The following is a 72,089-nucleotide window of genomic DNA, read 5'->3' as shown; positions in this document are numbered from 1 at the left end:
ACGTCAATTCGGGCGCACTAGCCGCGACACAATTTATCTTGCGGAAAGAGGAATTTCCCGACTCGACTAATCATAGCTCGGTTTGTTTTATTATTTTCATTGTGATCTCTGTTCCACTTATTATAGTTTTTTTTCTTTGATTGTAATAGTTAGAATGACGCCTATATGATTTTATCTCAAATGTGACTCTTACTGTTGGACGGGCTGACAAAATGTGACTCTTATTGTGGGACGGAGAGAGTATTATTTATCACAATAAATAATACTAATTTATGTAAATGTTGCTTTATACTAATATTTTATTTTATTATAATTCAACCTTTCCAAAATTGATATATATATATATATAGGGTTTTGATCCATGCAAAACCATTCTTAATACAAAAATGCAGAACCAAGCATACAAAAGTCCTTTTTAGGTCATTGTAAGCTTATTTTTACGTCATTATAGTAAGGATGACATGAAATGATCTTAACTTGACCTCAAATCCAAAGTTTATAATATGACCTAAAACTGTTTTACAATGACCCTCCGTATTTTTGTTTAATTATTAACCATTGGATTGTCAAATCTCATGGTCAGGATTTGGTCTGGATTTTGTATTGAGATCAAGTTTTGTATTGATCATTTTCCTATATATATATATATATATATTCTTTAATTTAATTTCATGTTTATTATAAAAAACAACATTATTTAATTTCATGTTTATTATCAAAAACAACATTATTGTGTCGTAATATTTGTGAATTTACTTATTTTTCCATTATTTTGTATAAGGCAAAATTGTTGTTGCATATATGCGGTCATATTTGGTATTTTCATTCTTTCTTCTCATTATTCATTTATGAAAAATGTATGCATCGTGCATCGCACGTGGGGGTGGATACTAGTTTTATCATAAAAACAAAGTTAATAAGAATATTTTCCAAATAATGAGTATTCACGTGTATTTAAAATAAGATAATTTTGATTTATTTTATAAGTATGAAAAAAAGTAATAAAAGTTCAAATTTAAATAATGAGAATTATCTTATCTTGGGCCAATCTATGAAACTTGGGTGAGTTTTTGGGTTAATTCTAATGGGTTACGAGTTATTCGAGTTAGGGTAATTATTCATGTTGTCATATTTTTGTACTAATGGGTTACGATTTGATCGTATATAAATATTTGCAAGTAAAAAAAATTAATACTCTCATTGTCTACTATCATAGTCTTTATCCTAAGTCTTAATTATGGATAACACTAATTTTATTATAAAAATAAAATATAAGAAAAATAGAAAGAATAATGATTATAGCAAAAATGAGACTCTTATAGTAAAATTTAGTGCATCCACAATCCATGCCCCACGCCAAGCCAAGCCACAACTCACTGCCACATCATCATTCCTCACATTTTATGCGCCGCACCCCAACTCCCACAATCCTGTGTCCCACTCCGCGCCCCTCCCCAGGCCACAAATAGTAAATTGCATTATTCACTAATATTAACTATTTTAGTTGTAAAATTGAAAATATTGAACAATTGTAACACAAAAAATTCATTCATTTATTACGGAAATTAAAAATTGCAAGTTCTAGAAATTAAAAATTACAAATCCTAAAACTTAAAAAATTACAAATCCTAAAAATCTTTAAAACTAAAGAAAAAGTTTGAGAGTATAGGAGTGGTGTAGAATAAAATCAGTGCATATATATATATATATATATATATATATATATATATATATATATATATATATATATATATATATATGAATTAATTCATGTTTGAAGTTAAAAATAAAATAAAAAATCTAAAAAATTAGGTTGCATAGCATCGCCACATTGCGGCCTAGAGAGCCGCACCGCAACGGGACCGGGTGTTCCATCCCCCACCACATTTGGGGTACGGCATCCACTGAAAATAGAAAATGAAAAAAAATAGTACTCCCATCGTCCGCCATTAGGAGACTCGGTTTCTTTGTAGTTCATCCGCCATTAGAAGTCCCGGTTCATTTTATAATAAACGGTAGATAGACCTCATATTCTATTAACTCATTTCACTCACATTTGATTATAAAACTAATATAAAATAGGTTTCAATGTTTTTTTTTCAACTCATTTTACTTCATATATATTAATTAAAATTTGTGCCAAACAAAAATAAGAATCCAAATAACGGACAAAGAGAATAGAAATTCTATTCCACAAGGACAAGTACAAACTTCAAGATGCATGGTCCAAAAACGCCTTCAAATTCATGGTGGAAGATCCATTTTCCGCCACAGCTTCTCTAGCCAACCCCTTCCATTTATTAGCATTGCGTCTAAATTCCAAACTCTTGAAACCACCATCCATCACTTCCTCAACACACCTCCAAATCTCCTCACTCTCCACAATCCCATCCTCATTACCTCTAACCCTAACCCCGTCCAACGAGGAAACGCCACCACCGGGACCCCACACGACAGGCTCTCCAGAGTCGAGTTCCACCCACAGTGCGTGACAAAGCATCCCAGTGAGGGGTGCATCAGCACCTCGAGCTGGGAGCACCACGTCACGATTTTCCCAATCTTATCCAAATCTTCCAAACAGCTCAGCTTCTCCTTCTCCTCGCTGAGCATTACCCACAAAAACAGCCTCCCAGAGCGAAGGAGGCCGGCCGCGATCTCCTCCGTCTGCGCCTTCGGGAGCCTCAGCAAGCTCCCGAATGCCACGTAGACAACCGACGACTGCAGTTTTGAGTTCAGCCACTCGATGCAGCCGTCGGATTTCTCGAAGAGGTCGACGACGAATGACGGATCCTCGCCGCCGCTGAAAGCGGAGGGTGAGAGGTTTATGATCTGAACATGATTGAATCAAAGAGAAGAACAATCGTGTATTTATTATTGATTGAACAAAAAGTGAGATTACAAAGAGAGCTATGCGCTTATATACTAAGCGCGAGAGCTAAAAGCTTAAGCTAACCAAACACAAAATATCTGATGCCAACAAGGATAACTAACAATCTAACTAAACTAGCCGTTGAGCTAAGATAGCCGTTGGCTAGAGTCTCGAAGCTTCCTTCTCTTCCATCTGCATGGTTGAAGCATGGCTCGCATATGTGCTGCTGTATGTATATGATCTAATAGCCCCCCTCAAGATGGACTATACACAGTTGTGAAATCCATCTTGGATAAAAGCGTGTGAAAAGGTGTCGTAGATAAGGGCTTAGTGAATATATCGGCAAGTTGAAGGTTGTTGTTAACATGGATAGGTTTAATAACACCTTCAAGTAATTTTTCTCGGACCGTATGGCAATCGATCTCGATATGTTTCGTGCGCTCATGAAACACAGGGTTTGAACTGATATAAACCGCGGCTTGGTTGTCACAATATAGTGGAACCGGTTGCTTGATCTGTACACCAAAATCCTTGAGTAAAGCCAAGATCCAAACAACCTCACAGCAAGCCAAAGCCATTGCTCTATATTCGGACTCGGCAGAGGATCTAGAGACCGTATGCTGCTTTTTAGAACGCCAAGATATAAGAGAACTACCAAGAAATAAGCAAAAACCTGAGATACTTCGTCTTGTATCTGGGCAAGCAGCCCAATCAGCATCTGAAAAAATGCTTAAGGTTGGAGCTGCTTGTGTTGAGTAGAAAAGACCATGTCCCAGAGTACGTTTCAAGTATCTAAGAATTTTTTCAGCAGCGAGCATATGTCCAGTGCAAGGTTTAGCCAAGAATTGGCTGAGTTTATTAACTGCAAAGGTAATATCAGGTCGGGTTATGCAGAGATAAACCAAACGTCCAATCAGTCTTCCATGGGAATATTAGATGGTTTACAGCCAAGGAGCCCAGCATCAGTCACTAAGTCGAGGGCATACTTGTGCTGTGATATGAATATTCCACTGGGATTTCTAGCAATTTCAATCCCAAGAAAATACTTAGGAGATCCCAAATCCTTATATTTAAAGTGATTAGTAAGGAACTCCTTGAAGCTTGTAATTTGTGCATCATCACTTGAGGCCACAAGTATGTCATCTACATAGATGACTATCCCAAAGAATGATCCATCAGTAGAGTGTTTATAAAAGTAGGAATGGTCTGATGCAGATTGGGACAAGCCAAAACCAGCCAAAACCTGTGAGAATTTCAAATACCATTGCCTTGAAGCTTGTTTAAGCCCATAGAGAGATTTTCTGAGCTTGCAAACAAGCTGTCCAGAACCTGCTGCAGCCTTTACATCTTCTGGAATGATTAAACCTGGTGGTAATGCCATATATATTTCTTCATCTAGTTCACCATATAAAAAAGCATTGTTAATATCAAGATGTGCAAGCTTCCAACCATGTATAGCCGCAAGAGCAAGAACCATTTTCACGGTAGTAAGCTTTGCAACAGGTGAAAAGGTGTCATGGAAGTCCACTCCAGCTTGTTGTGTAAAGCCCTTAGCAACCAAGCGAGCTTTGTACCTCTCTACTGAAGCATCTGCCTTAAACTTGATTTTAAACACCCATTTACAAGAAATGAGAATTTTTTCTGGAGGCAGCACTGTAATCAACCATGTGTTAGTCCTTATCAGAGCTTGTAACTCTTCTTGCACAGCCAATACCCACTCGGGGTGTTGAGCAGCTTGTTTGTAGGAGGTAGGTTCAGTAAGATTGGAAAGAAGAGTGATGAACTTGAGATAAGGCTGGGAGATTTTGGCAAGAGAGAAATATGAGGAGATGGGATACTTTGAGGAGGAAACTACTGAATTACATATGTAATCAGTGAGGTGTGCTGGGGTTTTGATGACTCTTCCTGAAGTGGAACGAAGTGTTGGTGTAGAAGATGGAGCATTGACATTCTCGGGTAAAAGAGAGTCTGACTGAGGCTGAGATTGATGAATATTTTGCTGTGGCAGAAAAGGTATAGAAGAGTTGGTATTTTGGAGAGGTTGAGGGTCTGATATTTCATGAAGAGAGTCTGGGAATTTGGCTGGAATTTGCTGAGAAAAAGGAAATTCTCCCTCATGAAAAACAACATTTCGGCTGATGAAGATGTTGTGATTTTCTAAATCCATCACTTTATAGCCTTTGTATCCAGATGGATAGCCAATAAAGATACATTTTGTGGCTCTTGGTGAGAACTTATCTCTGCCTTTCTCCAATGTTGAGGCAAAACAAAGACATCCAAACACTCTTAGGTTTGAGTATGATGGGGATTTGTCAAACAAGAGTTGGAAAGGTGTCAATTTATTGGGTAAGACAAACGATGGAAGTCTGTTTATAAGGAATGATGCTGTTAAAATGCACTCTCCCCAGAATTCAACAGGTAAGTGTGACTGAAATAATAGACTTCTAGCAACATTCAAAAGATGTTGGTGTTTTCTTTCCACTCTTGAGTTTTGTTGTGGAGTTTCAACACATGAGTGTTGGGATATTGTTCCATATGTGGAAAGCAAAGAAGATAAATTGAATTCAGGTGCATTATCAGACCTTAACACCTTTATCTTCTTAGAAAACTGAGTATGGATGGTAGAAAAGAAGTTTGACATTATGTTTGGGACTTCAGATTTCTGAGTGAATAGGAAAGTCCAAACAAAACGAGAGTGATCATCAACAATAGTGAGGAAGTATTTGAATCCATTGTGTGTAGGAGTATGAAAAGGCCCCCATACATCACAATGGATCAAATCAAAGATGGCTGAGGATCTGTTTGTGGAGTCAGGAAAAACTGGTTTTCTTTGTTTAGCTAATGGACAAATATGACATGAAGAGGTTTGAGAATTAGAAGCAGATAAAAGTCCAGACAGAAGTTTGAGTTTATTTAAGGAAGGATGTCCCAACCGTTGGTGCCATACATCCAAACTAACAACAGAGTTTACAGAAATAGTTGGATCAGAAACATCAATATGTGTGGAATTCTGAGAAGTACTTGAAATACTGGTTGATGATTGAGGTAAGTCAAGAATGTAGAGGTTTCCAACACGTTTACCCTTCCCAATCATGATCCCCCGTGTAGCTTCCTGAATTTGGAAATGATTTTGAGTGAGGGTGACAGTGCATGAGGTGTGTTTAGTCAATGCACTAACAGAAAGTAAGTTGAATGAAAAGGAAGGCACATGTAAAACAGAGGTGGGGGTGATTTGTGGAGTGAGAATAACAGTACCTATATGAGTTATAGGAGCTCTTTGCCCATTAGGTAAATTGACAGAAGCATTAGATATTGGAGAAGCTGATGTGAGCAAAGATGGATCATAACAAACGTGGTGTGTTGCACCTGTGTCTAAAATCCATGTAGATAGGCTAGAATATGATGAAGATAAACAAAAAAAAGAAGATGAGATGCAAACCGTACCAGAGAAAGGTGCAGTCTGAGATTGTGAATTTATCTGTGAAGTTTGAGCAGAATCAGAGGAAGTGAGAGAGGATTGAGTGTGGAACTGACTTTGCAAGAGATTCACAAGCTGCTGATATTGATCTAGACTTGGTAGATTTGCAGGAAGAAGCTGAGATCCAGATTGAGATCCCTTCCAACTGGATGAGTCTGAATTTTCTTCAACAAAATTGACAGATTTCTGTTTATATGGAGTGGATTAACCGAATCCAGTTGGTTTAGGCTTGTCTCTTCCATATCCTGGAGGAAAACCATGGAGGAAGAAACATTTATCAACATTATGATTAGTTTTACCACAATGAGTGCATAAAAACTTGTTGAATCCTCTGCCAAAGTTTGAGGTAGCATTAGCAAATGGTTGTTCACTTGAGATTGGAGTAGAGACTGATGAATATGATGATGATATAGCTTTTCCATCAATGCGTCGTTGTCTCTCTTCCTGAATTACTAAGGAGAACACCTTAGAGAGTGAAGGCAAAGGAGTAATCGCCAGAATGTTGGATCTGATCTGTGAGAAACTAGGATTCAAGCCGATCAAAAACTGCATTGTGCATTCATTTTCCTGGTGCTGATGCCATCTGCTTGAGCTATTACAGGTGCACCGATTACAATTGCACCAGGAAATAGGCTGAGTACTCTTAAATTCATCCCAAACTGATCTCAGATTTGTAAAGTAGCCACTAACATCCAAGCTTCCTTGATTAAGAGTCATCAACTGTTGCCTTAGTTGATAGAATCGAGCAGAATCTCCAAGGGAGAACCTATCTTTCAGATCTGACCAAATATCATATGCATTATCCAAAAACATGACACTAGAGCAGATTTGTTGTGAAACTGAGTTGCGGATCCAAGCAACAACCATGCTATTGCATCTAATCCAAGCTTGATAAAGTAAATCATCTCCATTTGGTCGAACTATAGATCCATCAACGAAAACCAATTTGTTTTTGGCTAGAAGAGCTGTAGTGAAGGAACGACTCCATGTGGAATAGTTAGATCCAATCAATAACTGTGGAACAAGGATCACACCTGGATTATCACTCGGATGGAGGAAGTAGGGGCTTGATGTGTCATCTGATGGAGGAATTGGAGCACGATTATTGCGTCCGTTCATGTTGAAGTCGAATCAGAGATGATGTGCGGAAAAAAAAAAGTGCTCTTGATACCATGAGATGTTTATGATCTGAACATGATTGAATCAAAGAGAAGAACAATCGTGTATTTATTATTGATTGAACAAAAAGTGAGATTACAAAGAGAGCTATGCGCTTATATACTAAGCGCGAGAGCTAAAAGCTTAAGCTAACCAAACACAAAATATCTGATGCCAACAAGGATAACTAACAATCTAACTAAACTAGCCGTTGAGCTAAGATAGCCGTTGGCTAGAGTCTCGAAGCTTCCTTCTCTTCCATCTGCATGGTTGAAGCATGGCTCGCATATGTGCTGCTGTATGTATATGATCTAATAGAGGGAATCAGCGGTCCGACTCCGATCAGCTCGTAGCGGTCGATCGAGGCGAGCGCTTCCGCCTCGAGCGAATGGAAGGTGTTGACGAACACCTTCGGCTTGCTCGGCTCGGCATCGAGCACGTCGAACTGCTCCTTAAACGCCGCAAGCGCTTCCGAGGACGAAGAAGGGAGGAGGAAGGAGGGAAGGTCGGTTTTCAAGAGAGGCGGAGCTTCGGGGATTTCGATTTTCCAGCCTGGATTATCCGATTTCTCGTTGATTTCGTCGGCAAATCCGTTGAAATAGTGGTAGTAAATGCACAAGACGGTGGCCGGTTGGACCCAGAGGAGCGTGCTGGGGATGTGGAGCTCACGCGCCACCTCCGTCGCCCAGGGGAGGAGGAGCGTGTAGACTAGGCACGTGACGGGGAGTCCCTCCTCCGCTGCGGCGGCGATGGCACCTCTCAAGGCGGTGGAGCCATTGCTTCGCATCGCGTCCATGAATTTATCGGCGTCGTCGCAGAGCTTGAAACCGTCGTCGAATCCGTCGGAGAATCCGAGGAAGGTTAGGCCATTGGTATCCGCCAAGCGCCGCCGCGCGGAGATGCTGGTGACGAAGGTGACGTGGATCCCCATTTTTATTAGCTTCGTTGCGAACTGGATGGAGGGGTTGATGTGGCCTTGCACCGGTAAGGTCACGAGGAGGACGTGGCGCTGTTCCATTGGTGGACAAGTATTTTGTATGAGCTAAAATGAGTGTGGGATTTGAGGGTTTTGAACAATTTTATGAGTGTAAATGAGTACAACTATTATATACTAGTACTAGAATACTTAGTGGAGGCACGTGTGTGAGGTACGCGGTGACGACAGGGTAGTAGCAAAGCAAAGATTAAAATTAAAGTTGTGGGGTTTAAATTTTATTGATGAATGAAGCACATGCAGTTTAAGAAAGCGATATTCACCCTCCATCCCATAAAAATATAGACATTTGAAATAACTCAAAAATTAATGCACAATTAGTAAAGTAAGAGAAATAAAAAGAAGAATGATGATAGTTAAAATAGTGTTAGCGTGGACCTAGTGTTTAATGAATTATAAGAGTAGATCATAGTGGTATAAGTTAAATAAATTGATGTATATAGGTAATTTGTTGGGGAAAATTTTTTATATATGGAAAAGTCCATATTTTTATGGGACGAAAGAAAATTGAAAGTACACATTTTTATGAGACGGATGGAGGAATATTTTTTCTTCATCGCACTATAAGTGAAATGTTTTTCTTGAAGATGAGATTTAAAAAATTAAGTGGACATATTAAAAAAAATACTCCCGCCGTCCCAGACAATTTGGGTCAGTTTGACTTGGCATGAGTTTTAAGAAATGTTGTTTGACTTTGATTTAAATGAAGGTAGGTAGTGAAAAGTGGTCTCACCTTGTTTCTTTTTCTTCTATTTTAATTGAAATCTGCTGCTTAGTGATGATTTGAGTATGATTAAAAAAATTTGTTCAATTTTTTGCTGTAATTAGTGATATAATCTGCATAAAATACAAATTTGCTGCTCAAAATACTCTTACCACTGCAGATTACTCAAAAACAATCTTGCTGCTCAATAAATTCAAAAAACAAATCTGCACAAAGCCTAAAACAAACTGCCTCTTTCATAAATAGGTTGCTGCCTAAAGGAGAGATTAATCAAATTATATTTGGGGATTTTTGCGAGGGAAATCCCAAATCCCACAATACTTAAAGCAAATTTTTTGGAGGGAACTTAGGAGGGAAGCCCCAACTACCACTATCTATAAAAGGACTACCTACACAACAAAATGAGAGATTTAGAACAATTGCCCTCAGAAAATTTTCATCATAGGGCTATGGAGTCTGTAGCTAGAGACATTGCCGAAGACACAGACTCGCGCATCATTGGAGTGACAACCAAAAATCTGATAGCTCAAAGTCTGCTTGTTTCGAGCCATTTAGGTAAAGTACCATATGGAGGTTTTGTCAAGGTACCAAAGGAATTTGGAGTGAGCAGGAAGACAATGCGTAGAATCTGGGCAGAGGCCAGAAAACAGATCCAAAGTGGAGTACTTGTCAGCATAAAAGATCGTGTTAAAGGCTTCAAGCGCCAAGATGAAATTCAGCTTGATGTTAACAGGGTAAGAGCTCTTTCAGTCCTTGAAAGAGGGACCTTCCGCAAGATGGGCTGCAAAGCTTGATTTAAGTAAGAGTACAGTAGGCAGGATGATGAAAGCAAATCATCTCAGGTCACACAAATGCTGTGAAGCCCCTACTTACTGCCGCAAACAAATTAGCAAGAATGAAATGGGGTCTCACTCATGTTCAGCCTGTGGTGTACAATGGTATGCTCAAATATCACACAACACACAATGTATTGCACATTGATGAAAAATGTTTTTTCATGACTAAGTATACGGATAGATACTACATGCTGCCAGATGAAGAAGAGCCATATAAATCATGTAAGTCAAAGAGGATTATCACAAATGTGATGTTTATGTGTGTTGTGTGTAGACCATACTCTGCAGAAGATGGAGATGTCATATTTGATGGAAAAATAGGCATTTTTCCATTCACGACTCAAGAGCCATCAAAGAGAAAATCCAAGAATAGACCAAGAGGCCCCTTGGAGACCAAGCCCATTCAATCAGTGAACAAGGAAGTCATGAGAGAATGTCTTATTCAAAAGGTACACTGTTTTTTATTCCATTTTTTCCCACTGTAACACATCACATATACTCTAAACCTCACACAAGCAACAATGATGCATATCATACCTCCAATCAAGGCTAAATGGCCAGAGAATATAAGCAAGGAGATATTCATTCAACAAGACAATGTCAGACCTCATATAATGCCCAATGATGCTGAATTTCAGTCAATTGCAAACACATATGGGTTCAAATTCCATATCATTTTCCAACCAGCTAATTCTCCTGACTGTAATGTTAGGTTTTTTCAGAGCCATCCAGTCTATACAAGATGACAAATTGGCTAGGGGAGTGGATGAGTTGTTGAGTAATGTGGAAAGCTCTTTTGAAGAACTAAGTGCACAAACACTCAAAAATATTTTTCTGACTCTTCAGGGTTGTTTAACAGAGATATTGAAGGTGGAATGTGGAAATGGCTACAAAACTCCACATGAACAAAGAGAGGTTATCAAAGACTGGGGATACTTCCAAACACTTTGGAGGTTGAAGAACAGATTGTGAAGGCTGCAGTGGCATACCTCCAACAGCCAGAAAATTATGTTAGCACATCATATGACATCTCAGGTATCAGTAGAGCTGTAGGCTTCTAAGTTCAGTAAGTAGGAAGCTTTTTTGGCAGTTGGGTGTGGAAGCCTCAAGATTAGGTGTGGCTTATGCTATCAACTGTTTTTTGTCATCTTTTGTAAAGCCTCCAAACCTACATGTGTAGGGGTGGCTTCTAAAATCCTAATCCCTCAGAAACTTGTCATCATAGGGCAGCCTCCAAACCATACATGTGTATGGGGTGGCTTCTATGACTGCCTAACTAACAAAACAACCTCCTAACTATGTAAAGGGGTGTTTTTTTTAATGAATGTGTATGGTTTATGAAATATTTTCCCTCAGATATTGGTGTTTATATCAACTCACAAATAAGCCTCCTAATCAAACAAGATGGGTGGCTTAGTAATCAACACATATCAGTAAAAGCAAGACACATCAAATCATCATAGGGATGGGGTCAACATTCCCAACACATTCAATTGAGTATCACATGGAACAGATCAGTTAGCAGCAATACAATTAGCATCATCTCAATATCAGCACATATATGAGCAACAACAATCATAAGGAACAACCCCATATCAGCAATTACTAATGCACACAACCTGCAACCCACACAAACATACTCCCACCCAACTAACAACCAATGCATTCAAACCACAATCAACAAGAAGTGCATTCAAACCCAAACCAACAACCACAGCCTTCAAACCCAACCCATAACCCCAAACCCAAACAAACAACCACAGCATCCAATCCAACATCAAACCACATCCTCCAATCCAACATCAAACCACATCCTCTAACCCAACAAACAAGCACAGCCTCCAACCCAACAAACAACCATCTGTCTTCAAACCACAATGCATTCAAACCACAATCAACAACAAGTGCATTCAAACCCAAACCAACAACCACAGCCTTCAAACCCAACCCATAACCCCAAACCCAAACAAACAACCACTCGAAAAAATGTAAAATTGAGGGACAACGTACTTAGATTAGATCTGAAATCCCAGGCAGCAAAATAGCAAGCATCTGTCTTTCAAAATCAAAATACACGAGGGGGGCTTGAGGGGGGAAGATGGGGGAGGCTGGTGGACCGTGTGAGGGGGTGGCTAGTGGTGGTGGCCCGTAGTAGGGGCAACCACAGCCAACGTACTCGAATATCTGGTTGGGAATGAAGGAATCCAATTGGGTTTAGGGGACAACAGTGTCGATTAGGGTTCTGACGATGAAAGAGTCGTTGATGGCGGAGTCAGAAGCCCATATATGCTCGGGCGTTTCTGGGACGACGAGATCGTCGTCATCGACCGGTAAAAACCAAGGAGAAGAGTCGGGATTAGTAGCCATCGCACTGGGAGAAGAAGAAGATAGAGGTGGCGGAAATTGTGGAGGCGTCGGAGTAGATCTAGGGTTATTAGAGTGAGTATTTGGAGTGGAAGGGGAGTCGTTTAGTGTGTGAGTGATGTTAGAATGAGGAGAGTCAGTGGGAGGAGTTAATTTGGGGGGGGGTTGAATGAAAGAAATAAATGTGTGTGGTTGGGTGGGCGAAATTTTAATTAGGAGGGGAGTAATTTTTTTTTGCCATAAATGGCGGGACGGACCGAAATGGAATACTGGGACGAATTCCAATGTTGAGAGGCGGTTACGTCGATAACCAGTTTACTGGCCACGGAGGTCAGTTTACGAACCTGCTAGCGGGAAACCAATTTCCCAGAGGCAGCCAATTTTATATGGAAAACAAATTTGGGTTGGGAACCCAATCATCCCTGTTTGGGATCAAACCAGATTCTGTCTCAAGGAGGTCTACCTTTTCTCCACGGCGCCCAATACGCCGGCTTCTCACAAAGCGGTTACGTCGGTGCTGGTAGACCGATGAACACATCGAGTTCTGGCGATGATGTCTATCGTCCATCGATGTCCCCAAGCGTGTTTGGTACTCCCGGGACTGACGAATCCACTGTTCCGTTAAGGACTTGAACTTCAGCACCGACGAGTACGAGGTGTCCGATATGGAGCCATCTCCTACTAGGCCAAAGGCGAAGGCGGTAGGGTGGGTGCACAATTCCTGAGGAGTCGATTGCTCTGGCTCGTTGTTGGGCAGATATCTCTGAGGACCCGATTGTAGCCAACAATCAGGGCGAGGGCGGTGTTTGGAGGCGTATCACACAAAGATACGAACAAAACAAGCCCAAAGGAGCCCCGACACACAAGCCCGATGATCTCCGCAAGCATTGGCAACGCCTGGTGTTTGAATGCGCTAAATTTCACGGTATCTACGATGGCCACTAGCGGGAATGCGTAGCAGAGAGAACGAAATCACCGTCAAAGAGTTGTCGCTAAAGGAGTTTAGGGCCACTGTCAACTCAAAAGGATTCAAGTATTGGGATACATATCACCAATTGAAGGATTTTTCCAAATTCAGAACGGGTATGTCGGAGGCGTTGCAGACGAGAACGGTGCGGACACGCCTGACGATCTCCGGGAGCTATAGCAGCGGCGGACCGGACCCAATAGACTTGTCAGAGGACCAATCGCCCACTGAGCCTACTCCTCATCGCCCAATGGGCGTGAAAGCAGCGAAGGCAAAAGCGAATAAGGGGAAGGGGAAAGGGATGGCATAGTCCAGTGGGACGGATGGCCAATCTGCGCCGGTCCAGGCTGACAATACATTGGGTCATGCCGCCTTCGCACAATCGATGGTGGGCCTCTACAACATGCACATGAAATCCAAATCCTGATCTGTGAATAAGTCCATCTGGAACACTATCCAAGGGTTGAAGAAGAAGATGGGTCTTGACGAGGATGACGACCCGGAGCCCGAGTCCGATTGATGTGTGCTTGTTGTTTTTATCTATCTTTTTTTTAAATATAGTATGTTTTTTAATGAAATTTGCTCCTTTTTTTTCATCTTGTCTTACAAAATGAAATATATAATAATAAAAATGATGACGTGGAAATTAGATAGGCTCTGGGATGGACTCTTATTGCAGGAAGATGGGCTTCGGGAGGGACCTGCTGACGTGGTATGGAAAAATGGAGATAGGCTCTGAGATGGGCTACGGAGATAGACTCTTATTGTGTATGTTCTAAATAACTTCATAAATGATAAATCGGTACTTTTTAAATCATGCTTTTATTAAAGTACTTTTTTGAATCATGCTTTTATACTTTTATACTGACCGACAATTGATTCGGGAACAATGACAGCAAACATTTTGTCACAGCTTCTCTCACTACAAAAAATTAATTTTTTAAATATACTCATATCGTCTCATAAAAATAAGTGCACTTTTCATTTTCATATATTCCAAAAAAAAATATTTACATTCCATTTTTTGAAAAATTATCCCAATTTATTACTCTTATACATCAACTTATTTACAATTTATATCATCATTAAACATTATTAATAATAAGGGTCTCACTATCTACTAACACTACTTTAACTACTATTTTCCTCATCTCTCTTAGAGTGTCGACAATAATGTGGACAAGGCCGGTGGTACGGCCACAAAAAGTTATCTAGCCCAATAGTGGACTAGTCTACAGCCACAAATCACATTATTTTATCAAAAAATCAATTAAAAAAATCACGAAAAATGGTGATCGGCACCACCGCGGCTCGTCAGGGCGTGCAATAGGCCGCCGCGGGTAGCGCCACGGCCCCGGTCCCACCGCCCTCTCCTCGCCGCCTACTCAGCTCCCCCTACCCCACGCCGCGGCTGGACGCATCCCCGGTTATAGGGCGTCGCGGCGCCGGCTGCGGCGGCCGCCCTATAGTGGACACTCTTACTTTACCATTTTATCTTAGTTTCCGTGTTATATTAATTGCATATATTTTTATGGGACGGAAGGAGTATAAAAATCGAGAAGCAATTAGTTGCATTAAATTTTTTTTAAAAAAATAACTATAAATGATGCAGAAGAAAGTTTTTCTTTTTCAAGGCGTTTCCATTGGCATTCTCTAATTTTAATTAAAATACTAACAATAAGGATGATATTTAAAGCTTTATGTAATATATTTAAAAATATAAATTAATATCTTTAATTATATTAAAAATATACTTAATGAAATTATTTTGGCAATGTCTAGTCACAATTAGCATTCTCATCTTCTACTTTAGAGTGAGATAATCTTGGAATTTCATTTCTTCTTTCATATTGTAATAATAAAAATTTAAATATACTTTTTAAAATAAGGTAATCGTAATCAATTATTACAATTAATTAATAAATACTCTTTTCATTGCACAAAAATATGTGTTCTTCTTTTTTAGTCCGTCCCACGAGAATATGCATTCTCCAATTTTAGAAACTTTTTTCTCTCTATTAGGGTGAGACTCATTCTCCATAGGGGTGGATAAACGGTCGGTTAACCGACCCTAAAAATTGTTCAAAAAACTTACCAGAACTGTCACACCCCGACCAACCCTTTTTTCATATATTCTATAATTATATAAATATGAAATTTTTAAGCAAATAACCTACATGTAAAATTTGTAAAACACCAATATAAGATAAACTCAGAAATCAACATTTATCTATTACATATTTCAAAACATTTTAAACTGTATTGAGACTCTCTCACCACTCTATGTGTTATACATTGGTCTACATGCAAAATGACGAGGAAGAGAAGGTTGCTATAATGCGTCAGCCACCAACCCTGATAACACGTGGAGTTTCTAAAACTCATATCAACCAAAACATCAGCGATATCTTTGCCTGAAAAATATTAGTGGTTTATATGAGCCACAACTCAATGTATATAAATTTCACCTTTAATTTCACGTGACAAAAATATCAAGCATATTCTTTAACTATAATATATATATAACTAGAAACAATAAATATCATAAACAATTTCACATCCATATGCATATGCCTTTATGATCCTTTTTAATATTATATGACTAATCAAGTCTGGTATCTGCCCAGGATTTCATTGTATATAACCCGTATGTCCCTTATATTTATTTGACCTTTCCACGAAGGCCCTCTTTGTATTGACCTTTCCACGAAGGCCCCTCTTTGCTCTTTGTATTGACCTTTCCACGAAGGTCCCTCTTTGCTCTTTTGCTTTGACCCGTAGGTCTATTATCATTGTATATGACCCGTAGGTCTATTGCCATTATATATCAGATACAGAGCAAGACAGTCACATATCATCTTTAATCCCATGATTCAAATAATTCCAATACCATACATCAAACATATCCATTGCACCAATTACATATCCATATATTCCATCAATAACTCCAATACTATGAATAAACATATCCATTTCACAAATTACATATTCACATCATATTACACAATCAATATCAAATAACATATAACCATTTCAAGCTCACATCATATAATTCAAATATTCATTCCAATTTAACACATGGCAATCAATCACATAAAATATGTAAAATTAAAAGTGTGATTTATGCATATCTGATTAAGATAGATAATCTGATCGAGTACTCATTCGGGTTTCTCACTCATAGCCTTGATCCAACATAACACATAAACATTTAATTAAGTATACCTACCAACATATTTTCTTTCTTCCTCTATATGCTTGGATAGTTATTAGATATACACCGTTTATTGTATAATGGTAATCGGCCTTTAGCTTATGATATCAAATATTTATAGATTGCAAATGCTCAACTAGGGACTAGAAGAATTTAAGAGCAGATCCTCTTATGACTCAATCACACTAAACGTCAATCTCAATTAACATTCAGCAAATCAAATATGGATTGAGTCATTCTCAGTAAGCATTTCTCCTGAGTTAATTCATCTTTACACACTTGGAAGAAAATTTGTACTATGTCTACTATCTCATTGTGATGCACACACACCATCTACCCAAAAGATAATTTCTAGTTTCATTTGATAGCATGTTTGCTTATTAAATTCTACTTTTATGCTTTATCCAATGTTTTGCTTTAGAACTAATAATAACAGTAATACGCTTAGTAAAATTTAAGTTAAAAGATATTCCACACTTTACATAAATCTAGGTGCTCATATACAAGATGATAGCCTAAAACTCAATATTTGAACATGGAATCCAAATTAAATATATTAGCCAGTGGCACGGAACACGTCGTCCGCCGCTGGCACGGCACTGTTCGATGGCACGGAAGACGTCGTCCGCCGCTGCGCTCGCGCCGCTGGCACGGCGCTGCTCGATGCATCGAGCACGTCCGTGCCAGCGGCGCGAGCGCTGTGGCCAGCTCTGATTGGGCAACGACATTTGAATTTTTTTTAAAAATCAGTTTTTAATTAAAAAAACCGATTAAAAATAAAAAAAATATTTTCCCACGTTCCAAAAAAAATATATTTGTTTTCTACCGTTTTCTATCCACTTTTAATTTTTTTTTAAAAAAAATCCCCAAAAATACACATTTTTATCTATAAATACCCCCACTTTCACACCAAAAAATTCACACCACACTACACAATTCTCATCTACATTCTCTCATTTCCATTCTCATCTACATTCTCTCATCTCCATTCTCAATCTTTCTTCCACTCCTCCAACATAACAATGTCCGGCCAAGGCGATCACCCTCCGGGCTCCCACGGTTGGAACCCTGATTGGTTCGGTTCATAACCGTTTCCTAGTCTGGAAATGGAATATTCGGCCCCTCCTCAAACCCAAAGTTCGGGCGTTCCAGATGGCTACCGGCCTTACCCGATCAACGACCAAGATGCCCCCGAAGGGCTATACGGGTGGACACCCGAGCCTAGAGCGAGGTCGACCGCCCCTCCCAAACTCCGACTCCTCCTACTCGCGGTGTCCGCACACTGTACACTCCGGCAGAAATGAAGCAATTGTTCAAGGCGTTCTTATCAATCTCCGAAGATCCGGAGGTTGGCACGAACCAATCCGGCGATCACTTTTGGTGGCGCATTTGTCGCCGGTACAATGAAAACCGGCCGTAAGGAACAATCGAGCGCAACGAGAGTATGGTGCGCAACGCCATCTACAGAGCCAACGAAGAAATCTAAAAGTTCCAGGGGTATTATCTCCAGGAAGAGCGGTCGGCGGGGAGCGACCGGAGCGAGGTAGACGTCATCACTGCTGCGATGAACACCTACCAATCCATGAACTACAAGCCGTTCAAGTACCTCAACATTTGGTAGGAGACGCGGTCGCATCCGAAGTATAGGGGAGGCGTAACATCCTCCTCTAGCGGCTCCTCCAAACGGTCAAGGTCGGTATCCCTATCCGACGCCGACTCCGAATATGTGGTTAGCCAACTCGCCGGAGCTAACTTGGGTAGCCCCGAAGCCGGCCCCAGCGGTTCCCAACGCCGACCGCAAGGAAGGAAGAAGGCGGCGGCCAACCGCCGTCGCGCCGCGACTCCATCCGGCGATGCTCCCGAACCCGCTCTCGTGCCCTATGCGCCACCTCCACCCCCACCAACTCGTTGTGGGAGATTTTGGCCCAACTCAATATGGCCGATAGGTCAACTATGACCCCGCGCAACTTCGATCGTACGAGGCCATGATATTGGCCTCCAAAAATAATTGAGGGTAGTGCCGTCGGATGAATAGTCTTCCACGGGGATATTTTTAGCTTTAATTATGTAATTTTTAATTTTTAGTATTTTAATTATGTAATTTTTATTTTTTAGGATTTTAATTATGTCTTTTTTATTTTATTTGTAATTTGTAATATTATTTCGGTTTTTTAATGAATTTTAATATTATGGAAATGTTTTTATTTAAATTGAATAATATTATGGAAATGTTTAAATTGAATAATACAACTGTGGGTGTTGTGCTCTTGCATAAGAGCAGGCAGAAAAAGTGGCGTCGGGTCCACAACTGTGCTAGTTGGCAAGAGCACGGTTGTAGGTGCTATTAAGCTCAATTTACGACAAATTAGTTATAACTAACTCTTAAAAAATATCCATAACTTTAAAACGCATATAACTTTCTCGATTTAAATTATGTTTTCGCACAACATATATCAAATTAAAGATAATTTCATAAGGATTCTAACCAGATCCCACTTGCATATGTTCCGATGTCAAAATTTGAAAAAAAATTCAAAAATTTTCAATTTTTTCGTGCAGCAACAAATGTCAACATAGTATATAAAATATATCAATATAATACATGTAGAATGTCAATACAAGCAAATGTGTTGATATTTTTGAAACACTATATTGACATTTTCATCCAAAACCATAATTTGGTAGTTTTTTATCTTTTTCGATTTAATTAATAAAATCAAAAATTACACGTGGCAAATTTTAGACCATAAGATTTCTAAAATCCTAATATCTTAAATTAGTTATAGTTAGTAATTAAATGATGAGTTAGCAATTGATCACTTCCCATATATGTATTATATTAATTTTCCTTTTCTTTTAAAAAAAGACTATACACTAGCCGACTTAAGGTGGAAGAGATAAATCCCAAGCCTTCTTTTAATTTTTTTAAAATCCTTTAGTATCATGAACATAGGACACGTTTCAACAAAAAATATTACTACCTTTAGAAAAAGTTTAATTTTTTTTTATTCATTTTTTCTTGTTTTACTTTCACATCGTCAATTATAAAAATTTATTTTCATATAATATATATAGTTTATGATTATTTAAACTCTTATAGAATATCTCTTTAATATATTTATCATGCAAATAACAATATAAAGTATGTAATGATTCAAATGCATATTTTAGGATAGGGATATTACAAGAACCGAAACGATCTCTTGTTCGATTACTTAACTAACCGACTCGATTATCGGTTATAACCTAAATAACCAAATGATTCAAAGTCCAACACTTCAACTTTTAAATTTTCACTTTTCATCTACTTTTATTATTATTATTATTATTATTATTATTATTATTATTATTATTCCCTCCAAAATAATAAGGACATTTGGGACTACTCGAGAATTAATGCATAATTGGTAAAGTAAGAGAGATGATGAGAAGAGTAGTTAAAATAGTGTTAGTACATAGTGGGACTCGTATTATTGTTAGTGTTTAACGGTGGGTCTTAGTGGTATAAATTGTAAATAAATTGATGTATATGGGTAATAAGTTTGGGGGAATTTTCCATAAATGGAAATAGGATAATTTTGTGGGACGGACAAAAAAAGGAAATTGTCCTTATATTTATGGGACGGAGGGAGTATACATAAATTTGTTTAGGCATTTCAAAAGTTTAAACTTTAAACGATCTAAAAACTTTTTTACAATAATTAAGTGAAGGGATATCCTATTTTTAAAATAATGTTTAGACACTTTATTGACTTTGAGAGATCTTGTTTTTAAAATAATACTCTATTTAGGCACTTTATTGACTTTGAGATATTAACTGATAATGACACAAATTAAAATAGACTTTGACAAAAATTTGGAAGTAAATTACATTTTTTCTATTGTCACGCCAAATAAAGTAGTATAAAATCAATGTAATATAAATATGAAATTTAAGGATATAAAAAATATTATAGAAGTTTATTAATTAAATATACAATTAAAATTAAAATTGAATTTAGTTTCGGTATAACCGATAGCCGACTTTGAGAAAAATGTCAAATCGGTACCGACCCGAACACCGTGAATTTAACAGATAACCGACCGGTTTCAGTTCGATTCTCAACTAACCGAATTACCAAGAACTATTACCTACTCTTAATTCTTCACTAATAATACTTTAATTATTTTTTTATTCTATCTCTTATTTTTTTAATTGCGCATCATACATGTCTAGCTTAAAGTGCATAATTTTTTTTGTGCATAATTTTTTTTGGGATGGAGGAAGTAAGACGGAAGATAAATACTCCAACGACTCAATTTTCCCGCCATCAGCCAACACTGATTCCCTCCAAAACCAGTTCCCTCTCTTTTCTCGTTATCTCTCAAACCCTAATTCCATTGCTTCCGAGCTCAGCTAAAGGCGTAACCAGTAACCGCGTGAACATTCAAAGCTGCAAAATAAGAATGACGGCATTAGAGGAGTCTTCTATGAGGGAATCGTTAACATCCGGCAAGCCTCATTCTCGTAAGAGGCAGAAAAGCAGTCGATCATCACCCAATTCCGACTCATCTACTCCCGTGGCGGAATCAGTAGACGTGAATTGCCTCAGTGCTTCGCGGATTCTACTGACTAAAGATCTTAGGCATAAGAGGGTTTTCAGTCCAGCCGTCAATTCAGAACTCGAGGAGGAAAATGAAGAGCAGAGCAAGTTGCTGAAGGGTTTCGTTTCAAGCGTGTAAACAATTGAGGAACGATTTGAGTAGCAAGAACAATCGGTTGAAGATTGGAATGAAATTGTAAAGGAAAATTTATTCACTGGAATGAGAAAAACGAGAGCGAGAAGATGAGCTACAGTATATCAAACTAACTACTGAAAAAAGCTATTTAACAGAAACTAAAACTAACGGCTAGTTTCAATCCTACGGCTAGGATTAAAACTTGACTAACAAACAGATCTAACGGCTGCCGGAAACGAGTTGTCATAACAGCCGAGCTGCCGAGCTTGACGAGCTTGACGAGCTTGCCGATCTTGACGAGCTTGCCGAACTTGCCGAGCTTGACGAGCTTGCCGAACTTGCCGAGCTTGGCGAGCTTGCCGAACTTGCCGAGCTTGGCGAGCTTGCCGAACTTGGTGCTTGAGCCATCACAATCTACCAACAAACTCCACCTTGATTGCTCAATCACCAACCAAACTCTTCCTTTCCAGTCCCACTAGTTTCAAACATAGCAGAAACTTTTCCTTAGGCAATGGTTTAGTTAACATGTCTGCCGGGTTCTCTGAAGTATGAACTTTGAAGACTTTCACATTGCCTCTTTCAATCTCCTCCCTGATGAAGTGATACCGCACGTCAATGTGCTTTGATCTCTCGTGATAAGCTTGATGCTTGGCCAGAAATAGGGCACTATTATTGTCACAGCCAACTGCTATCGCCCCTTGCTCAATCCCAAGATCAGACAACATTCCTTTCAACCAGAAACTTTCTTTGATTGCAGCAGCAAGTGAGATAAATTCTGCTTCCGTTGTGGAAAGTGCCACCACACTTTGGAGACTTGATTTCCAGCTAATAGCAGACCCAAACATTGTGAATATGTATGCCGACTGAGACTTCCTGTTGTCTAAGTTACCAGCAAAGTCCGAGTCACAATATCCCACAATAGCATCAGCTCCACCTCCATCATTAACTCCATATAGAATGCCTACATCCCCAGCACCCCTTAGATACCTCATCAACCATTTGAGAGCAATCCAATGTTCTCTTCCATGATTTGCCATAAACCGGCTGACAACACTTGTGGCTTGTGCTATATCTGCTCTGGTGCTGATCATAGCATACATAATGCTCCCTACTATATTAGCATAGGGTATCTTCATCATTTCTCTGGACTCAGCCTCACTGTTGGGCCTCTGATCAGCCTTGAGCTTGAAGTGCATTGCTAGTGGAGTAGCCACTGCCTTCATATTCTCCACCTTGAACCTTCTCAGCAACTTTGATATATAATCAGATTGTGTGAGCCATAATTGCCTTTTAGCTCTATCTCTGATAATGTTCATGCCTAAGATTCTCCTTGCTGGCCCGAGGTCTTTCATTTCAAACGCAGCATTGAGTTCATCCTTCACTTCTTGCACTGCCTTCCTGCTAGCTCCAGCAACAAGCATGTCATCTACATAAAGTAGAAGATATGTAGGATGTATGCCCCTTTTCTGACATATACACAGGAGTCATAACTTGATCTCTGAAAACCAATCTTGATCATATAATCATCAAAAGTCTTATTCCACTGTCTACTAGCCTGCTTCAAACCATATATACTTCTTTTCAGCAAGCATACTTTATTTTCATTCCCTGGTTTGATGAAGCCCTCAGGCTGGGCCATGTAGATTGTTTCCTCTAGTCCTCCATGTAAGAAGGCCGTTTTCACATCAAGCTGCTCCAATTCCAGATCCAACTTAGCAACCAAAGCCAGCAACATTCGAATGGAAGAATGCTTTACAACCGGTGAGAAGACCTCATTGAAATCAACTCCATGCTCTTGAGTGAATCCTCTAGCCACTAACCGGGCTTTAAATCTGATCTGATCACCCTCAGCACCTTCCAGCTTCTTTTTGAATATCCATTTACAGCTGATAACCTTCCTTCCATCAGGTTTCTCAACCAATATCCAAGTGCCATTTTTCAGTAGAGAATCAATTTCATCCACCATTGCTTTCATCCACTTTTCCCATTCTTTGCTCTCCATTGCTTCCTTATATGAGGATGGCTCTATATACTCAACATCTTCAGCCACACATAGTGCATAAAATAGCATCTCAGAATCATCAAATCTTGATGGCAGCTTGATCTTTCTTCTGACTCGATCCCTAGCCAGCTGGTAGTTTTCCAGATTATCTTGAGGCTGTGTTTGTGTCTCATTCTGAGCACTCTGAGGCTCAGTGACTTCTTCACTCTCCCCATGTTTCTCATGCCTCCCATGCTCCACCTCAAAGTCAGCTTTATCAACAGAATCAGTCACAGAATCAGGCTTCTCAACTATCACTTTGTTCTTATCCAGAAAAGGCATTTCAGTTTCAGAGAATACAACATCTCTACTAATCACAATCTTGTGATTCCCTGGCTCTACACACCACAAACGATATCCCTTCACCCCAGGTTGATATCCCAACATCACACACCTAATAGCCCGAGCATCCAACTTCCCTTGTTTGAGATGAGCATATGCCTTGCAGCCAAACACTCTCAATGTGGTGTAATCTCCATGGCTGCCATACCATCTAAAATCAGGTGTGTCTCCCTCTATACTTGATGAGGGACATTTGTTGATAAGTTTCACAGCCGTGGATGCAGCCTCAGCCCAAAACTTCTTCTCAAGTCCAGATGAGAGGAGCATACACCTCACCCTCTCTAATATGGTTCTATTTGCCCTTTCTGCTATGCCATTCTGCTGAGGATTCAGAGGTACAGTCCGGTGCCTTTTAATTCCCCTCTCCTTACAAAAGTTATCAAACTCTTTGGAGAGATACTCCAAGCCGTTATCAGTCCTCAAACATTTAAGAACCACTGACTTCTCCTTCTCCACTTCCAGGCACCATTGCTTGAACTTACTAAAAGCCTCTGATTTCTCTCTCAAAATGTATATCCACATTTTTCTAGAGTAGTCATCTATGATACTCATATAATACTTCCCTCCACCTACTGACACCACAGATGCAGGACCCCACAAGTCACTATGGGCATAATCAAGAGTGGATGTGGAAGTGTGCTTGCCTTTGGGATAGGGCTGTTTCTTGGACTTACCCAAAATGCATTCCCCACATGGAGTAGTGTCCATCTGCCCAGAACTTTGTATAATCCCCTTCTTGGCCAGCTCCTTAATGCTTCCCTCAGCTGCATGAGCAAGCCGCATATGCCAGATTTTGAAGTCATCAGCCTTCACAATATTTGCCTGTGCAGTAGGGATCTCAACACTAGCCAGTAGATAGTACAAGCTTCCCCTCCTTTCAGCTTCCATCACCACTCTTTGATCCTTGGAAACTGTCATTTTTCCCCCAGTAGAGCAGAATGTATATCCCTTGCGTTCAAGAAGCCCAAGTGAAATGAGATTCCTCTTGATATTAGGTATATATCTCACTTCACTTATAATCTTCACAGATCCATCTTGCATTCTCAGCCTGATCTTGCCTATACCTTGGATGGTACAAACTTGGTTGTTGCCCAATATAACCGATCCAGTCATCTCTTGGATCTCCTCAAACCAGCCAAGATTCGGACTCATATGCAGACTACACCCCGAGTCCATGATCCAAGATCCTCCCAGACCACCCTCCATCACATTCAGAATTTCTGGCACATTAGTTTCCTCAACACAGTCAGTGGATGGAACACGGTTTCCACCACCATTTGCTTGCCTTCTTTTCCATGCGAAGCAATCCTTTTTGAGGTGACCCGGCTTCTTGCACCAATGACATGAGCGGGTTTCCTTTTGATTATTTGATGGAGTTTTCTGATTTTCTTGGCTCGGCTTCTGAAACCTCTTGACTCCCTTGAACTTCTTGACATTTAGGCTCTCAGCCATAGCCTCTGGATTCTTAGAGCCTGACTTCTGAATTTCTTTTGCTCTTATGGCCGACTGAACTTCAACAAGGGTGATAGTACCCTCTCGGCCATACAATATGGCATCTCGTAGCTGATCAAATGACTTCGGCAGAGCATTCAAAAGTAATATTGCCTTATCTTCATCCCCTATCGAGGCGTCGATATTTTCAAGATCATCGACCGCCTTATTGAAGTCTTCAAGTTGCTCCAATATCCCTTTATCATCCAAGAATCGATAGGAGTATAACCGCTGCTTCATGAGCAGCCTATTGGCCAAGGACTTAGCCATGTACAAGTCTTCGAGCTTCGCGATTATTCCGGCTGCAGTCTTTTCTTTTGCAACCTCTCGAAGAACTTTATCCCCGAGGCATAGCACAATTGCACTATGAGCTTTCGCCTCGATCTCAGCTCGTTTAAGGATCTCCTTTTCGTCAAGATCCATCTTCTCCCCTTTCTCCGACTTGTCCTCCTTTCCGCCCGCCTCCAACGCCGAAGCAAGGCCTTGATGAATCAACATAGCCCGCATTTTCATCCGCCATAAGCCGAAATCATTCCTACCCGTGAATTTCTCGGCCTCAAACCTAGAAGCCATAACACCCTCCAATCTCACCACCGAAAGAACAAATCAGAAATCAATCGCGCCTCCCGATTCCCACAGACGGCGCCAATTTGTAAACAATTGAGGAACGATTTGAGTAGCAAGAACAATCGGTTGAAGATTGGAATGAAATTGTAAAGGAAATTTTATTCACTGGAATGAGAAAAACGAGAGCGAGAAGATGAGCTACAGTATATCAAACTAACTACTGAAAAAAGCTATTTAACAGAAACTAAAACTAACGGCTAGTTTCAATCCTACGGCTAGGATTAAAACTTGACTAACAAACAGATCTAACGGCTGCCGGAAACGAGTTGTCATAACAGCCGAGCTGCCGAGCTTGACGAGCTTGACGAGCTTGCCGATCTTGACGAGCTTGCCGAACTTGCCGAGCTTGACGAGCTTGCCGAACTTGCCGAGCTTGGCGAGCTTGCCGAACTTGGTGCTTGAGCCATCACAATCTACCAACAAAGCGCGGCCCCTGATTTCGATGGGAAGGAGTACAAGATTGGAAAATCTAGGTTCGCGTGGTCGGAGGTGGGGGATGAAAGGATTGATGGGGCAAATGATCTGAAATTGAAAGATCAGACAATTCCTGGAAACGAGCCTCTTCCCAAAATGAAAATGGTAAAATATTTGCTCATGATCGTCTTGATTATATGTTTTTTCGAGTTCGGCCTGAATTTATTCTGATTTCTTGGTGCAAGTTTGTCCATCTAGTCTGGATTTCTTTTAGTGATAAAATGTGGTGATGAATTTTTTTGGTTCAATTTCTAGGCTCCTAATGGTTGTTGGAGGAAGAAGGTTTTCAAGACTCCGAATTCATTCAGCTATAGAAGATTGCTTCTGCATTTGATGGATATTGTCAACAATACATCTAGTAAGCACTTGCTCAGCTGTAGTTCTGATTATATATACAATGTCCAGATTTAGGTAAATCTTTATGAACTTGCTTTGTTGCTTGTAAAAAATTTATTGTGTAGGTGTTACCAAATTTGAATTAGTAGATGCTGGAAGTCTATCTAAACTGCGAGAACTGGATGGTGTCAGTTTTGAACCGAGGTCTATTGCTGAGAATAGTTGTGCAGTTGAAACTGAGTGTGTTGCTCCTAAGTTTAATAATGATGCAAGGGAAGTCCCTATAAAAGTTTCCAACATTCAGCTAGATTTGAGTGGAGCGTGTAATGAACTGGATCAGTCTCCAGAAACCATTAGACTGCTGGATCCTGGATGTGAATGAAAATGGACATCAGAATGATATGAATGGAGTTGATGATGCTTCAGTACAAGAAAACATCCAGACAACCCCTCCCGATCCTGGTATCATTGCCAAAACCGAGGTTAGTCATGGCAGAGAATCAGAAGATGCTAAGACGAATCAAACTTCTATTGGGTTGCCAGTTTGCAGTGAGAAGGGCAGCAGTGCCACCTCGAAGCAGTGTCCGCATACCAAATGTGCCGCCAAATTGATGAACAAAATGGTATTTTTATTTGGTGAATTAATGCCTTCCAACAATCTAGTTTATAGAAGAAACAATAGTTTACTCATGCATTTTCAATGAGCCTGCTGGAAGGTTTGGGTACACTAGATATTGCATATGTGGTGTGTATATTTATTAATGTCAGTTTGCTTTCATCCAGGCTCTGAATCCATGTTCCAGACTGAGGCTCTTCGGGAACCTCAGGTCAATCAGTTACAGAAGACTGCTTCCATTTCTGATGGACATATCCAAAGCTGATTCATGTAAGTAAAAATGATGCTAAAATATCACTGACCTGATAAGAAATACTTTAGATTTCATCATGTAATGATATCTCATTGCATAGGTACCACAACAAAGCCTCCAAAAAGATTGCCTCAAGTTTTTTTCTGGAGAAGATAAACATCCAGCTTCTGCTGCCACTACTGAACACGATTTTGTGAATAATGCTCCAAAAGAAAAAAATCTACAATAAATTATATGCTGAAGATAGAATCCAAACTGCCTCAGATGGCTCATCTTCTCATAGTAATAGTAACCTGGTTTCATCAATTCCAGAGTTATCTGCCACCAACTATTCATCAAATATTGATCTTAGGTCAGTTAATTATGTAAATCTTCCTGATCTAGGCTTGGTGTCTGAAGAAATTTTACAAAGTAAAAGTGGTAGGGAGAGTTTTCAGTCTGAGAACCATCGTCGGTTGTCAGCTACATTGTACTCCTGGAGAGCCTAGGTTATTTGAGGAATAAAGTATGTGCTTGAGTGTGGGATTAGAACGTCACAATCACAATATTAGTTCAAGTGAAATAGTTAGCTTGAAGCAACACTTGTCCCAAATCAACAAATTGGATCATTTGGATGCTTTGGTTTCTCCAAAAAGGCCTGTCTAGGGAATACTTAAGAGTAATCGTCGAGGATGCAGAGGGTTATGTAATTGCTTGAATTGTGCTTCTTTTCGTCTTCATGCTGAAAGAGCATTTGAGTTTTCAAGGAACCAGTTGCAAGATGCGGAAGAAGTTGCATCACAGTTGATGAAAGAACTAGCAAATGTTCGTCTTTTATTGGAGAAATCCATCATTGATAAAGATGATTCTGCTAGCATCCGACCCTGTTCAGTAAGTTTGTTTCTGTACAAATATCTGGAAACATGTTATGATTCAACAATTTAAATGAGCTTATTTTACTATGTAAACTAACTATTGTAGGAGATGCTATCTATCATGGTCTTCTGGAACTGTAGCAGATAAATGATTTAGTGTTTTGGGTCATGTTATATTTGCTGATTCCTCTTATTTGTACCTTACTGTCTAGCTCTCATGCCTTGTGATTTATGTTGGGGTGAGAGTAACACCTTCTTCTCCATAATTGAGAATTTCAAGTCTACCTTCTTATGTCTTTATGAAGGTTCTTATTAAAGAAGCGTGCGATAGAGCAATTGAAGCAGAAACTCTGGCGAAGGCGCATCTTGGTGAATTGAACAACGATCTTAGTGTTCATTGCAGAATCCCAGTATGTAAATTCTTCTAAGATAGATCTAGCATTTCAAATGTTGTCATTAATTATAAAAGGTAGATGCACACAGACGAGTTTCTTATTCTTATTTATCATATACAGGACTTGCTGCAGCCCAAGGTATCTTTTGCTCATAGCAATCAGTATAAGAAAATATAAAACACAGTTGCATCCATCAAGTATCGGAGAATGTTCTAACAGAACTCGTGTTGGTAGCTGTATATAAGCTAATTGTTTCTGTATCATGATTCAGAGTGATCGTGTTTGCTCAGACGTGCCCTTCTCTTTACAATTTACTACAGAGTAGTCTGCCTTTGAAGCATATTTGCAACCTTTGATTTCTGTATCCAATTGAGTATTGGTGTGATCCTAGCATCCCTTTAGATTCTAGATGAATTGTATGCATATGTTACATGTTCTATATAATGAAAAGTGAGTATTTTTTTGCGTTACTGCTCATTTTCGTATGAAGTTCAATCTCTATATGCTCATCTTATTTAGGAGTAGCATTGATTCCATATATGTAGCAAGGTAACAAACATATTGCCATTTTTTTTCATCTGTCTAACAATAACATGCAATTCTAGTACATAGGAAAAGAAAGATTAGGGAAGAAAAAATCTGAAATACACAGTAATAAACTCCATAGCCTTGTCGAAGATGTTTGATCATTGCCTGCACTCTGCAGGGAAGCCATGAGGGAATCTTCTATAGTCAGTGCAATAGTTATAGATCATGAAATTCTTCTGAACCCATCTTAGCCTTCTCCAGCTGTATGCGTCAAGCTCATTATTCTGCCACGCCCCTTTGGAGCCGCTGGTTTGTGCATTGAAGTTACGGTAGTAGGCTGTGAAGGGCGCCCTCGACCAGTCCGTCTTCACCAGCCCGCCCCTCGTTGCCCAGTCATCCGCATTCCACAGGCTCGAGTAGATCCTCATCGGCTGGTTCTTTGGGTAAGGAACGCCTTTCGACTCACTGTTCTTGAACACCCTTATCGGAGTGTTGTCCACAAGGAATCTGGTATAGGAAGATTTGATCAATAGATTCAATAGCTATTATTTTCTTGAAATTTGTGTGAATATAAATCATGTGCTTACACAATATGCTGGATATTCCATATGATGGAATAGGTGTGGAAGTTTTTGGTTGGATCGAACCAGAGATGGAACTGTTGCTCTCTGTTTCCTTTGCCTTGTGTGAAGACATTGGTGTGGAGGGTGTACGGTTCACCCGTCGAGTTTCCCAAAAACTCGAAGTCGATTTCGTCGTGGGTCGGCCCTTGAGAAGATAACTGTAACCACGAAAGTATATTTCTCAGAGGGCGTTTACTTCAAGTGATAGGATGCGAAGAATATAAGCCACTTTGTCAAAAAAAATAAATTCCTAAGTTGATATGTGGGGATAGGAGACTGAGGATATGTATAGAAAAGCTGTGGAGTATATTCTCTTAATCACAACTTGATAAATTGTCACGGAGGGAAAAAGTTGGATGCTCGTGATGCATGGCAAAAGTATCACTTCGAGCGTGAGAAATTCTAAAAAGGAAAACGTGTCACTTTGAATGAAACGGTACGTACGTAATAAGCAGTAACAGTGCCAGCAGAGTTGCCAGCAACAAGCTTGAGCTGCATATCAATCCTTCCAAACAAGTACTCCTTCTTCGACTGAAATCCAGACCCGGAAACCTTGTCGAGCGATAGCGACAGAAGCTGCCCACGGCCGTAGATCTTGGCGCGCTCACTGCCCCAGGTCAAGTCGAAATCTTGGTAGAAGTTTCCTGCATTTGCTACTCTGCAAACAAGAATAATCAACAGCACTAAAGTGTTGAGGATGTTAGAGGCCATGCTTCTTTACTTGATTATGATTTATGAGTGTGATGACTTTGAATTTCAAAGTGAGGTGTATATATATAGACGTGAGGGGTGGGGTGGGGTGGGGTGGGGTGTGGGTGTGTTCATAATGGAAAGAGTGGAATACTTGTGAGTGGAGATGGGATGGGAAGGGAAGGGATGGGAGGAGAGGTGAAGCTGGTGCCAGCTTTGAATAATGAAAGCTGGAGGTTCTACTTTCACTTTTTTTGTCATTTGGATGGCTACTTTCAAAAATATTTGGCCACTTGCGCTTTTAATTATTAGTATCATTTTTGAATTTCAGAAGTTATCAACGACGGATTTAGAGCATCTCCAATGCCGGCGTCAAAATCGCGACGCCGATTTTTCGCCGACGCCGGTTCTGACGCCGAACTATTGGAACCGGCGTCGGCGAAATCGGCGTCAAAATCGGTGTGGCCATGCCGATTCGCGCGATGACGCCGGTTCCGACGCTGATCCTCACGGCGCCATTGTGGGTCCCGGATCGGCGTCAAACCGGCGTCAGATTTTATTTTTTTTCTTTTGAAAACACTATATATACGCGCTTTGAACGTCATTTTCATTCGCACCACTTGTTTTAACGAGTACTCTCTCTCTACCTTACTTTCTGTATAAGATCAATTTAAGAAATGAGTAATGCCGGTGGTAGTGGTGGGGCTGCGGATGAGTACGAGCGTATGATGAACGAAGAGCTAGATGCCTATACGAGCCGTGAGGTTGATCGATGAAGAAGCCCTCCTCCAAGCACATGCCGACATGCGTCAGACGGAGGCTCATATTCGACTCCAAAAGGATTTAGTTGAAGAGTTGTGGGCGCGGAGGATTGCAAGGCGTTAGTTTTTATGTAAATTTATGTAATTTTTTTAAATGTAATTTTTTTAAATGTATTTTTTTTAAATTATTGTACTTTTTGAAATTTTAATAGTATTATTCAATTTAAATGTATTTGTCTCGTAAATTACATTCCGTATGTTGATACGAATGTAAATTAAATTATATAATTGTTATTAGTGATGTGGATAGGTAGTGTGAAGGCTATGTGAGGGCTATTTGATGTCCAGTTGATGTGGCAAGCTGATGTGGCAGGAGAATTGTAGTGCTGATGATGTGGCAGTGTGAAGGCTATGTGAGGGCTATTTGACGTCCAGTCTTACTGGAGATGCTCTTAGAAAACAGAACTTGTGTAATTAGAGGTACTTTACATGGAGTCGATGCTAGCACAAGAAGCTGAATTTATTAGAATAATTTAGACGTTGTTGGTATCAAACTTAGCGAGTATGGAATATAATTTTCAACAATCTGACCTTCAGTAGCATCAACTTAGTAGTAACTAAATACTCCTATAGAGCAATTTCAACATTACAAAAATAAAATATGAAGAAATTGGTAGAGACCCACAAATTAAATTGGCAGTTTGCAACATCTCTTATTACACCGTTCATATATTGTGATCAGGGGTACTTGAATTCAAAATTCCATCAAATTGTACTTAATAATAACTTAGAATGCAAGTGAAGAGTAGAAAGGGAGATTCCACCTACGATTCTCTTGTATTGGATGCCAACCAGACTATGTACATATTTTGGGATCACATATTTATGAAAATGAACAGTTGCCATTGAAGTGATGCTCATGTATTTCCAACTTTTTATCTACTCTAACAATAAATCCTCTTCAATGTTCAAAACATGAAAATTCCAACAACCTACCATTGTTTTCTCCTAATACTCTTAAACTATAGTCTATAGTCCCTCAAAAAGTGATACTCCCTCCGTCCCATCTCAAATGATTGACTGCTTTTCGGCACGTGTTTGAGAAAAAAATGATAATAAATAGTTAAAGTGAGGAGAAAGTAAAGTAAGTAAGAGAACAATGTAGGTACAACTCTCTTCTATATTATTATCTCTCTTACTTTACTTTTTCTTCACTTTAACTATGTATTATCATCTTCACAAAACAACGGCCAAAAATAAATTAATCACTTGAGCTGGGACGGAGGGAGTATGTGTTTGTTAATTTTTTTTATTCAGGCTAGATACGGTTTCATTCATTTAAATAAATATGAGGTCTCTTTCCAAAATTAATCGGTAATAAAAATAACAATTAATTTATTTATTTTTTTAACTTCACATTTTGGATATAGGAAAACTCAAGTATTAACTTAACAATGCATAATATTTTTGACGTGGGCTTTCATTATTTTAATTCTAGACTAGATTAGCATAATTGGCTTTAATCCAAAGATTATATACTTTTACATTCTAAATTATGGCCTCATTCCAAATCTATAATGCAATCCTTTTAAAATGAAATATTTTAATTTTAGAATAAAAAGTTCAAAATAGAAGTTAGCTCTAGATGAAAACAAAAGGTTCGAATTAGAGTGTAGAAGCTTCCAACAAAAACTAGCATCCTGTGATCTTTACTCCCCTAAAATGAGTAGCTGTACTTTAAAAAATCGCTATTTTTTATATTAAAAAAATTAGCTTCATTCTTATCCTTATCTCTAAATGATAGACATGATCAAACATTATTGTACTCCTCAATAGTCGTTCATATTTGTCAAACAAAATAAAATCACTCTATTTGAACTTAATTGATAGAATCAACTTTAGGCTTTAGCCAAGGATTAATATCCTAACCTCTAAGCACATGTTTGGTAGTATATGGTAAATAACTCATCTAATACAATCTTGTTCAACTAATAATTAACTATTAAAACAATTTCGTGAGGATATTTTTTTTATGTGCGAGTCAATTAACACAACATTTATCATCTCCTTAAGTATTCAATTTTTACTTTCAAACAATAATAGATTGAGGTAAACGTGGTTTGTCGTTCGATGAATTATGTCACTTTTTGTGTATAATTCCGGTGAAGCATGCCATGACAAGTTCCGGACAACCAACATAAAAAGGGCTAAAATCACCTAGTAATATTAGGGTTGTTAAATTATGTACTAAAATATATGCAAGTTCATGCATTTGTTGGCTACACCTAATAATATTAGGGGTAGTTATAGATCTCTAACTTTTAATTTATTTTAAAACGATAATGAACTTTAAAATTGTTTGGTTATAGACTTGTTCTAGCACCAAAAATTTGACTACGATCACACACACAAACATGTTTATCGAATTGGGATATTGAAAAAATGAAGCTACGACGTGAGAAACACATTTTATGGGCGAGCCTAATCCGATTCAAAACGCCATTTTCTTAGAATCGAATGCATTTAACAATGAAATGAACTCGATAGTCTTCATCAGGCCCTAAAATGGCAAAAGATCATCCTAAAACATGCATTATGAACTAGCAAATAAAACTTACCACTTCGAGTAACAAAGTAACCAGTTCCAGAGTAGCAAATTTGGCAACCACCCAACATAAAAGCTCTAGATAGATGGTATTTTGCAGATGAACTGACGATCAATTTTGTCGAGATGGAGTGCTTGAAACCTCGAAACCTGGAGGAATGAAAACTACATCGTCCCATGATGACACTGTGGTAGCCTGAAAAGAAATTCACTTTGATCATACGAAATCCATAATCGACCATAACATTGAATAATGATGAGAAGGATATGAGATAAGGTCTGGTGTGAACTCCTCACCTTCATTCCATGAATTATATCCTCAAGAACAGCAACCTATGACATAAACCAACGAATGAGAACAAGCTACTAATGGCTAAAGGTTTTGATAATGTGGGTATTCAGAGAAAACGGTAATTTGGATACTGAAACCTGTATATCCCCTCGCCTCAAGCTGGGATTCACCTGCTTCTGATCACGTGAAGCTCTCGAAAGTGACTTTTCTAGATCCTCCTAAACATTTCATAAAGCAGAAGAATGTTAAATGTAATCAAAGTGTAAAGAAACAGATGAGTGGCTGAGTCGTCATTTTAAACCTTCCTGAAGAAGACAGGGCGATAGGTCTTATTTTCACTCCTCAAGACCAAGCTCTTCGACTGCAATAAATGGTACAAGTGTTAATAAGATGACAGCAAATGGAGATACATCCCATTCATAAGCTCATAAGTCATAACTAAATGATACATCCCATTCAGAAAGTTGAAATTAGAGATGCAAGGAAAACAAAACAAGGTCCTTATTAGCAGCCTTCAAGTAATACCCAACAAATTCTACGATACACAACAGAGTACCAGCTGTCTTAACCGAGCAAAATATGTTTCAAGATTAACAGTTCATTCCAAGAAAGCAAAGTACTCGTTAACTGCAAACAATTTTTTTAATCCATTGAAAAGTTCAAGAAAGAAAATAATATTCTAGTTTACAGCATTAAACTGGATAAGTTCATATATATTTCTCAAGATCAAGCGACATAATAGGCAGGGCAACAAAACAGCACGCCATCCTAGCAACAGATATGCCTCTTAAGATGTTTACTTGCATAGTCATTCGGCAAAAACTTCATAAACAAGACTTCCAAATGCAATTTCAGCACGGAAATGACAGTTTTCACCAAGAGGTAAAGAGTAACGAGACTCTAGCTGATTAAGAATCTGGTAAGAAAGCATTACAAATCCAGGAAAGTCTTTTCAAAATAATTGTGTAGAGAAAGATAAGAAACTACACCCATTGGCTGGAAAAATGCCTGAAATTTGGGCAAGCAAGAGGGGGACTATAAGGGCAGCCAGGCAAGGTATAGAACTTCCCTGCACCTTAGGTCAATGTTCCAGTCAAGAGTGAACTTCAACGAGCACAAAAAGAGGCGTGAATTAAAGACATGCAAAAGACAGGGAAGATTGCGGACAAGCACAGACAAGATAGAAATACAAGATGTTCACTTGTACAGTAGCATGTGCAGGACATAGAGATTGAAGAAACAAAATGCTTTACCAAATGTTGGGTTGAGCGCATGATTAGAGTAGTGCTTAGATGGTTAGGCATGTCTAGTACTAGACGCTCTCTAATGTAAATAGGGATTATTATGATAGAAAGATTTGACTTGATATGAGGATTTGGGATGAAAGATTTACCCATCCTGGAAGGCATAAGATTTATTATTATCAAATCCATCTTAAAACTTTCATTACAATAATAGTGTGTTTTCATTCCCTCATTGAGAGCCATATTTCTCTTCCATCGCCACTTCTAAACATTGCAAGAAGAAAGTTATGCTGAACATTTTGGATGGTTTACTAACAATAATATGGAAGATGTTTCTGCACTTTTCAAAAAGAAATGTTCCACACTTGAAAAATATTGAGTCTTATATGATCACAAAAATGAGGATTATATACAGTTTCAGAAAGTAGAAACAAGCTTGAAGTTGAGATGAACCTGGAAAACTGGGACCCCACGGAAGCTTTCCTCATCCACACCAACCCTTTTCCTCTCCTACATACATCGTAAGAACCAATTCAGGAGTCGAAAATCAATTAAACATGCAAACCTTATCTTCAATTTGTAGATATCACCAACTTGAGAAAGCAACATCTTATTAGAATGAGTACCAACTTCGACCCATGGATCAAAAAAAATCATTGAAGGAGCAAAAGCAGCAGATGATATGGCAGAGCCAAATGTTAAAAAAGAATCAGCTTAAATAATCAAGGATTCAAGATTCAAAGCAATACTATAAAGTTTCTTTTGATTCATTCTGCTGTCCATACAAATTGTCAACATTCAAAACAATTAATAACTTAATACTATAAAAGGTGTGCACAGCTAAGTGTATATAAATTAACTTGTCATCCTCTTACGAAGGAATCATATAACCATTATACTGCCAAGACTAACCTGCAATGCATTCTTTATCTGAGAAGCCTCGGGTAGCAATCTCAAAGCCACCCCATTAACTTTAAGATCAAAAACCTGAAACCACCATTTTTCTATCACTCATAGGCAAAGTTAATCAATAACAGAAAACACTAAAAACAATGAATGCAAATTGTTCAAGGTCATATAATCGCAGTGGCAATATCTAAAGCTGTACATTAACAATGAATTAGCCAGTTAAAAGCTTAACACCAATTTTACAGATGAACCTTGTCAACAAAATCCCATTATTAAACCTCTAGGAAACAAGGTACCAATATCTGCAATGCATTATTCTAAGCCTGTCAAGTGCTCGATGGAATGCCTAAACGAGTAATCCATCTCATTGCATAAGTGAGAGATGGCCGGCAATTTGTACCTTGCTTAGAGCAACTGGCACAACTTGTGAGCCAGAACTCATAGAAGAATCAACAGACTTCATATGCTTAAGGAGAGCTTCGGCGTCGGCTTCGGTGAAAAAGAACAAACCGAGATCTTTACGCGATTGAGTGCCCGTAACCAAGACGAATTCCTCAGAGCCGTTGCTCAGGGCGTACACTGGCACTCCAGCGAGCCGCTCCTCGATAGCTTCCTGTGACATTGCGCAATTCTTAGGAGTTAGGTCAGTACTGCTGTTAGTGGCATTGAATTTGCTCTGAAGCGTGTTGTTTTCGTCGGAAATTTTGGCAAAGAAAGGGTTTCTGAGAGGGGGATTGTTCTGCATATTGTTAACGAAGGTCGAGAACTGAGTCTGGAGCGATGTGACGGCCTGCTGGAAGAGCAGCTGGGGCGACGGCGGCTGCCGGCCTTCTTTGGGTTTACAGAAATTCATGGGTTTGGTGTTTGTGGGTTTTTGAGAAATGAGGTTTTTCCTCAAGGAAGGTACAATCGGAATGAAAATTAGGATACCTTTTTTCAGTTTTTTCCTAAAATAAATTTTCATTTTCTACTATCACGTGGTGAGTTGTTGTCGATGTTAATTTACCTAATCGCTCACCATCTTCCCCATCGCCATCCAAAGATCTTATTGAGCATGTGATGACCTCCTGTGAAACAGCTTTGACGTCGGGCTCAATAGCGGTGGAAAATGTGGTAGAAGATGGAGATAAAGGTGAAAAAGTCCTCTACGTTGATGGAAAAAGTCTTTTATTGTAATTTGATCGTGTGTGTTTGTGATTTCATGGTGTTTTTGCCTATTTATAGTGTTGTGCTTGTGTTGGCAATTTTCGTCAAATGGTGATGATATTAGAAAAAATATTTGAATTTACAGAAAACAAATCTCCGTACATAAGATAGGCCTACATGCATCTTGAACTTGATTTTAAAAAAATTATGTACAATTTTACGAGAAAACATGAGTCATCCTTCTTCCACTTTGCTAAATTCCAAGCAATGCAAATTGATACACCAACACCAACTCTTCTTAGTGAGATGGACAGTTCCAAAATTCAGTCACCTTCGCCACATTACTCACTGCATTATTTTCATGCGTATAAACAGTGCACTCTTCTACCAAATTATGTGACACTTTCAAGTCAATTGGGAGATGATTTGCTATTTTAAATGAATCTTTTTTTTCATGCAAGTGATTTGGTAGCTACTGTGGCCCTTATGATACATTCTTTGAAGCATGCACCTTTGCAACCTTGTTTGAAGTCATGGGGTATATTGTGCAAATGATACCACTTCATTGACCAATTGATTATCATTATGATATGCTAATTCCAATTGTAAGGGCTCGTCTGGTAGCCCTCATTTGCTGTGAAACCCAACTTCCATCACGCTAATCCGCCGTTTGGTACGCCTCACACCAATCGGCCGACCCGGAAAACAGCAGCCGGGTTTCAGGCTTTCACATACTACTATCGGCGCATTTGTGTCAACTCTATCAAGGTGAGGGTGTGGTATTAGTTTTCGACTTCCGTCGATTAGGCTGAAAAGTTTACATTTGTACCAATTTGCCCTTTGAAGTCGTTAATTCCTTTTGTTTTGTGCACCGTTCGCAGCTGAAACTTTCGTTCTTTATTTATTTTTCTTTATTCTACCTCATTAGTTCCTTAAAAATAAAGATTTTATGGACTATGCGAGTTTTAATGTAAATTTAGTTAAGTATGAAAAAAAGAATAATAGTTTTAGATTTTTGGATGATAAAATGATACTTTTACATCATAAAATGATAGTTTGAGGGGACAAAATGATAGTTTCAAATGATAAAATGATACTTTTACATGATAAATTGATTGTTTGAGTTCTTTGGTTGGATAAAATGATACTTTTGCATCATAAAATGATAGTTTCAAATGATAAAATGATACTTTTGCATGATAAATTGATTGTTTGAGTTCTTTGGTTGGATAAAATGATACTTTTGCATCATAAAATGATAGTTTGAGGGAACAAAATGATAGTTTCAAATGATAAAATGATACTTTTGCATGATAAATTGATTGTTTGAGTTCTTTGGTTGGATAAAATGATACTTTTGCATCATAAAATGATATTTGAGGGGACAAAATGATAGTTTCAAATGATAAAATGATATTTTTGTTTCATAATGATAGTTTTAGTTCTTTGGATGATAAAATGATACTTTTACATCATAAAATGATAGTTTGAGGGGATAAAATGATGTCGAAATGTTTCATTATTTTTTCACAACCTCAACATTCTTCTGCTCATCTGAAACAGAGTGTGCTTCCATCCATCAAAAACTCAGTTTCTAAACAATCAAGTCTTTTACCAACAGATTGAGTTGAGAGCCCTAACATATTAAAGCATATGCTTTTGTGAATAAAATTTTAAACCTGCACATTTTTTATGATTAACAGCAACTAACAAGATAGAAAAGCATTTTAAGTTGAAAGAGGGAAAACTCGACCAGCCCATAAGCTTTTTCAATTCAACTCTGATACTTTTATATCATAAAATGATAGTTTGAGGGGATAAAATGATACTTTTGCCGTATAGAATGATACTTTCAGACGATAGAATGATACTTTCAGCCGATAGAATGATAGGTATTTTTGGTGTATAAAATGACATTTTTGTTCAATAAAATGATACTTTTACCTTATAAAATGATAATCTAAGCGGATAAAATGACAGTTAGCTTATAAAAATGATAGTTTAGCTGGAGAAATTGCATATAAGCTGATAAAATGATACTTTAACGTGACAAAATGACATAAAACTGATAAAATGATACTTTTGCCCGATAGAATGATACTTTCAGCCTATAGAATGATACTTTCAGCCGATAGAATTATACTTTCAGCCGATAATGATAGTTTTGCCGGGTAGAATGATAGGTATTTTTGGTGTATAAAATGACATTTTTGTTCAATAAAATGATACTTTTACCTTATAAAATGATAATCTAAGCAGATAAAATGACAGTTAGCTTATAAAAATGATAGTTTAGCTGGAGAAATTGCATATAAGCTGATAAAATGATACTTTAACGTGACAAAATGACATAAAACTGATAAAATGATACCTTTGCCCGATAGAATGATACTTTCAGCCTATAGAATGATAGTTTTGTCGGGTAGAATGATACTTTCAGCCGATAGAATGATAGGTATTTTTGGTGTATAAAATGACATTTTTGTTTAATAAAATGATACTTTTACCTTATAAAATGATAATCTAAGCGGATAAAATGACAGTTAGCTTATAAAAATGATAGTTTAGCTGGAGAAATTACATATAAGCTGATAAAATGATACTTTAACGTGACAAAATGACATAAAACTGCTAAAATGATACTTTTGCCCGATAGAATGATACTTTCAGCCGATAGAATGATAGGTATTTTTGGTGTATAAAATGACATTTTTGTTTAATAAAATGATACTTTTACCTTATAAAATGATAATCTAAGCGGATAAAATGACAGTTAGCTTATAAAAATGATAGTTTAGCTGGAGAAATTGCATATAAAACAAAAGGGAAGGAAAGATTATTTAACTCTAAGACATAGAAAACACATACTAAAAGATGATTTGATTTGAGGATTTTGATTTCAAAATTAAGCTAAAACAATTACAAAAGATTAAACAAGCAAGGCGAATTAAGAGAAGAACGTGTTACTCCAAACATTCACGGATAAAATGATTTTTAGCCAAGCATAATCAAACTATGAGCAATTGACAATGGAAGAAGAATCATTTGATTCATGGAGTAAGTAAGCTTGAAGAATTAACAATTCATCAACACAAATCGGCACGTCTTCTTTTTCACTTCAAATCTCCCCCAAAGTCAACTTCTAATTTCCTCAATTTTTGTTCAATTTCCTTTCAATCCCAAATCAATTAAGTTTTTTTTCCCAAAGCTATAATGTAATCTAGAAAAAAATGGAGTTTGAGGTGATTTTAGAATAAAGATTAGCGAACTAAGAATTTTGGGATGTGATTTTGAGGTGATTTTGGTGGAAGAAATCCTGAGCCAAAGAAATAAATATTTCAGGCCTCACATGCATAAAGCAAACTAAATGTGAAAACTTTATACATATAAAGCTCAAATAAAGTAAAAGAACAAGTACAGATTGCAGAAAATTAATTGCAAAATTTAGTAGAAAGAATATGCCTAAGAACACATTAGCTAAAACCACTTCCTACGCAGCAAATGTCAAAACCCAATAGAGAATTCCAGGATTAAAAGTAAGTTCCCATAGCAAAATAGTTCTGAGAAATCTAACATCAAGGGCTGTGAATGATATTTCATCATGCAAAAAAATGTTTTTTGGAACACAAAACAACTGATATTCATGAAGTTGTATAGGTAAAGTGGCCAAGCAACTATAAATCACAGCTTAACGCACTGTTATTTAAGAGCCCACTTCCTCACGATGAGAGGGTAATTTAGTCACAATAGATTTTGTTTCCTTCACACCCTGCTTGAACCAAACATTATATATAAGCCCAATCAGCCTACATGGGCTGAACCAAACAATGTATAAGCCTACCAACCAATTTAGGAAAGCCCATTAACAATAGAATCATGTTAAAATTTGTGGTGGCTACCAGACGCACCCTAAGTGCTTCGGATAACTCTTGACTATCCCAAATGTGACATTAGATGAATTGGAGCTGCTGCTATAGGGTCTGTGCCCTTCCTTGATGTTAGGATTGACATCATTTTCATGAATGAAGATAACATAATTTCCTTTGCAGGCCACTTAGATTTTGGGTGTGAAGTTACGTCACAACCACCCTTATTGACTGTTACATTCAATTTAAAATAACGAGTTATAGAAATACACCCAAACTCTAATCAAGAAAGCTAATGAATCATGAAAATGACGATTTAAAATGTTGCATATACTGCTGAGCTGAAACTAGTGCACCACCACGAATTAAAACATAATTTGGGCTCTATTTTTCTGTCAAAACAAAGGAATTTGTCCATAACAAAGATGCATCTCTAGCATTCCTAACAAATATAATCTTCATGTAATAACATCAACAACTTAAAGAAGATAAACGTCACGCCTGATGAAACTTTAACAGAAAATTCTCATCCACTAAATTGAAAATGAACCAAAAAGCAACACAACATCTCTAGTAAAAGAACCCAAGAACCTTTCCTCCAACGTTCTTCCTGCGGGCCTCTTCGTGATCCATGATTCCAGCAGATGTTGTCAGCACGATGTAACCAAACTGAAATCAACATTTCCCAAGATTTTAATACACAAGACATCATAATCTACAATTATGATGCAAACATTTTCTAAGAAAGCTAGGCTTTGAGATTGAGTCATTGTATATCAACCTGTCTAGATGGAAGAAGTCTTGCAGTCCAGGGCTCAATTTCCTTGACACCAACATCAAAACGGGGACTGATGACACCACACTTGTTGAGCCTTCCGTTCAGCTCAACAACGATTTTGCCGGATCTGTGGTCATCGACAAACTCAAACTCACCAATGTATCCTGTTTGCATCAATTCACATGAGAAACCAGTTGTGGAAATATTGAGACATCAAAAAACTGCAATTAACTAAGGGGAAGAACGCACCGTGCTTCTGCATAACCAGAAGAAACTTGACAATCACTTTCGACGAAGGCCTGATCATGACCTGCCGTTTCCCCCTCTTCTCAGCATTATACATGCTCTTCAAGGCATCATTCAAAACACTGACTCTCACCATCTTACAAGTTGAGCTAATTAAAAAAAATAAGTATCAGATAATATGCAGCTCAGTAAGATTAAATCAATTATCAAACTAATTCGATAATGAAAAAAGCTGAATTTGATTAAGAATGTTGAAAAATACAAATGCATCACAAAAAATCATAAAATAGACTAGAACAAACAGAATAACGAACAGTAAAATATACAACATGAACTCGCTAATTCGGCACATCCATTAACACAAGAAGCAGATATCAAAAACTTCGACAGGTTAATCAATTATGCAGATAAATCAATCATATAAAGTTTCAGAACTTTCTCTCACAAAGCTGAATTTGTGCTACATAGAGTTATAAAACGTAATCAATTTCTTTATCCCCAAATATGCAGGTAAATCTCCGATTATTCCGATGCATAAGCAATGAAGCGAAGAAACAAAATCAATGGTAGAAATGCTGTAAAACGAAGCCACTCCAGAAATTTGAACACCTTACCTGCTAAACCGGCGGAGGCAGAGGCGTGAGGAGATGGAGTAAAACAAGAAGAATATGTAGGGTTTGGAATTTATAAAGACGCCGCCACGGAGGTGCTGAAGTACTGAACCCTAGTTTTTCCTTTTTTTCGAATTTATTGTTTTTTTGTAATATATGTATAATCTGATTGTTTTTCATTCCTATCCAATTTTTACAATGTTTTCAAATCTTATAGTAGTAGTATATTGATTTTATATTTAATTTTTTAAACTTTTATCAAATTTATTACATGTTTCAATGTTCGGTATCATATTATTGACATAGTATAAAAAATGTCAAATTAAAATCTGGTGATAAAAAAATTAGCTATATACAATCAAATTAATATTTTGTACCTAATTTTTTCATTAAATCCAACTTTTTAATTAATTTTTTTTAATTGATAGATCAAGGGTAACAAATTATTTTTACTCTGGCAAATTTGTAAGTAGCTTGAAGGTAGTGACAAATGACGCAAGGATTTAAGAATGATCCATACCCAAAACCAAAAGTAGAGATCGAACATAAATTCAATTGAAGTTTTACTCCCAGAATCATTCTATATAATCATGTTGGAGTCGGTAGTGTTTCGTTATTCGCAAAGAAAATCGCATTGACACACTGAATATTTTTTCTTAATTTCTATGTTGAAAAGAATGGACTCAATTAACAAAGAAAAGAGGAAGATAGTAAACAATCAATTTTAATGTGCTTATGACCATTGTTGTTTTACATTATTATATATATTTCATATCTAACTTTATTTGTGTATAATATTTATATATTGTTTAAATACAATAAAATTATTATGAATAATACATTACTAAAAATATATTTTATTCGTTTAACTCTAAGTGATATATTTTCATTTTTAGGATATCACTCGAATTGACACATTTTCTAAAACTAAAACAGCATTATATCTACTTTATTCACTCTCTATCAAATTTTTAAAACAAATTTGCATAACTCCCCTTAAAATGAGACAGAAGGAATATTAAAAAAGAATATATAAATTATGTTGGATTGATCTACTAATGGCAGTATAAATGTCATTATAAGATTGAAAGTTGACGTAGGTGATAAAGATATTAACAATTTATTGGATTGAATCAAAGTTACCACTAAAGTAAACTTATATCTCTCCTCCATAAAAAATAGTCTCATTTGTGAATGACATAAGTTTTAATATGAAACTATTAAAATAAAAGATAAGTTGAAAAGATAAGTAAGTAAGGGAGATAAAGAGAAAAAGTAGGTAAACTATAAGAGGGGTGAAAAAGTGGATAAAGAATGATAGAGAAAATTTTCATTTTTAAGAAAGGGATATTGGCACCTAATATGATGGAACTTAAAAAAAAGTTTTTTTTTCTCACCAACTTTGAAATTGGCTAGTAATATCACGAACTTCACCCCGAGTTTGCTATTTCCCACCAAAGAAAAAATTCTGGCTATATTAATAGATTGAAGAACAATTTTGGAGGGTGTGCTTCAAGAAAAAATATCCTCAAAGATTGAAAAACTTGAAGCTCTCGAAGTTGTTGTCGAGAAATTACGAAAAAAAATCTGTATCATGACATTATTTGCCGGAATTTTTTCTTTGCTGAGAAGTTACAAACTCGGGTAAAGTTCGTGATATTATTTGCCAATTTCAAAGTTTGTGGGTAAAACCCAACTTTTTGAAAGTTTCATAATATAAGGTGTCAATATCCCTTTAAGAAATGAGACTATTTTTTGTGAACATCTAAAATGGCAAAAAAAGGGACTACTATTTTTCATGGAAGGATGGAGTAATTAACGTAATAAATAAAAGGCGCCGGGGCTCGGCCCCCCGGGCTATTTTTACAACATGTTAAGTATAATTGTTTAGTATTGAGTTATAATAATAGATAATGATAGTCATTTTTTTTATTAAGGGATGTTTCTTTTGTGAATATCTTGTTGTGGATATGATTTTATTTACCTAAGCAACATGTAATTGAAATAATTAATTAAGCTATGAATTAAAATCCTAATTAACAAATTAAACCTCTCTCTCCCTATTTTCGAAACCCCTCCCCCTCACCCCACTATTTTCTCAACCTCCCCACTCCCACATAACCGATACATTATCTCCTTTCCAATCACTCATCGGTTTCTCTCATCTCCCTCTCCGCTTTTGTTCTCAACACCGGTAAGGTCTCTCTCTCTCTTCCTCCCTCTCGGTTCTCTCACCTTTCCCCCACTCACTACTCCCTCTCATTGATTTCTTGAATTCATCAAGGTATCACACTCTCGCGTACCGATTTGGAGTCGGAGTAGGGAAGGCTTTCGAACTACATTTGAACTCTTCGAGAAGGTAGTCCAAAACCCTATTTCCATACCCGAACCACATGCATTTAGGACGTTTTGAATGTTTTAAATGCTGAATAGGTTTTGTGATCATGTGTTTATGTTGAGTATGTTTTCGGTGGTGACTGACAGTGGGTTCCGACCCCTTTTTGACTGATCAAAACGATCTCCTTTGGTACGAAATTTTAACTGTGTAAACTTGGGTGTGTCTTCTGTGTGGTGTGTAAATTTCAGCTTCATTGGACGTCGGATGATTTATAATGATTTTTGTAAGTAAACTGCGCAGTTCTGCGAGATGTACGTTTCTGGGTGATGTGTTTTTGTGCAATGGGTGTGAATCTGGGTGTTTTGATATTGTGATGTATGTGGGTGTGTTTGGCCAAGGGATGGCTCGGAGGAATCAGCGTTTGGTTCGAGTGTTTTGTGTGTGTTGGCCGAGAGTTTTAGGGTTTGGCCTAGGGTGGTGTTGTGGAGAGTTTTGGAGGGTTGATCTCATGTTTTCGGGTGTGTTTTGGGATGTAGAATGTGTGTTGTGAATGTCGTATAAGGTTTGAGAATCGTTGGTTGGGGGAAAACTGGTGTGCACTTGATCGGGCCAGCGGCCGAGACGCCGAGCCAGATGCCGAGCCAGATGCCGAGACAGGTGCCGAGCCAGTGCCGAGAGAGGTGCCGAGACGGGCGCCGAGCCAGATGTCGAGACAGGTGCCGAGCCAGTGCCGAGAGAGGTGCCGAGATGGGTGCCGAGCCAGGGCCGAGCCAGACGCCGAGACATGTGCCGAGCCAGGCGGCCGAGACGGTCGGCCGAGGTGCCGAGCCAGGCGGCCGAGACGGTCGGCCGAGGTGCCGAGCCAGGCGGCCGAGACGGTCGGCCGAGGTGCCGAGCCAGGCCGAGACACCGAGCCTTTTCCGAACCTTTTCCGAGCCAAGTGAGCCGTTTGCACAAGGAGGGTATACCGGGAGTACGAGTGTTTCGGGTGTGTGTCGTGTGCGCGTCGTGGGTGCGTGGTATGCGTGTCGGGTGCGTGCGTGGTGTGTTTCGGACGTGTGATTTTGTGTGATTGACTTATAAGATGTTGTTAAGTGTGTGTACGTGTAACGTGCTAGATGTTGAAGTCATCCACGTAGGAATCATGCATTGTCGTTTAAACCTCGTCTTTCCTGACTCTAATTATGATATTTATTTATCTTTCAAAAGGGTGATCTTTTACGAGGAAATTGTGGTTGAAGAAGGGAACCATTTAAAAGCTAAGCAATTGAGGTGGGCTTTTCTACCCTACTATTTTGTGGGTTATCTTTAATACGGACGCTGTTCCGGAAATGTTTATGGAGATGAACTGTTTGTCTTGCCAACTGTTTTGTTTTGAAACCTATCTGAAGTGGTTTACCACATATGTTTAATCGAATTCGGGTCTGTTGGGCTGCGAACCCTCAGGCTAGTGTACACGAGATCGGGAGCCATCTGAGAGCAAGTTGGCCGGTCTAGTTGACCTGGGGTGTGGCCACGCCCCTGGTCACCCGTTGGATCAGATAGTGTATGATGGTGGGAATAAGGGTGGCAATATCTGAAAATGACTGCGCAGTCGAATTTATGAAATATGTTTTAGTGTACTTGGGTTATTTTCTTTACACTTAAAACCCCAAGGTTACACTGATATGGCATGACAAACTTTGATTTTGGCGTGTGCCCACTGAGTGCAATAAGTACTCAGCCCTGCATGTTGTTTTCTTAATGTGCAGGTTGAGCGACGATGGGGGATGACGGATGTTGAGCAATTAAAGTCAAAATTGTGTTTTTACTTTGCCTTTTGGATGGTGTCGTGTCGTCATACCCGGCATTGTCTATCTCTTGGTCTTTTGCGCTACTTTGTAATCCGATACAATGTTTTTATTTAAACTCTGATTACTTTAATTTTGGTAATGTCGTCACAGTACAATGTTTGAAGTGAACTTTCTTTTATTAAATGTTTCGGGTCAAGTATTCTTGTTTCCCCCTTTCTTCCCCGCTTCTTTATTCCTCCCCTAGTCGCGGTCCACCGTACTTCCTATCCTTAGGAAATGCGGGCGTGACAGAGTGGTATCAGAGCCAGGTTTTCTTTCTGCTCTGGATCCAAGAGTCTTTTTCTGTTTTGAGTAAGTTTTCAAAAGTGTCATTGGCTCAACATCCGACTCATCGCACTCAACCTGAAATGAGGTAATGAAAATTTGAATTTTTGGAAAGTATATGGAAGTGGAGGAAATTGTGATTTTGGGTTTTGAAAATGATTTTTGGAAAGTTTAAGTAAATATTGATGCATGTGGAAGGGTACAAAGTGATGTGAAAAGTTGGAAATTATGAGAGTTATGAACTGTTATTGTGTGTTGAATTTATATGAAAGCATGTGGCTGATGTGTGATGCTATGATGACGTGAATGTTGATGTGAGCTTTTACGTGTGAATGTGTTGGCCTTTTGAATGATTGAACTTAGACGTGAGAGGTTTCACTAGTGCTTCTTGGACCTATAGTAGATAAGGACTTATGGCCTTTGAACACCAGCGGGCTTGGAATTAGAACAGTGATACGTCTGCATACACATATCTCTCTCTTCTTCGGTTATGCACCCTGTTTTTATATGCGAGGCGATTGTTTCTGTTTTTCTATAGATGGCGCGTATGTTCCGAACCCCGCGACGGAGTGATCGTGATAGACTTAGGGCACAGAGGGTGCTCAGAGAGTATAGAGTGTATCGAAAGAAGGATCACATACCGTTGATTGAGTTCGTAGCGCACTTCGACACCCTCTGGAGGGCAGCTCAGGAGTTCGGAGTGACAGAGCTTGACGGCATTGAGAAGCTAATAGAATTGCTCCCTGACAGCTGGAAGGAGTGGGCTGAAAGAACGGCGAGGAGGTACACGTGGCATGAGCCCGTTACCGATGACATGGTGGGCGACATGGCTGGCTTTCGGAAGGCCGTGTATTGTGCACTGGTAGACTCTCGAGAGGAGCAGCCCCCACAGGATGTGCAAGAGAGGATCGTGTATCAGGACAAGTACGTGAGTATGTACGAGGGTGAGCAAGGGTTTGAAGATAACTATGAGGAGGAAACCGAAGAGGATCCCGAGGAGGAACCCGAGGTGGCTCCGCAAGGGAATTCCGAGGAGGACGATGATGAAGATCCGGAGGAAGGGCCTATGGATGAAGATGATCGAGTCGTAGTCTAGAAATAAAATAGTTCGATGTCTTTTAGTTTTTGCTTTTAGTGTGAACTGCTCTTGTGAAACAACGTTTAACCTTCTTTCTTTTAATGAGGATTTGGATTTGATTTATATCCTATGTGTTGTATCTTGAACCACACGAAGTTTTTCTTTTGAGAAATTTTTGAGAAGGTGGTAATTGTGGATGATATTTGTAGTAACACTTTATGGATATTGAATCAGAATGCCGCCAAGACGTGGACGCCACCCACGACAAGGACCCAACGCTGAGGCACCACCTCCACCACCACCTCCACCACCACCTCCACCCCCGCCTCAGCAAGAAAGATTCATAGTTACGTTCTCCAGGCAGAATCCCCCTAAATTCGATGGACAGAGAGATCCCTCAAAAGCCGAAGAGTGGATACGCGGCCTCGAGCGTATTTTCAGGGTCATGGAGTGCACAGATAGGGAGCGCATTGCTTGCGCCACCTTTCAACTATCATGTGATGCCGATTACTGGTGGGAGACTCGGCAAAGAACTATGAATCCTGCACGCTTGGAAGCGTTAACATGGGAGGAGTTTTAAAATGGAGATTGATAACAAGTATGTCCCAAAGACGTACAGACGGGCCAAGGTGGTAGAATTCCACACGCTGAGCCAAGGCCGAATGACTGTAACTGAGTACGACCGAGCCCTCGCACAGATGGCACGATATGCGCCCGAGTTGATGGACACCGACGAGAAATGGGCGGTGAAGTTCCGGGCCGGGCTCAAGGATGAGATAAAGGCCGCATTGGCTTGTCGAGGAGAACTCTCCTACTCGGAGATCTTGACTTGTGCACTGGACGTGGAAGATGCACTCCCTAAACCAAAAGTGGTGGCGACAACAAACGCGACACCCCTACAAGCTCAGTCAGGTCATCAAGAGAAGAGGAGGTGGGATGGTGATCACACTCAGTATGGTGGCAAGAGGTCACAACACATGAAGAACCCACCCTACAATGGCGGGAGACAGAATACCTATCACCCGAGGGCAAGCTTTCCGCCGAGGAACCCTCAATGTGGAATATGCTTCAAGTACCACACCGGAGAGTGTCGAGACCCTAGATGCTTCAGCTGTGGTGGAAGTGGCCATTACTTCCGAAGTTGCCCAAATAAGAACATGGGAACGGGGACGAGACAGAACCAGTTAGGCTTCCGTCCACCATCCCAGGCACTACCTGCACCTCAACCGCCACAACGCCGCCAAGGACTGCCGTCGCAAGCAAGAGCCTACGCCTTGAAGGGGAAGCAGCCGGCAAACGGGAAAGAAACCTTTGGGCAAGGAAACTTGGCAGGTATGGGCACCCTTCTCAACATGCCTATAGTTGTCTTGTTTGATACGGGTGCATCGCATTCCTTTATATCAACTTCTTGTGTGGATACATTAGGATTACCTACTGTTAAGACCGAACCCACTATGAGTGTGACCTCACCGGTAGGCGGGACTATAGATATATCCCGATCTTATGCGTGTGTGAACTTTGGAATAGGTGAACTCAGTTTGTTGGCTCATAATTTACAAGTAATGACGATGGGTAGCGTAGACATAATCTTGGGTATGGATTGGTTAGCGGAGAACCACGTTACCCTTCATTGTAGAGAAAGGGAAATTTCGTTTGAAACCCCAGGAAAAGAGCCGACGAGGTTTTACGGAATCTCAATGAACCGACGCAAGTCCATTGTCTCCGCGCTGCAAGCCACTACAATGATGAGGAAGGGATGTCCAGCGTACCTTGTTTATTTGAATGGGGAGGAGAAGAAAGACAGGAAGATAGAAGATGTGGCGATAGTGAGTGAATATCCCGATGTCTTCCCCGATGCATTGCCGGGACCCCCACCCGACAGGCAAGTAGAATTCACGATGGAGCCCGGATCGGCACCAATATCCAAGGCACCTTATAGGATGGCGCCAAAAGAGTTGGAGGAGCTTAAGGTGCAACTACAAGAGCTACTGGAATTGGGATTCATTAGACCTAGCGTGTCGCCATGGGGAGCACCAGTGTTGTTTGTGAAGAAGAAGGATGGAACGATGAGGATGTGCATCGACTATCGAGAGCTAAACAAACTGACGCTGAAGAACAAGTATCCACTACCAAGGATAGACGACTTGTTTGACCAACTTCGAGGGGCAGGAGTCTTCTCTAAGATGGACTTGAGGTCTGGGTACCATCAGCTGAGGGTTCGGCGAGAAGATGTACCCAAGACGGCTTTTCGAACAAGATATGGTCACTATGAGTTCGTTGTGATGCCTTTTGGACTGACGAACGCCCCGGCAGTGTTCATGGACCTTATGAACCGCGTGTTCCAACCGTATTTGGATCGGTTTGTCCTATTCTTCATCGATGATGTGCTCGTTTACTCAAAGAACGTGGAGGAGCACAAAGCGCACTTGAGAACCGTCCTAGCAACCCTAAGGGATGAGAAACTATATGCCAAGTTCAGTAAATGCGAGTTTTGGCTCAAGGAAGTGAATTTTCTTGGACATGTAGTAACTTCAGATGGAATTCGTGTAGATCCGGCCAAGGTGGAAGCGGTGCAGGAATGGAAGTCGCCTTCTACACAAAATGAAATTCGAAGCTTCTTAGGACTGGCGGGCTATTATCAAAGATTCATTGAGGGATTCTCGAAGATAGCCAGGCCAATGACACAGCAACTGAAAAAGGGAGTCAAGATGATTTGGACACCAGAATGTGAGGCGAGCTTTCTGTTGTTGAAGGAGAAATTGACCACCGCACCAATTCTAGCTGTACCGGAGTCAGGGACTGACTATGAGGTGTACACGGATGCATCGAAGGTGGGACTTGGATGTGTACTTATGCAGAAGGGGAAAGTGATTGCATATGCATCGAGGCAATTGAAGCCCCACGAGCTGAATTATCCGACACATGACTTAGAACTGGCAGTCGTGGTACATGCACTGAAGATCTGGAGACATCATCTCTATGGAGTCCGTTGTGAGATATATACGGACCATAAGAGTCTAAAGTACTTCTTTGAGCAAAAGGAGTTGAACATGCGCCAACGTAGGTGGCTCGAGTTGGTGAAGGACTACGATTGTGGTATAAATTACCATCCGGGAAAAGCAAACGTAGTGGCCGATGCTCTTAGTAGGAAGTCGCAATCTCAGCTGGCCACCTTTCTTACTATCGAGGAGAGTTTAATCCAAGAGTTCAGTAAGATGCGGTTGGAAGTAGTGAGAATGCCCGAGACTGTGGAAGGAATAATAGCCACGTTGGTGATGGAACCCGACTTAAGAGCCAGAATTGTGGAAGCTCAACGGCGGGATACGTTACTAGAAAAGATTCGCTCAGAAGTGAGGGCGGGTGAACTCGGAAACTTTCACGAGGCAGCGGATAATGGTCTCACATACAAGGGAAGGTTGTGTGTGCCTAAGGATGAAGGCCTGAGGATTGAAATCATGAGAGAAGCACATGAAACCCCATACGCTGCACACCCAGGAAGCACCAAGATGTATCAAGACTTGAAGAGGCAATTTTGGTGGAACGGTATGAAAAAGCATGTTGCAGCTTTTGTGGAGAGATGCCTAGCATGTCAACAAGTAAAGGCGCTACACCAACGGCCCTATGGGAGATTGCAACCCCTTGAGATTCCAGAATGGAAGTGGGAACATATTGCAATGGACTTTGTGACAGGACTGCCAAAATCCCAGCGAGGAAACACTGTGATTTGGGTGATTATAGATCGCCTCACCAAATCTGCTCATTTTGTACCGGTTCGTGCTACCTATGGATCCAACCAGTTGGCTAAGATATATGTGCGGGAGATTATACGCTTGCATGGAGTACCAGCGACAATTACATCCGATCGCGATGCTAAATTTACTTCTAGATTTTGGACGAGCCTGCAGCGCGAGTTGGGGACTAAGTTGAATTTTAGTACTGCCTTCCACCCACAAACCGATGGGCAGTCAGAGAGAACGATTCAAGCCTTAGAGGATATGCTGCGAGCCGTGGTGCTAGATCGAGGTTGGGGTTGGGAAGAAGTGTTGCCATTGGTTGAGTTCGCGTACAACAATAGTTACCAAGCGACTATCAAGATGGCTCCATATGAGGCATTGTATGGAAAGAAGTGTAGATCGCCACTTTATTGGGATGAAGTGGGTGAGAGAAGAATTCTCGGACCAGACTCTGTAGAAGAGATGATAGAGATTGTTCGACAAATCCGTGGGAGGATCAAGGAGGCGCAGGATCGACAGAAATCATACGCCGATGCTCGGAGGACCGATCTACAATTCGAATCTGGAGAGAAAGTTTTTCTGAAAGTTGCCCCTTCTAAAGGAATAACTCGATTTGGAGTGAAAGGGAAGCTGAGACCCCGATTTATCGGACCGTATGAGATTTTGGATAGAGTCGGCGCGGTAGCATACAGATTGGCCCTACCACCAAGCTTTGGGAAGGTGCACAATGTCTTCCATGTGTCACAATTGAGGAAGTATGTGTTTGACCCCGCACACATAGTTCACCAAGAAGAGATGATGGTCCTAAATCCCGATCTAAGTTATGAGGAGAAGCCCGAGGCCATTTTGGATCGAAGGGTGCAAGAATTGAGGAATAAGTCAATTGTTTCGGTGAAAGTACGATGGATGAATCATGGAGTCGAAGAAGCAACATGGGAATTAGAAGATAAGATGAGAGAGAAGTTTCCAGAGCTGTTTGAGTGACCTAGGCAAATTTCGGGACGAAATTTTTTTTAAGGTGGGAGGAATGTAATATCCGAAAAAAAAAAAATATTTTGAATATTGTTTTTATTAAGGGATGTTTCTTTTTGTGAATATCTTGTTGTGGATATGATTTTATTTATCTAAGCAACATGTAATTGAAATAATTAATTAAGCTATGAATTAAAATCCTAATTAACAAATTAAACCTCTCTCTCCCTATTTTCGAAACCCCTCCCCCTCACCCCACTATTTTCTCAACCTCCCCACTCCCACATAACCGATACATTATCTCCTTTCCAATCACTCATCGGTTTCTCTCATCTCCCTCTCGCTTTTGTTCTCAACACCGGTAAGGTCTCTCTCTCTCTTCCTCCCTCTCGGTTCTCACCTTTCCCCCACTCACTCCCTCTCATTGATTTCTTGAATTCATCAAGGTATCACACTCTCGCGTACCGATTTGGAGTCGGAGTAGGGAAGGCTTTCGAACTACATTTGAACTCTTCGAGAAGGTAGTCCAAAACCCTATTTCCATACCCGAACCACATGCATTTAGGACGTTTTGAATGTTTTAAATGCTGAATAGGTTTTGTGATCATGTGTTTATGTTGAGTATGTTTTCGGTGGTGACTGACAGTGGGTTCCGACCCCTTTTTGACTGATCAAACGATCTCCTTTTGGTACGAAATTTTAACTGTGTAAACTTGGGTGTGTCTTCTGTGTGGTGTGTAAATTTCAGCTTCATTGGACGTCGGATGATTTTATAATGATTTTTGTAAGTAAACTGCGCAGTTCTGCGAGATGTACGTTTCTGGGTGATGTGTTTTTGTGCAATGGGTGTGAATCTGGGTGTTTTGATATTATGATGTATGTGGGTGTGTTTGGCCAAGGGATGGCTCGGAGGAATCAGCGTTTGGTTCGAGTGTTTTGTGTGTGTTGGCCGAGAGTTTTAGGGTTTGGCCTAGGGTGGTGTTGTGGAGAGTTTTGGAGGGTTGATCTCATGTTTTCGGGTGTGTTTTGGGATGTAGAATGTGTGTTGTGAATGTCGTATAAGGTTTGAGAATCGTTGGTTGGGGGAAAACTGGTGTGCACTTGATCGGGCCAGCGGCCGAGACGCCGAGCCAGATGCCGAGACAGGTGCCGAGCCAGTGCCGAGAGAGGTGCCGAGACGGGCGCCGAGCCAGATGCCGAGCCAGATGCCGAGACAGGTGCCGAGCCAGTGCCGAGAGAGGTGCCGAGACGGGTGCCGAGCCAGGGCCGAGCCAGACGCCGAGACATGTGCCGAGCCAGGCGGCCGAGACGGTCGGCCGAGGTGCCGAGCCAGGCGGCCGAGACGGTCGGCCGAGGTGCCGAGCCAGGCCGAGACACCGAGCCTTTTCCGAACCTTTTCCGAGCCAAGTGAGCCGTTTGCACAAGGAGGGTATACCGGGAGTACGAGTGTTTCGGGTGTGTGTCGTGTGCGCGTCGTGGGTGCGTGGTATGCGTGTCGGGTGCGTGCGTGGTGTGTTTCGGACGTGTGATTTTGTGTGATTGACTTATAAGATGTTGTTAAGTGTGTGTACGTGTAACGTGCTAGATGTTGAAGTCATCCACGTAGGAATCATGCATTGTCGTTTAAACCTCGTCTTTCCTGACTCTAATTATGATATTTATTTATCTTTCAAAAGGGTGATCTTTTACGAGGAAATTGTGGTTGAAGAAGGGAACCATTTAAAAGCTAAGCAATTGAGGTGGGCTTTTCTACCCTACTATTTTGTGGGTTATCTTTAATACGGACGCTGTTCCGGAAATGTTTATGGAGATGAACTGTTTGTCTTGCCAACTGTTTTGTTTTGAAACCTATCTGAAGTGGTTTACCACATATGTTTAATCGAATTCGGGTCTGTTGGGCTGCGAACCCTCAGGCTAGTGTACACGAGATCGGGAGCCATCTGAGAGCAAGTTGGCCGGTCTAGTTGACCTGGGGTGTGGCCACGCCCCTTGTCACCCGTTGGATCAGATAGTGTATGATGGTGGGAATAAGGGTGGCAATATCTGAAAATGACTGCGCAGTCGAATTTATGAAATATGTTTTAGTGTACTTGGGTTATTTTCTTTACACTTAAAACCCCAAGGTTACACTGATATGGCATGACAAACTCTGATTTTGGCGTGTGCCCACTGAGTGCAATAAGTACTCAGCCCTGCATGTTGTTTTCTTAATGTGCAGGTTGAGCGACGATGGGGGATGACGGATGTTGAGCAATTAAAGTCAAAATTGTGTTTTTACTTTGCCTTTTGGATGGTGTCGTGTCGTCATACCCGGCATTGTCTATCTCTTGGTCTTTTCCGCTACTTTGTAATCCGATACAATGTTTTTATTTAAACTCTGATTACTTTAATTTTGGTAATGTCGTCACAGTACAATGTTTGAAGTGAACTTTCTTTTATTAAATGTTTTCGGGTCAAGTATTCTTGTTTCCCCCTTTCTTCCCCGCTTCTTTATTCCTCCCCTAGTCGCGGTCCACCGTACTTCCTATCCTTAGGAAATGCGGGCGTGACAGAGTGGTATCAGAGCCAGGTTTTCTTTCTGCTCTGGATCCAAGAGTCTTTTTCTGTTTTGAGTAAGTTTTCAAAAGTGTCAATTGGCTCAACATCCGACTCATCGCACTCAACCTGAAATGAGGTAATGAAAATTTTGAATTTTTGGAAAGTATATGGAAGTGGAGGAAATTGTGATTTTGGGTTTTGAAAATGATTTTTGGAAAGTTTAAGTAAATATTGATGCATGTGGAAGGGTACAAAGTGATGTGAAAAGTTGGAAATTATGAGAGTTATGAACTGTTATTGTGTGTTGAATTTATATGAAAGCATGTGGCTGATGTGTGATGCTATGATGACGTGAATGTTGATGTGAGCTTTTACGTGTGAATGTGTTGGCCTTTTGAATGATTGAACTTAGACGTGAGAGGTTTCACTAGTGCTTCTTGGACCTATAGTAGATAAGGACTTATGGCCTTTGAACACCAGCGGGCTTGGAATTAGAACAGTGATACGTCTGCATACACATATCTCTCTCTTCTTCGGTTATGCACCCTGTTTTTATATGCGAGGCGATTGTTTCTGTTTTTCTATAGATGGCGCGTATGTTCCGAACCCCGCGACGGAGTGATCGTGATAGACTTAGGGCACAGAGGGTGCTCAGAGAGTATAGAGTGTATCGAAAGAAGGATCACATACCGTTGATTGAGTTCGTAGCGCACTTCGACACCCTCTGGAGGGCAGCTCAGGAGTTCGGAGTGACAGAGCTTGACGGCATTGAGAAGCTAATAGAATTGCTCCCTGACAGCTGGAAGGAGTGGGCTGAAAGAACGGCGAGGAGGTACACATGGCATGAGCCCGTTACCGATGACATGGTGGGCGACATGGCTGGCTTTCGGAAGGCCGTGTATTGTGCACTGGTAGACTCTCGAGAGGAGCAGCCCCCACAGGATGTGCAAGAGAGGATCGTGTATCAGGACAAGTACGTGAGTATGTACGAGGGTGAGCAAGGGTTTGAAGATAACTATGAGGAGGAAACCGAAGAGGATCCCGAGGAGGAACCCGAGGTGGCTCCGCAAGGGAATTCCGAGGAGGACGATGACGAAGGTCCGGAGGAAGGGCCTATGGATGAAGATGATCGAGTCGTAGTCTAGAAATAAAATAGTTCGATGTCTTTTTAGTTTTTGCTTTTAGTGTGAACTGCTCTTGTGAAACAACGTTTAACCTTCTTTCTTTTAATGAGGATTTGGATTTGATTTATATCCTATGTGTTGTATCTTGAACCACACGAAGTTTTTCTTTTGAGAAATTTTTGAGAAGGTGGTAATTGTGGATGATATTTGTAGTAACACTTTATGGATATTGAATCAGAATGCCGCCAAGACGTGGACGCCACCCACGACAAGGACCCAACGCTGAGGCACCACCTCCACCACCACCTCCACCACCACCTCCACCCCCGCCTCAGCAAGAAAGATTCATAGTTACGTTCTCCAGGCAGAATCCCCCTAAATTCGATGGACAGAGAGATCCCTCAAAAGCCGAAGAGTGGATACGCGGCCTCGAGCGTATTTTCAGGGTCATGGAGTGCACAGATAGGGAGCGCATTGCTTGCGCCACCTTTCAACTATCATGTGATGCCGATTACTGGTGGGAGACTCGGCAAAGAACTATGAATCCTGCACGCTTGGAAGCGTTAACATGGGAGGAGTTTAAAATGGAGATTGATAACAAGTATGTCCCAAAGACGTACAGACGGGCCAAGGTGGTAGAATTCCACACGCTGAGCCAAGGCCGAATGACTGTAACTGAGTACGACCGAGCCCTCGCACAGATGGCACGATATGCGCCCGAGTTGATGGACACCGACGAGAAATGGGCGGTGAAGTTCCGGGCCGGGCTCAAGGATGAGATAAAGGCCGCATTGGCTTGTCGAGGAGAACTCTCCTACTCGGAGATCTTGACTTGTGCACTGGACGTGGAAGATGCACTCCCTAAACCAAAAGTGGTGGCGACAACAAACGCGACACCCCTACAAGCTCAGTCAGGTCATCAAGAGAAAAGGAGGTGGGATGGTGATCACACTCAGTATGGTGGCAAGAGGTCACAACACATGAAGAACCCACCCTACAATGGCGGGAGACAGAATACCTATCACCCGAGGGCAAGCTTTCCGCCGAGGAACCCTCAATGTGGAATATGCTTCAAGTACCACACCGGAGAGTGTCGAGACCCTAGATGCTTCAGCTGTGGTGGAAGTGGCCATTACTTCCGAAGTTGCCCAAATAAGAACATGGGAACGGGGACGAGACAGAACCAGTTAGGCTTCCGTCCACCATCCCAGGCACTACCTGCACCTCAACCGCCACAACGCCGCCAAGGACTGCCGTCGCAAGCAAGAGCCTACGCCTTGAAGGGGAAGCAGCCGGCAAACGGGAAAGAAACCTTTGGGCAAGGAAACTTGGCAGGTATGGGCACCCTTCTCAACATGCCTATAGTTGTCTTGTTTGATACGGGTGCATCGCATTCCTTTATATCAACTTCTTGTGTGGATACATTAGGATTACCTACTGTTAAGACCGAACCCACTATGAGTGTGACCTCACCGGTAGGCGGGACTATAGATATATCCCGATCTTATGCGTGTGTGAACTTTGGAATAGGTGAACTCAGTTTGTTGGCTCATAATTTACAAGTAATGACGATGGGTAGCGTAGACATAATCTTGGGTATGGATTGGTTAGCGGAGAACCACGTTACCCTTCATTGTAGAGAAAGGGAAATTTCGTTTGAAACCCCAGGAAAAGAGCCGACGAGGTTTTACGGAATCTCAATGAACCGACGCAAGTCCATTGTCTCCGCGCTGCAAGCCACTACAATGATGAGGAAGGGATGTCCAGCGTACCTTGTTTATTTGAATGGGGAGGAGAAGAAAGACAGGAAGATAGAAGATGTGGCGATAGTGAGTGAATATCCCGATGTCTTCCCCGATGCATTGCCGGGACCCCCACCCGACAGGCAAGTAGAATTCACGATGGAGCCCGGATCGGCACCAATATCCAAGGCACCTTATAGGATGGCGCCAAAAGAGTTGGAGGAGCTTAAGGTGCAACTACAAGAGCTACTGGAATTGGGATTCATTAGACCTAGCGTGTCGCCATGGGGAGCACCAGTGTTGTTTGTGAAGAAGAAGGATGGAACGATGAGGATGTGCATCGACTATCGAGAGCTAAACAAACTGAAGCTGAAGAACAAGTATCCACTACCAAGGATAGACGACTTGTTTGACCAACTTCGAGGGGCAGGAGTCTTCTCTAAGATGGACTTGAGGTCTGGGTACCATCAGCTGAGGGTTCGGCGAGAAGATGTACCCAAGACGGCTTTTCGAACAAGATATGGTCACTATGAGTTCGTTGTGATGCCTTTTGGACTGACGAACGCCCCGGCAGTGTTCATGGACCTTATGAACCGCGTGTTCCAACCGTATTTGGATCGGTTTGTCCTAGTCTTCATCGATGATGTGCTCGTTTACTCAAAGAACGTGGAGGAGCACAAAGCGCACTTGAGAACCGTCCTAGCAACCCTAAGGGATGAGAAACTATATGCCAAGTTCAGTAAATGCGAGTTTTGGCTCAAGGAAGTGAATTTTCTTGGACATGTAGTAACTTCAGATGGAATTCGTGTAGATCCGGCCAAGGTGGAAGCGGTGCAGGAATGGAAGTCGCCTTCTACACAAAATGAAATTCGAAGCTTCTTAGGACTGGCGGGCTATTATCGAAGATTCATTGAGGGATTCTCGAAGATAGCCAGGCCAATGACACAGCAACTGAAAAAGGGAGTCAAGATGATTTGGACACCAGAATGTGAGGCGAGCTTTCTGTTGTTGAAGGAGAAATTGACCACCGCACCAATTCTAGCTGTACCGGAGTCAGGGACTGACTATGAGGTGTACACGGATGCGTCGAAGGTGGGACTTGGATGTGTACTTATGCAGAAGGGGAAAGTGATTGCATATGCATCGAGGCAATTGAAGCCCCACGAGCTGAATTATCCGACACATGACTTAGAACTGGCAGTCGTGGTACATGCACTGAAGATCTGGAGACATCATCTCTATGGAGTCCGTTGTGAGATATATACGGACCATAAGAGTCTAAAGTACTTCTTTGAGCAAAAGGAGTTGAACATGCGCCAACGTAGGTGGCTCGAGTTGGTGAAGGACTACGATTGTGGTATAAATTACCATCCGGGAAAAGCAAACGTAGTGGCCGATGCTCTTAGTAGGAAGTCGCAATCTCAGCTGGCCACCTTTCTTACTATCGAGGAGAGTTTAATCCAAGAGTTCAGTAAGATGCGGTTGGAAGTAGTGAGAATGCCCGAGACTGTGGAAGGAATAATAGCCACGTTGGTGATGGAACCCGACTTAAGAGCCAGAATTGTGGAAGCTCAACGGCGGGATACGTTACTAGAAAAGATTCGCTCAGAAGTGAGGGCGGGTGAACTCGGAAACTTTCACGAGGCAGCGGATAATGGTCTCACATACAAGGGAAGGTTGTGTGTGCCTAAGGATGAAGGCCTGAGGATCGAAATCATGAGAGAAGCACATGAAACCCCATACGCTGCACACCCAGGAAGCACCAAGATGTATCAAGACTTGAAGAGGCAATTTTGGTGGAACGGTATGAAAAAGCATGTTGCAGCTTTTGTGGAGAGATGCCTAGCATGTCAACAAGTAAAGGCGCTACACCAACGGCCCTATGGGAGATTGCAACCCCTTGAGATTCCAGAATGGAAGTGGGAACATATTGCAATGGACTTTGTGACAGGACTGCCAAAATCCCAGCGAGGAAACACTGTGATTTGGGTGATTATAGATCGCCTCACCAAATCTGCTCATTTTGTACCGGTTCGTGCTACCTATGGATCCAACCAGTTGGCTAAGATATATGTGCGGGAGATTATACGCTTGCATGGAGTACCAGCGACAATTACATCCGATCGCGATGCTAAATTTACTTCTAGATTTTGGACGAGCCTGCAGCGCGAGTTGGGGACTAAGTTGAATTTTAGTACTGCCTTCCACCCACAAACCGATGGGCAGTCAGAGAGAACGATTCAAGCCTTAGAGGATATGCTGCGAGCCGTGGTGCTAGATCGAGGTTGGGGTTGGGAAGAAGTGTTGCCATTGGTTGAGTTCGCGTACAACAATAGTTACCAAGCGACTATCAAGATGGCTCCATATGAGGCATTGTATGGAAAGAAGTGTAGATCGCCACTTTATTGGGATGAAGTGGGTGAGAGAAGAATTCTCGGACCAGACTCTGTAGAAGAGATGATAGAGATTGTTCGACAAATCCGTGGGAGGATCAAGGAGGCGCAGGATCGACAGAAATCATACGCCGATGCTCGGAGGACCGATCTACAATTCGAATCTGGAGAGAAAGTTTTTCTGAAAGTTGCCCCTTCTAAAGGAATAACTCGATTTGGAGTGAAAGGGAAGCTGAGACCCCGATTTATCGGACCGTATGAGATTTTGGATAGAGTCGGTGCGGTAGCATACAGATTGGCCCTACCACCAAGCTTTGGGAAGGTGCACAATGTCTTCCATGTGTCACAATTGAGGAAGTATGTGTTTGACCCCGCACACATAGTTCACCAAGAAGAGATGATGGTCCTAAATCCCGATCTAAGTTATGAGGAGAAGCCCGAGGCCATTTTGGATCGAAGGGTGCAAGAATTGAGGAATAAGTCAATTGTTTCGGTGAAAGTACGATGGATGAATCATGGAGTCGAAGAAGCAACATGGGAATTAGAAGATAAGATGAGAGAGAAGTTTCCAGAGCTGTTTGAGTGATCTAGGCAAATTTCGGGACGAAATTTTTTTTAAGGTGGGAGGAATGTAATATCCGAAAAAAAAAAATATTTTGAATATTGTTTTTATTAAGGGATGTTTCTTTTGTGAATATCTTGTTGTGGATATGATTTTATTTACCTAAGCAACATGTAATTGAAATAATTAATTAAGCTATGAATTAAAATCCTAATTAACAAATTAAACCTCTCTCTCCCTATTTTCGAAACCCCTCCCCCTCACCCCACTATTTTCTCAACCTCCCCACTCCCACATAACCGATACATTATCTCCTTTCCAATCACTCATCGGTTTCTCTCATCTCCCTCTCGCTTTTGTTCTCAACACCGGTAAGGTCTCTCTCTCTCTTCCTCCCTCTCGGTTCTCACCTTTCCCCCACTCACTCCCTCTCATTGATTTCTTGAATTCATCAAGGTATCACACTCTCGCGTACCGATTTGGAGTCGGAGTAGGGAAGGCTTTCGAACTACATTTGAACTCTTCGAGAAGGTAGTCCAAAACCCTATTTCCATACCCGAACCACATGCATTTAGGACGTTTTGAATGTTTTAAATGCTGAATAGGTTTTGTGATCATGTGTTTATGTTGAGTATGTTTTCGGTGGTGACTGACAGTGGGTTCCGACCCCTTTTTGACTGATCAAACGATCTCCTTTTGGTACGAAATTTTAACTGTGTAAACTTGGGTGTGTCTTCTGTGTGGTGTGTAAATTTCAGCTTCATTGGACGTCGGATGATTTTATAATGATTTTTGTAAGTAAACTGCGCAGTTCTGCGAGATGTACGTTTCTGGGTGATGTGTTTTTGTGCAATGGGTGTGAATCTGGGTGTTTTGATATTATGATGTATGTGGGTGTGTTTGGCCAAGGGATGGCTCGGAGGAATCAGCGTTTGGTTCGAGTGTTTTGTGTGTGTTGGCCGAGAGTTTTAGGGTTTGGCCTAGGGTGGTGTTGTGGAGAGTTTTGGAGGGTTGATCTCATGTTTTCGGGTGTGTTTTGGGATGTAGAATGTGTGTTGTGAATGTCGTATAAGGTTTGAGAATCGTTGGTTGGGGGAAAACTGGTGTGCACTTGATCGGGCCAGCGGCCGAGACGCCGAGCCAGATGCCGAGCCAGATGCCGAGACAGGTGCCGAGCCAGTGCCGAGAGAGGTGCCGAGACGGGCGCCGAGCCAGATGCCGAGACAGGTGCCGAGCCAGTGCCGAGAGAGGTGCCGAGACGGGTGCCGAGCCAGGGCCGAGCCAGACGCCGAGACATGTGCCGAGCCAGGCGGCCGAGACGGTCGGCCGAGGTGCCGAGCCAGGCGGCCGAGACGGTCGGCCGAGGTGCCGAGCCAGGCCGAGACACCGAGCCTTTTCCGAACCTTTTCCGAGCCAAGTGAGCCGTTTGCACAAGGAGGGTATACCGGGAGTACGAGTGTTTCGGGTGTGTGTCGTGTGCGCGTCGTGGGTGCGTGGTATGCGTGTCGGGTGCGTGCGTGGTGTGTTTCGGACGTGTGATTTTGTGTGATTGACTTATAAGATGTTGTTAAGTGTGTGTACGTGTAACGTGCTAGATGTTGAAGTCATCCACGTAGGAATCATGCATTGTCGTTTAAACCTCGTCTTTCCTGACTCTAATTATGATATTTATTTATCTTTCAAAAGGGTGATCTTTTACGAGGAAATTGTGGTTGAAGAAGGGAACCATTTAAAAGCTAAGCAATTGAGGTGGGCTTTTCTACCCTACTATTTTGTGGGTTATCTTTAATACGGACGCTGTTCCGGAAATGTTTATGGAGATGAACTGTTTGTCTTGCCAACTGTTTTGTTTTGAAACCTATCTGAAGTGGTTTACCACATATGTTTAATCGAATTCGGGTCTGTTGGGCTGCGAACCCTCAGGCTAGTGTACACGAGATCGGGAGCCATCTGAGAGCAAGTTGGCCGGTCTAGTTGACCTGGGGTGTGGCCACGCCCCTTGTCACCCGTTGGATCAGATAGTGTATGATGGTGGGAATAAGGGTGGCAATATCTGAAAATGACTGCGCAGTCGAATTTATGAAATATGTTTTAGTGTACTTGGGTTATTTTCTTTACACTTAAAACCCCAAGGTTACACTGATATGGCATGACAAACTCTGATTTTGGCGTGTGCCCACTGAGTGCAATAAGTACTCAGCCCTGCATGTTGTTTTCTTAATGTGCAGGTTGAGCGACGATGGGGGATGACGGATGTTGAGCAATTAAAGTCAAAATTGTGTTTTTACTTTGCCTTTTGGATGGTGTCGTGTCGTCATACCCGGCATTGTCTATCTCTTGGTCTTTTCTGCTACTTTGTAATCCGATACAATGTTTTTATTTAAACTCTGATTACTTTAATTTTGGTAATGTCGTCACAGTACAATGTTTGAAGTGAACTTTCTTTTATTAAATGTTTTCGGGTCAAGTATTCTTGTTTCCCCCTTTCTTCCCCGCTTCTTTATTCCTCCCCTAGTCGCGGTCCACCGTACTTCCTATCCTTAGGAAATGCGGGCGTGACATCAAAACCACGAGCCAAGTGTAGTAGTCATCTATCTCGATATCTGAATCTGAAGTTCGGATAGCCCAACTGGTCCATCCTCATGAGTGACTTCAAATACCGAGGCGCTGAATCCGCATCAAAGAAAGTGATGGCAGGGGTCTGTACCCCCCTACCTGCCAGAAAATCGGCTGGTCGGTTGCCCTCTCTAAAGATGTGAGAGAACATAACCTACAACTGTGAGAGCAAAGTGCGAATGCAAGCCATGTGATGTCTCACATCCGCTGCTCTTCCGCGTCTTGAAGTGAACACCGTGACCACTGCTGTTGCATCCATCTCGACCCAAACCTGCGAAGAGAACTGCATAGCCAATGTCAACCCGTGAAGAAGAGCTAAGAGCTCCGCCTCGAAGGCCGACCCAGCTACGAGTGGCGTGCAAAAGGCCCCAGGAGAGAACCGTCTGAACCACGAAGCACTCCCCCACCGCCAGCTTGTCCCGTCGAGGTGAAAAAGGCCCAACGGTGTTCAGCTTCACCCAAGGATCGTCGGGTGGATGCCAAAGCACACTCAGGGACCTCAGATGAGGAACCGAAGGCATGAAGTCGACAGTCGGAGTGCAACCGCGCCAGTGAAGGGGTAGGAGCACACCCGTCGCCACCAAGATCCGCAGATGCCGAATAACCTGCCAAATAACATGGGAAGAACGAAAAGAAATGTCGCGGTGCTTGCAGCTATTTCTCTCCGTCCAAATGAACCAATATACAAGGCAGGGATAATGAAATTGATGTGCAAGGTGGGAGCCCTGTGAGAGGACCTCCACCAAAATCCTAGTCTAAGTGCAATGTCAGTGCACGTGTGAATGTGTGTGCTAATGTATGGGAACCAGCCATCGAAGAAATCTCAAACCGATCTCGCCAGAGGACTCGACACAAACAAATGCTGGAAAGACTCGACTGAAAAAGAAGAGACACAACACAGACACTTGGATGCGAGAGAGATACCACGGGTCTGAACATAACACTCAACGGGGATCCTCTCGAAGAGGAGGCGCCAGATGAATACAGAGATAATCGGGGTCAGCCCAGTATTCCAAACCATGCAAGGTCCGAAATGTCTAGGGGACCGTGCCCGGATGAGCTCCCAAGCTGAGGCCGTCGAGAACTCGCCATCGCCAGTCAGGCTCCATCGCATCACATCCTGCCTGCCCACCTCAATCGGAACAACCCTGATAAGATTCAACACATACAAAGGCACACCATACAAAGCCAAATAAACATACAGTTTTTCAAAATGCCAAGTATGATCGTGCCAGAACATAGAGACCTCAGCGGCAGGAAGATCAGTCCCGGGCGGACAATAGGTCCTAAGGGGGCGATCCCCGACCCACACGTCATCCCAGAAACTAATCCGCCCTTCGCCTAGGGACCATATAATGAAACCATGCACCTCACCCCTAATACGAGTAAGGCGACGCCATATAGAACTATCAAACAGGGAATAACGAGATATAAAAGCACGACCAGCATGGAAACAATACTTGCGCATAGTGAACTGCGCCCACAAAGAATCCTGTGCCAGAAATCTCCACTAGAGCTTGATGCTGAAAGCTTTGACGAGCTCATGAAAACGACGGATGCCGAGGCCTCTCTCATCCAATGGCAAGCAAATCTTCTTCTTCCAGCTAACCCAGTGAATCTTCCTCTGCTCCCCAACCGTACCCCAAAAAAACCTGGCCAAAATTTGCTCCAAATCCTTCAACCAATACTCATACGGCTTCAGGACCTGGAAGATGTGAAGATGGATAGTGACAAGGGTGCTCTTAATCAGAGCAAGGCGACCTCCAAGAGAAAGATGTCTATGTGACCAACTGTGAATCCGGTCCACCATCTTCTGTTGGATATCTAACAGGTACTCGGCCTTCAGCCCCCCTTATACCCACCTCAAGTGATTGTCCCATCTCAAGTGATTGATTTCCTTTTTAGCTAAAAACAAAACTTCTACCATCTCTTATTTTATTCTCTATCTCTTACTTTTTTTCTCTTTCTTATTTTATTCTCTCTCTATCTCTCTTACTTTTTCCCCTCTCTTACTTTACTCTCTCCACTTTAACTCAATACATATCATTTTCTTAATTCTCGTGCCGAAAAGAAATCCATCACATGAGATGGGACGGAGGGAGTATAAACTTTCTAAATTTAAAAACTCTTTTTTTCTCTCTAATGAGGTTAGACATATTCTTCACTAACAATACTTGGGATTACTTTTCTTTCTATCTCTCTTATTTTACCAACTATGCATTAAAATCCGTGTCGAACCAAATGTTCATTCTTTTCATGGATGGATAAAGTATTTAGTAAACTGTATAGAAAATTTTAATGAGGAGGTTATGTGCATTTATAATTTTAAAATATAGTATCATATATTTTTCTTTCTCTATACCTATCTTATCTTTATTACCAATTTTATCGTCGTCAATCTTAGTTACTTTACTAATTATATCATTTGAAAGGAATTAAACTTATTATAGATAAGACACATTAAATAACAATATACTCCGTATCAAAAAAGAAAATATAATTTATATTGGACAAATTCACTAATGGATGTATAAATTATTCACATTGAAGGTTGATGTAGAGGTCAGAGAAATTATTTGTCTATTGAGTTATGTTGGATTGAATGAAAGTTACCACCAATTTAAACATATAATTAACTTTATAAAAAAGTCATACTCCTATTTTTTTAAATATTGTACATAAATATTTATGGAGTCATTTTAGATATATTAAATGTAACACCCGTTACTCGATTTATTAAATCGAATAATTGGTGTCACGTTTTGATAGGTTCACCTCTTATTAGAAATAAGTCTTTCTACTCTGTACCCTTTTTTCTAACATGACACATACATACTATTACACAATTTGCAACCTGCTACAATAAAGAAAACTATCGATTAACATATCTACAAATCCTCAACTAAACATGCCACGTACACACCACTTTAACTTGCTCGACAAATAAGACAGTGATTTGACACGTGCAGCTGTCCATCTAGGGAGATCTCTCTCAACTATAATCTGCAGAGGGGAAGAGAAAGGGAGGTGAGCTTAAGCTTGTAGTGTAACCGCATTCCCGAATATAATCCCTAAGATTTCAGTTGGCAACACTATCACAGAGTAATAACTTTGTTACCTGGAAAGTCGTATAACATCTATTTACATTACATCTCAATCTGATATCAATCAAAATTCCATTTCATATACTATTAATTCTGCCAAATCATATATCAAACATAATCCTATAAATAAAACTGTACTTTCAACGTTAGTATACTAGCAACTTGTCAACCAAATCATATTTTCCACCAAATAAATCTGTCGAATCATAGAAGTGATAGAACAAGCACAACTATATAAACAAGTTGCACTTTGAAATAATAACATGATACTTTTCAACCACAATAATCTTAACAGTCAAACTATACTTTCGACAATAACATGTTACCTGTCAGATTCATCATCATATAACCTATCATTCTCCTGTCACTTTAACACTTTCTTTCATTAATTAATATAGCATATAACCTGAGTCATTCATAACATACTGATAATTTCTTTAGCACATATATCATTCTCAAATAAACAACATCTTAGCCCCCAAAATAATTCCCTCAAATCAAACAACTATTATATACTCCCTCTGTCCCATTAGAAATGAAACGTTTTCCTTTTTGGTATGTCCCATTAAAAATGAAACGTTTCTAAAAATGGAAACAATACTCTCTCTACTTTTTCTTCTCTCTTACTTTACTCTCTCTTCATTAACTCACAAAACAACACTACATAAAATCCCGTGCCGAAAAGCAAATGTTGCATATTTAATGGGACGGAGGGAGTATTTATTTTCAAAACACAAATTACTTTCATCAGCGATATGCCACCTATGAACCAAAATAATACATGTCGCAATTATAGTGCAAATATTACATGATGCTCTAACAACTTATCAGTATATCGGTCAATCAACACAATATACAGCTTTTGAGATAATCACTATACTTTGGATCATTTTAAGCACATAGCTTCATTGAATCGCGTATATATACAACAAATATAGCACGATATAACACATAATCATGCCCCTTTCACTTTGTTTCATCAGTCAAGACAATATACATAATTTGAAACAATCATAATCATCTAATAAATGTGAAAGCACAACTATCATTTCTCAAACAGATAACACATTTTAGCCCCAAGTATGCTTAGTGGTGGAAACGGGTACACGGACACTATAAGTAGCCCGATGAGGACCTGTCATATATACATTTGTGTCACGTACCATAAGATGTTGTACATATACATTTGTGTCAGATACTATCAGATGTTGTACATCTCCCATATGGCCTATCGTAAGGCGTTTGTCACACATTACCCATATAGGGCTCATATCAACTATCAACATATCATATGGATCATCGCTTCGGTTATCCGGAAGGCGAATGATTAAACATGTGTGCAGTACTGTTGTCCTCCGGCATGCCAACTATACCCTATGACTCAGTCAAGCAATGGGGCATAACACATATTTCACATCTCTTTTCACGTTGCTCAACACATTTAAAGCTATAAATCAGTTTTCACATCGATTCTCCACCAACTTTTATGTTTACTTTTCATATCAAATAGCTCAACACATAAATGCCTTTACGTTACTTTGCATATCATATACATTCCAACTTCAATATTAAATCCAACACAATATATTTACACCATCTCACCTTTCAGTATCATCCATGTCGTATCACATTTATACAGTGCACACTAGATCTAATCATTATTCGACTATTTCACATTATCACATATAATTAAAGAAGTCTCATGCATTCACCATTATATTTAAACTTCATTGCACCAGCAACTAACCACATAAGCACGTAGAAATATTTATTAAAGTTAAAGACATTAAATTCTAGAATACGCGTACACTACCTGTACACGTCAACAAAACTCCATTTATTTCTCCATTTACTTCAAAGTCTTGCTCTTTCCTTTGTTATTTGCACTTGAATTTGGTTCGCCTACTCAATTTGGTTCCCCTTTTGAAACATCGATCATGGCCTTCCCGGTGGCAAGGAACGGTCTTCCCAAAATAAGAGGTACAATTCTATCCTCTTCCATGTCCAACACCACGAAGTCAACGGGGAATATGAACTCATTCACCCTCACCAATATATCTTCTGCTATGCCCGAGGGATATGCCACCGATCTATCCGCCATTTGCAAAGTAATGCTAGTCGATCTCAATTTACCAATATTCAACTTGTTGAAGAAGGACAATGGCATAAGATTAATGCTAGCCCCTAGATCGCACAAGGCATTCCCCACAAAGCAATTTCCAATAGTGCACTCAATAGTGAAGCTTCCCGGATCTTGCATTTTGGCCGGCAACTTCCTTTGAATAATTGCACTGCAACTCTCCGTCAAGTTGACCGTCTCATAGTGCCCCCATTTCCTTTTTTGTGATACCACATCCTTGAGGAACTTTGCATAACTTGGCATTTGTTGAAGTGCTTCAACAAGAGGGATGTTAATTTGAACTTTCCTAAAGATATCCAAAAATCTTGAAAATTGTTCATCCTTCTTTTTCTTTTGCATCATTTGAGGGAAAGGAAGTTTAACTTCCGTGGGCTTAGGAGGAACTATTGTCTCGGCTTGATCTTTTGGTGGGCTCTTCGTTGATGCCTCCACTTCTATTGTCTCTTCTTCTTCGGGTTGCACAATAGCTTCCTTTTCGGGCATAGGGGGGCTCTTATAGCTTGTTCCACTCCTCAAATTGATAGCCTTGCAATCCTTTGGGTTAGGAATGGTGTTGCTTGGGAATTGCCCCGGTTGATGAAGTTGACCCACGGCTTGGGCAATTTGACTCATTTGATGCTCCAAAGCCCCCATTCTCGTGGTGACCTCCACTACCGCCGTCTCAACCTTATCAATTCTCTTAGTAGATTGTGTCATGATTCCATCGGTCTTCTCCATTAGAGCTTTTAGAAGCTCATGGGTGACATCATCACTTGAAGGTTTAGAATTGGTGGGCACATTAGCGGCCCCACTTGTCGACCCACTAGGTGTAGGGAAACGAGGTGGTGGAGGTGGTTGGATAGCATTGTTTGGATTGCCATAAGAAAGGTTTGGATGTGCATTGAAGGGTGAGCGATAGCCTTGGTAATTACCACCCCCATTGTTAGGGCGATAGTTGTAGAAGTTCCTTTGATTCCCTCCTTGATGCACATAATTGACATCTTCCACGGTATGTAAAGGCTCTCCCATAGGTGCAACTCCCAAACTAAGGCCATCCACCTTTTGATTCAACAACATCATTTGTTGGTTGAGAAGATTGAATGCATCCGAATCCACAACCGAAGCCACCGGCATTGAACTATCTCGGCCCGAGCTCTAACCCTTGCTAGTATAGGCAAGCCTTTGAAGCATCTTCTTGCACTCCTCGACCCCCTTGTCCAAGAATGAACCCCCCGAACCAAAGTCTAATTGACTCTTGATAAACTCCGAGCATCCATTGTAGAAGAGGCTCACTTGATGGCCCGGAGATAACCCATGGTTGGGGCATTTCTTTAGCAAGGCGTTGAATCTCTCCCAAGCCTCGAACATAGACTCTTGGCCCTTCATTTTAAAGTGGGAGATCTCTGCTTGGAGGTTGAGAGTGGAGCTTAGAGGGAAGAATCGATCCAAAAACTTTTGGGCTAAGTCGTCCCAACTTGTAACCGAGCCCGGCTCAAGGTTATCAAACCAATCTCTAGCATATCCCGACAATGAGAATGGAAATAGCCTAAGTTTGATTGTATCGTCGGGAACCCCATTAAGCTTAGTTGTATTGGCAATCTCTAAGAATTTAGATAAGTGCCTATTAGGATCCTCCGTGGGCCTTCCCGAGAAAACAAGTTGCTCCACAAATTGAATCAATCCTGTCTTCAACTCAAAATTGTTGGCATTCACCCTTGTATCATAGGGTGGATGTGGGATATTGACGTTCCCAAATGCGTCTCTAACCGGAGCCTCTCGCCTCCTTTCCTCCTCTCTTTCCCTTCTCATCTCCGCCATTTCTTGTTGTAGTTGGAGAATGATTTGGTCTTGATTTAATGGAGGTGGAGGTGGAGGGGGAATTCCCTCATTGTTCCCATGTGGATTTTCCATTGGCTCAACTTGATGTTGAGCTCTTGCTCTTCTCCTTCGTCCTCCTCTTCTTCTATTGGCGGCTTCTATCTCTAAATTAATCGGCTCAAGGGGTAAACGACTTGAGCGCGTGAGCATAAAAACCTACACAACACAAGAGAGGAAACAAAGTCAAAATAGAGCTAAACTAGAAAACTAAACTAAATAATTAAAGCAAGTAAAATGTCTAAACTAGTATTCTCTATCTTTTCACAATATCAAACACAAAAGCAAATTTAGTCCCCGGCAACGGCGCCAAAAACTTGACTCGTGCTAATTTAGTATTCAAAAGCGTCACCCGCAAGTGTACGAGTTAAGTAGCACGTGGTAAGCTAAATTATCGATCCACGGAGACTAAAAGCCGGTTTGAATACTATGATGTAACTTTGAACACTATCTAGACTAATAAAAGGGGTTTTTGGTTTTCTTAACTAAGATCAAAGAACAAATAAGCTAGTAAGACAATTAACTAAGAAAAACAAACAAACAAAGATAGGTTTTCACACAAATTGGGAAAGTATAGGGAAATGGATCCGTTAGAATGGATCAAGGATTTCATCTATGGGTCATGCTCATCTATTGGGCCTCAAATGCGGTTAGGAAAGTCGGGATAATCGGTTAGACCCCCTCTCGGGTGCATCTAACACGTGGGTCAATCTCTAGTGTAGGAGT

General features: G+C 40.6%; 4 protein-coding genes, 1 long non-coding RNA gene, 1 other non-coding gene and 1 pseudogene across 7 annotated transcripts; 2 read left to right on the top strand and 5 right to left on the bottom strand.

Moving 5' to 3' along the window:
- Positions 1–2,177: 2,177 nt before the first annotated feature.
- LOC121773873 lies at positions 2,178–8,574 on the bottom strand (annotated as a pseudogene).
- Positions 8,575–26,146: 17,572 nt separating this feature from the next.
- On the top strand, positions 26,147–29,222 carry LOC121774832. Its single transcript, XR_006045034.1, has 7 exons — positions 26,147–26,403; positions 26,554–26,656; positions 26,760–27,257; positions 27,418–27,520; positions 27,604–28,373; positions 28,663–28,767; positions 28,873–29,222. It is a non-coding gene; the product is annotated as an uncharacterized LOC121774832 (long non-coding RNA).
- Positions 29,223–29,266: 44 nt separating this feature from the next.
- On the bottom strand, positions 29,267–30,697 carry LOC121774830 (xyloglucan endotransglucosylase/hydrolase 2-like). Its single transcript, XM_042171692.1, has 3 exons — positions 30,348–30,697; positions 29,868–30,061; positions 29,267–29,787 (listed from the first exon to the last, which is right to left on the bottom strand). The coding sequence occupies exons 1-3, from the start codon at positions 30,612–30,614 to the stop codon at positions 29,439–29,441; spliced, it is 810 nt and encodes a 269-aa protein (XP_042027626.1). The 5' UTR covers positions 30,615–30,697; the 3' UTR covers positions 29,267–29,438.
- A 3,159-nt stretch (positions 30,698–33,856) lies between these two features.
- LOC121774829 (protein TIC 22-like, chloroplastic) lies at positions 33,857–37,597 on the bottom strand. 2 transcript variants are annotated; one of them, XM_042171691.1, is made up of 8 exons: positions 37,423–37,597; positions 36,805–37,017; positions 36,408–36,482; positions 35,949–36,005; positions 34,553–34,612; positions 34,389–34,469; positions 34,257–34,292; positions 33,857–34,155 (listed from the first exon to the last, which is right to left on the bottom strand). In XM_042171691.1, exons 1-8 carry the CDS (start codon positions 37,438–37,440, stop codon positions 34,072–34,074), a joined length of 624 nt encoding a protein of 207 aa, XP_042027625.1. In that variant the 5' UTR covers positions 37,441–37,597; the 3' UTR covers positions 33,857–34,071. The 2 variants fall into 2 exon arrangements, with proteins under 2 accessions (XP_042027625.1, XP_042027624.1); XM_042171690.1 differs by lacking the exon at positions 37,423–37,597 and having other exon boundaries at positions 36,805–37,381.
- Positions 37,598–41,781: 4,184 nt separating this feature from the next.
- Positions 41,782–43,209, bottom strand: LOC121773318 (40S ribosomal protein S15a-like). Its single transcript, XM_042170148.1, has 4 exons — positions 43,055–43,209; positions 42,444–42,589; positions 42,198–42,358; positions 41,782–42,085 (listed from the first exon to the last, which is right to left on the bottom strand). The coding sequence occupies exons 2-4, from the start codon at positions 42,574–42,576 to the stop codon at positions 41,987–41,989; spliced, it is 393 nt and encodes a 130-aa protein (XP_042026082.1). The 5' UTR covers positions 42,577–42,589; positions 43,055–43,209; the 3' UTR covers positions 41,782–41,986.
- Positions 43,210–69,275: 26,066 nt separating this feature from the next.
- LOC121774535 lies at positions 69,276–70,622 on the bottom strand. Its single transcript, XM_042171394.1, has one exon. It carries the CDS (start codon positions 70,620–70,622, stop codon positions 69,276–69,278), a length of 1,347 nt encoding a protein of 448 aa, XP_042027328.1.
- Positions 70,623–70,797: 175 nt separating this feature from the next.
- Positions 70,798–70,904, top strand: LOC121775633. The gene has a single exon (XR_006045179.1). It is a non-coding gene; the product is annotated as a small nucleolar RNA R71 (small nucleolar RNA).
- Positions 70,905–72,089: the final 1,185 nt, after the last annotated feature.

Source organism: Salvia splendens, chromosome 17, assembly GCF_004379255.2.
Source record: "Salvia splendens isolate huo1 chromosome 17, SspV2, whole genome shotgun sequence".
Lineage (NCBI taxonomy): Eukaryota > Viridiplantae > Streptophyta > Magnoliopsida > Lamiales > Lamiaceae > Salvia > Salvia splendens.
This window is presented reverse-complemented; position numbering and strand designations above follow the sequence as displayed.

Bases quoted from the DNA above. Each gene is read 5' to 3' on its own strand.
- LOC121774830 (XM_042171692.1), bottom strand. From the start codon at position 30,614: ATGGCCTCTAACATCCTCAACACTTTAGTGCTGTTGATTATTCTTGTT. The intron at 30,062-30,347 runs GTACGTACCGTT...TCGTGGTTACAG, and splicing joins GCACTGTTACTGCTTATTAC to TTATCTTCTCAAGGGCCGAC. The intron at 29,788-29,867 runs GTAAGCACATGA...TTCCTATACCAG, and splicing joins TGGAATATCCAGCATATTGT to ATTCCTTGTGGACAACACTC.
- LOC121773318 (XM_042170148.1), bottom strand. From the start codon at position 42,576: ATGGTGAGAGTCAGTGTTTTGAATGATGCCTTGAAGAGCATGTATAAT. The intron at 42,359-42,443 runs GTGCGTTCTTCC...TGATGCAAACAG, and splicing joins TCTGGTTATGCAGAAGCACG to GATACATTGGTGAGTTTGAG. The intron at 42,086-42,197 runs GTTGATATACAA...TGTTGATTTCAG, and splicing joins GACTTCTTCCATCTAGACAG to TTTGGTTACATCGTGCTGAC.
- LOC121774535 (XM_042171394.1), bottom strand. From the start codon at position 70,622: ATGCCGGTGGCTTCGGTTGTGGATTCGGATGCATTCAATCTTCTCAAC.
- LOC121774829 (XM_042171690.1), bottom strand. From the start codon at position 37,368: ATGAAAATTTATTTTAGGAAAAAACTGAAAAAAGGTATCCTAATTTTC. The intron at 34,293-34,388 runs GTTTCAGTATCC...TTTATGTCATAG, and splicing joins TGAGGCGAGGGGATATACAG to GTTGCTGTTCTTGAGGATAT. The intron at 34,156-34,256 runs GTGAGGAGTTCA...ATTTCTTTTCAG, and splicing joins ATATAATTCATGGAATGAAG to GCTACCACAGTGTCATCATG.